This window comes from Streptopelia decaocto, assembly GCF_964273445.1.
Source record: "Streptopelia decaocto genome assembly, chromosome: 15".
Classification (NCBI taxonomy): Eukaryota; Metazoa; Chordata; class Aves; order Columbiformes; family Columbidae; genus Streptopelia; species Streptopelia decaocto.
The window spans coordinates 11,330,963-11,400,901 of record NC_138670.1 but is presented as its reverse complement, the minus strand read 5'-3'; the positions used below and the strand labels follow the sequence as shown (position 1 = coordinate 11,400,901).

At 50.7% G+C, this 69,939-nt stretch overlaps 1 protein-coding gene across 2 annotated transcripts; it reads left to right on the top strand.

Annotated features, from left to right (window-relative positions):
* Positions 1–26,870: 26,870 nt before the first annotated feature.
* On the top strand, positions 26,871–40,718 carry TBX3 (T-box transcription factor 3). Of its 2 annotated transcripts, XM_082066270.1 has the most exons (8): positions 26,871–27,421; positions 27,996–28,440; positions 30,239–30,506; positions 31,743–31,889; positions 33,931–34,007; positions 35,293–35,450; positions 36,976–37,679; positions 38,474–40,718. In XM_082066270.1, exons 2-8 carry the CDS (start codon positions 28,046–28,048, stop codon positions 38,921–38,923), a joined length of 2,199 nt encoding a protein of 732 aa, XP_081922396.1. In that variant the 5' UTR covers positions 26,871–27,421; positions 27,996–28,045; the 3' UTR covers positions 38,924–40,718. The 2 variants fall into 2 exon arrangements, with proteins under 2 accessions (XP_081922396.1, XP_081922395.1); XM_082066269.1 differs by lacking the exon at positions 26,871–27,421 and having other exon boundaries at positions 27,506–28,440.
* Positions 40,719–69,939: the final 29,221 nt, after the last annotated feature.

The following is a 69,939-nucleotide window of genomic DNA, read 5'->3' as shown; positions in this document are numbered from 1 at the left end:
ATCCCCCAATGCAAATTAAATTATTAGCCCAGCAGTATAAATGATAGTGCGGCACCAGTTGGAGATGCTGTTTGGGGTGAGTTCATTAGATAGATGGCATAGAGAAAAATTACAAAAAATACAAATAAAAATGGATGTTTACTTCTGCTGATCACCAATATCTTTCAATATTGTGATAGCAAATATGTTTCTTGTAATGATAGAAGAGAGGGCCTTCTTTTCTTGGAGTACTTCTATATTAGTATTTGAACATCTGGACAGATTGTACAAAACATTCTCTGAAAACAGCATCACTTTGTTGATCTCAGAAGTTATTAAAAATAAAAGAGCTGGCAACAGAAATGAATCATGAAGTACATTTGGATTTCATATGAAATTTCCACGCTGAAATAAAACTGTAGTATTTTACAGAAGATGAGATATCCCAACCGAGTTAGGCTGCGTAAAAGTATTACCAACCCAAAAGTTTTGAGTATTTCTAAATAATCCACTTCTCCAGAAGCTTTGCTGAGGGAGAGAAAAACCTGTTTGTAAAAATAAATCCTTCCTGTGCAGAATCCTGGCTCGAGCAGCACCGCTGGAGCTGTCGTTCCCATGTCAAACCCCTGGGTTTACATCTAAGACCCTTGTGAACTGCATATTGAGAGGGTTCAACCTGCAGGAGATGGATAAGGAATCCTGGCCGGGGGACGGGTTAACCAAGGTTGAAACCCTTCCATAGCAGCGACACCCATATCTCTCAAATGAACAGGGATGGTGTTTGCCATCCCTTCACCTTCCTGCTTTTTAAAGCCCAGCCAGCTTATTTCTCACACTCTCAAACGCAGAAAGCGTCTTATTAGATGCCACCATGCAATTTGCTTTAGGTTTGTGCCTCGAGCTTTGCCTCCATGCAAGTGTCCAGAGAGAGGGAGAGAAGTATAATTATCCGGCTACGGCTGTGCTGACACAGGGGCAGGGCCACGCCGACAAGCCGCAGCCTGTCAGCCGCTCGGCACTAACTGTCCATGGGGCTGCTCTTAACCCCAGCCCGAACAGAGAAGATCCTTCTCTTTCCCTTTGCACGCAGCGTGACTTCTTCTGCCTCTCCCCTCCCTGAAAATATTTGTCACGCTGCAAAAATGCTTTGAAAGCATCACAGTTTGCAGTATGCTGAGAGAGGTGGATGAAAAATAGCTGGAGCGCAGTTTTTCTCCGGAGTAGACAAACCATCCATCTTTGGCAGCTCCAACAATGTAGAAACCTCTGCAATGGGCATTTTAATTGCTTGCTTATTTATTTCTTTTCCCTTCAAGTGCCCTTGCGCTGCCTGTAGAGCAGAGAGCGGCTGCTGCAATCGACACCGTCTCGAGGCACTTCTCACACCTGGGGAATAAAAGCACGGACGGGTAGTTGCTTGCAATTAAACCTCAGGAGTTCCCGCTTATCAGTGGGGCTGCGTGCTCTTGGCACACTCTTGCCCCGGTGATTTCCATCTCTGCCAACCCTCTGATGCTCTATTTTTTTCCACTGGGTGTGGATCTCTGAGTTAGTGGTTTAACCCTGGTGACAAGTGGTTTGTTTTCCAGTTACCTTTGCGAACCTCTTAGAAACCAGCTTTAGACTCTGAGGCTGGAAAACGCCGTCCGAGCCCCTTCCCGACACAAATAAAATGAGTTTGCCCCAACTCTCCGTAGGCAGCACACACGCAGGCAGTTAATGCAGTTCAGCTAACGAGCAGTAACTCATTAAGTTTCAATGACTTAGTCCTTTATGTTCACCTGTCTACAAGGGAGACCACACAGAAGCAGAAAGAGCAGCCAGCTCTTGGTGGCCCTGCTAGCCAGAGTCAAGGGGGAGGTGATAATTATTTGTTTGAGCTCTCCTGTTTTAGGAGAGTTGCCGTTTGTTTATTTTTAAGCCGATCAGGAGTTGAACTGTGTTTTGCCTTTGAAGCCGGAGCAGAAGCGTCGCTGGCGGAGGCTGCGGGCGGCCTTTGGACAGCACGTCATGGCGAGGAGCACGGAGGATGCGCGGGATGCGGGGACGGGGCTGCACTGGAAGTCATTTGGGAATCTCGGCTAATGATAATTGTGTCTCAGAGGTGTCACACACAGGGCTGTCGGCAGGCTCAGGGAGACAGGCACTCCTGACAGCTCTCTGTTTAGTGGAAGGGGGATTAGGGGATGGTTTTATGGCATTTAAGCGCCCTCCTCCCCTAATTTCACAACAGATAGCTAAAGGGTAGAAGTATTCTGTTTCCTCGCGCTGCTGTCACTAGAGCTCTCAGCAAAACAGAGACAAAACCCAAGCTTATCTCCTAAGCATTTCCCACTGCCTTGCTTAGCTCTTTGGCTCCTCTAATTCCAGCTCTAGGCCCCCTAATTCTGCTCTGGTGTTATAGGTGGGGCTGGCGACACGGTTGGGCACTTTGCAAGACCCACACACTGAGAGACACCAGAGCTTGACCCACGTCCCCATCGCCCACTCTGATATAGTGAACATACAGAGTCGCATACAGCAGGTCAGGAAAAAACTGATTATTGAGGCCGTGGGTTCCGGTGTGCGGCTGCTCCTCACCAGCAGGACACTGAAGGTTCTCTGTCCCCAGCCCAGCGTTTCTGCTGCTAACTCGAGCCCAAACTTTCTTATCATCTCCTATGGGAAGGGAATAGCAGCATCACACAGAACTCCTTGGGGCAGGGGAACAAGAACATTGAACTGCGACTGCGACTTTAAAAGCCAGATGCAGATATGCTTTTCCGCTTTTCCTTTGCTGGTTATACAAGTGCTACTTAGGGGGAAAGAAAAAACACAACAACATTGGAGTCAGACTTGAAACAACTGCACTCTGCTGGAAGAGCGTGCGTGTGAGATACGGAGTAGATTACAGCTTGACATGGCACGTAAAAACACTCTTTCCTTTTAACACCTTTATTGCGAGTTTTAAAGGGTAATCAAAATATGTTCTTAGCTGTTTGCTTCTGCGCTATAAAAGGACACTCAGACCTGTGAAATCCTATGACCTACAAATAGTAAAAACGGTGTATTTTTTGCGCCGGTGACCTTTTGAGTGAGGCTACATAAATAAAATGTAAGCGAAGTGTCGAAGATGCGTTGTATAACAGGGGAACGGTGGGGACAGTGCTGATTTCCCGCAAAGTGACTGGAAAAAAGTGTCATGAGCATTTGCTTAAGGAAAATGAATCCGGTCCTGAGGTAACGTGGTTTCTCTGAAGTCGGTGGAACGATGCCAGTGTGTGTTTGGCCTCGGAGAAATGCACAGTCCCGCTTGGAGGAAGGCACCTGTGTGTCTTAGATCCTCCCCTGCCTCTCAAATCTCCATCCCAAGGTTTGCTTTACTGCTTTTTTATCCAGGAGGGCTGGATAGATGGATTCAGATTCAACGTGTTGAGAAATGAGTAAAAGAATGGGTGGAAATTTTAAAAAATATATATTAAGGAGTGAGATTTCCCTCCTTACAAACTCCATTCCCTTTGGCATTATTTTTGTTTCTGATACTTTATGGTTTGTTGGCTTTGTTTTTTTGTTTTTCCCCCTGAGTCAAACTCAATGAAAGTCTGAGAATGAAGTCGAACAAGTGAATTTTGTGGCCTTGCCTACCCAAGGTCACGAGATTTTGCAAGAGACCAGGGGCTGGAATGCCTTGAGCTCTCGACGGCAGCGCCGCGCTTTGATTCCTCGGACACACTGCAGCTGGGAGGGCGGGTTTTAGTAAACAGGTGCCTGGCCCTGCTTTGACGTGGTGTTTGGATAAAGGTGCGGGAGCGGCGGTAGCACTGGTTCAGCCGGCTGGAGTCTGACTCCATCCCTCTGTCTGGAAACGAAGCAAATGCCTCTGCCCCCACTATCAGCTCTGCGCATCATATGATTCATGCTCCAGGAGTCCCAGAATTACAGCTGTAAGGCACATTGTGTTTAGGCTCACTAAAATCATTCTGTCATAAAAGGGCTGGCGTTGTGGGTGCGCTGGGGAGGGAAAAAAGAAATAGACTCACAAAGATGAGCCAGGCAACCAGCCATCTTGTGCAATCAATATTCCTGCAACCGTTCCCTTACTCAGAGTCCGGTTCTTTTAAAATGCCAAGCACCTTCTTGCTCAGAGCAGCTGCCTCGCTCTTCCCCTGGGGTCCGGGGGGGCCGTGGACCCCCTGTGAACATCCATCCTTTCATGCCCATGCAGCAGCCGCATCCAGCCTTCCTGCCCCTCCGCATGCCTAAAATGTATCAATTTTCATTTGTTTCCAAATTATCCTGAGATCGCATGACTTTATTAAAGGCTGGTTGAAATGTGTAGTGCAATCTGGTTCATCTCCACACTGCTCATTTTGATTTTCTTTTTCCGCGGATAACAAGGGGCTGGGCTTGGCGCGAAGGATCTTTCCCAAGGCTGCGTCTGGGAGCGGAGCTGCCGCGGTGGGGGCAGCCAGCGCACGGAAAGCATCCCAGGTAGCTGATGTTTTCTTGTGTTTGGGAAGTGGGAAAAGGGCATTTTGCCGTTGTCTTTCCTACACCTGATTTGGTATAATATGCCACAGCAGTCCTTGTGTTTGTTCATGTGCACCGTCTGGCACCTACAGAAGCATCGCTTGGCAGCGTGCAGGAAAATCGCTTTGGTGCCGAGCTGCTGCTAAGTAAATCCCCATCCTCTGTCCTTGCAAAAGCACCTTTCAGCTCTGGAGGGCTTCTTGCCCAAGTCACAGGCTGGTCCTGGCTTGGGGGGCTCCCCGGGACAGCGGGTCTTGAGAGGCAGCTGGGGGCAGCTTCTCCCTCATCCCTTCACACTTAGGGGACTGACTTAGGAAAGTCCAGTTTAGGCTGATATGGAGCTGCTGCTCAGCTTTATTTGCTGGTATCCCACCCTTCTCTTGGATCCCTCCAGTATTTGCAAGCGTCCTCACTTAGGCTTGGCTTAGCTAACTGGTTTTTCATTGCAAGCAAAGCCCAACGCTCGTTTTTTCCCATGGGTGTTTCTCAGCCGGTGGGTCGCAGCCCATACGAGCTCAGCAAAGGGAGGGGAGCAGTGAGGGGGAGGGAATTGCTGAAAACTTTATTGCAACCAAAAGCCAAAAAAAATCCTGCTCCTCCGCTTTCCCGGTGCCAGGTATTCTTTGTCAGTGCGCTCTCGAAATGTCTGCCCGATGGAAAGGTGTCATTGAAATGTTTCTTTTCTTACTTTTATGGGGAATGAATGGGAATAATAACGCTTTTTTTTTCTTTCCCTGAAGTAATCAAAAAAGTCTCATGGGTTGTTTTAGATCAGACTCTTCTTTGCAGCACATGCAAGCAATGGGTACAGGATCAATGTTGTTAGTATGCTTCTGGTTTATTATTCTACCAGGTATAATTGCTGTTAGTCATAAAGTCATACTACAGTTAACCACTTTCCAAATTCATCCTGAGGACACCTCTCCTAAATTATTTCCATGCTGGTCATTTGCCATTTATTTCCTTCTCCTCTGTTTTCTGTCTCAACAAGTTTTTAATCTATGACAGCACTTTATCTCCCAACCCCATGATTATAAAATTTCCTTCAGAGACTCTACTGAAGGGCTTTATCAAAAGCCCTTTGAACCTCTCCATAAATTAGAATCTCTGTTCTCCTTTTCCTACTTTCCTATTTTGTTAACTCTTTCAGGGGTTCATAGAGAGAAGGAAGGTTTATTTCACCTTTACCAGCACAGGGTTCCTCTCTCTTTTCCTTCACTCACAGCGGTTAATTCCTGTCGCTATTTTGGCCTTATTCTCTCTTTTTATCACTGCTCACTCTCCCTGCCTGACACATCCATATTAGTGGCTCGGGACTACATGTTGGTGCTCTCCTAATTGGGGTATGGCCTTGACGGAGCTCACAGCTCCCCTCTACTCTACCTGGCACGCGTGATTGATAATGTGGAGGAGATCCTGCTGATCCTTCATGAGCAGAGCCCCGGCCGTTGGGGAACCGTCCTGATGTCCTCCAGCCCCCGTGTGACACCATCATTTCATTGCTGGCAACAGACACTTTATCCTCACAAGTATTTGGCATCCTCAGGTGGTTTTCTCTTGGTATTTCTCCTTTTGCTGCTCTTTGGCTGCTGCCGAGCTGCTGGGTTTGATAGGAGGTGGCCCTTGCTCCCTGGCGTTAAGAACAGATCGAAGGGGTAGGTAGGGGCAACCTTGTCTGAAGGACAGAGTGTTGGACTGGGACTCTGGAGCCTTGGGTTCTTTATCCCTGCCTCTATTCTTGACCAGATAAGTAACCCGGGGTGAGTCAGTTCAGTTCTCCTTCACCCTCCCATTTTCCCTCCCACACTCTTTCTGTCTCTGCAGCTTAGATTTTAATATATCTAGTGCAGGAAATTGTCTCTCGCTGTGTGTTTGTACAGTGCCTATTGCAATGAGATCCTGGAGGAAAAATCATAAGTCAACTTGCAAATCTCTTCCTTGAATATCTGAATCTCCTTTCCTCCTTTGATGGATTATTTCCTGTAGCTTCTTCTCTGGCTGCATGTGGATAATACACAATTATTCCTTTTTCTTCAGACAGTTCCTAAGAAAAAGAGGTAGAAGTGGCTTTGCCCTTCCCCTACATCCCCTTTCCCTACTAAATTTGGGATGCAAATGGTGGTTTAAGTCAAAGCTGATGAAAGGGTGGAAGTTTCCTGAAACGTTGGTGAAAATAGAAGGAATAGGATAGAGGAGGAGACCATTAGTGGTTCCAGCTGATGCAGTGGATTTTCTGTTATCACAAGCACTCATTTCTGGGTAGAGGCCTGAGGATCTGCTGCTTGGTGCCCAGAGTAGGTGACAAAGCTACCACTGGTGTCCAGGTGTTAGTGGACACTGGAGAAACCCCTCAACCCCTCAGTCCATCCCTTGTGCAGAACCCTTGGGGACAAACAAGGGACAAGTTCATACCTGAGCTTTTTTTTTTTTTGCAATGAGGCAACTCTTTATTTTTTTTTAAAGAAGGAAATGGTGAAAGAAGCTGTTTGTGAGAGTAACTAAGTGTGAGTTAGTAAGTGGGCAACCACCCACAGGTGCATATCTGCTGGAAACCAGCATACATTAAGCGTCTCCTGGTGCTCGTGGCCCTACGTGCTTCTTGCGACAGAGGTGTCATTGAGCATCTGTGAAGATGTTTGGAATTATCTCCCTTCCTCCCACCCTTTGCCCACACACTGAGCTCTCAGGAAGAAGAGCGGGAAGATGTTACCTGCTTGCTTATTTTCCCTTCTAGATATCTCTTCAATGAAAGTGCAGAAAGGTTGAGATTTGGGGCTCGTTAATAACACACCCTATGATCAGCTGAGTGTAACAAACCACCAGTTTTGGATGCCCTGATTTTTTCTGATTGGGTGGTTTGGAAGATGATGGAGTTGACTTTCCAGACCACTGGAATGTCCTTTCACCAAATATCTGGCTGCTCAGCAGCCCTGAATACTGAAGCCTTTAGGGTATTTTTTGAGTTGGGAGTGTGGAAAACGAGGAACCCTGAATGAACAGACTCGTGAAAATTAGAGGTTCCTCTCTGCTGTGCCTCAGTTTACTCATAAGTAAATTGGGCAAAGTAATCCTTGGGTTCTTGCCTCAGGGGCCCCCCAGTCAAAATTCTTCATGCTTCAAAGTCCTTGAAGGCACTTGAATGAAAGACTCCGGACCTGGTAATTACAGAGCATTTTGCTTGCATGAGGCTATGAGATAGGGAGACCTTTGCCAGGCAAGGTTTGGAGAAGAAAATCAACGTTGCGCTGCCAAACCCTCTGAGGGGAAAATGGAAAATTTACTGTTGCAAGCGTCAAAATCAGCTGTTGTCATTTCAGGCCATGGCAATTGGATTTGTGGGAAGACTTTATTTGCACAAACATGGCTACCAGGAGGAAAGAGCAACCTTGCCAAAGCGAGACTGGTGGTGGTGGCGGTGGGATTTGCATAGGAGCAGGTTAGGAGGCAGCTCCTGCCTGGCCAAAATCAGCTCAGCTCAGCCCTACAAACCCAGCCAAGCTCAGCTCATTTCCCTAAGCTGGATTTTTGGCTTCTTTCCTTGAAAAACATCTTCTCGGAGAGAGAGAAAGGAGGTCAGCTGTGTCAGAGGATGTTTTGCCTTTCTCCCTTAGGACTCAGTTATGGATTTAACACGAGATTTCCTTAAAGCCCTGGGAAAAAAAGACGTCTTCAAATTGTAGGTCAAAGCTGTGATTCACCCCTCTGTTTCTGCTTTGCTTTCGGAGGGAGGGGGGAGTAATTTGGGCCAGTTTTGCCCTGTGCGGGGGCATCTCCGTGTCGTGCTGGCTCCACTGTGGTCATGGGATGCGGGATGGAGGTGGGAGCGGGGTTCTGCCCACGCCGCTGTGTCTCGTCCCTCTTGCTCTTGCTGAAGAGTGAGATGTGGCCCTTAGAGCTTGATTTTCATCCCTTGTGCGATGCCTGGCATTGGAGATAGACCGGAGAGGAGAACATAGGGTGTTTGATAATGTCACTCTTTCCTGTGCAAACGCATGAAACCTGCCTCGGGTCTCCCCTTTGCTTGCTGTAGGAAAAGCTACAAGACCCCTCACAGCTCATGCTGCTGAAACCTCTTTTAGAAGTGCCATTCAGGAGCTTTCTGCATCAAGGAAGATGTCAGCACAAGATGATAAATGATGAGGTGCCTGCATTATTGCTAAGGGCCCATTAAAAATGAGACACCTTTGAATTCACAAGGTAATAACAGGCACGGGATGTGGGTTATTGGTCTCTTTTTCAGCAGAGAAATGATAAATGTTCCTGTGGAAAGAAGTGCCACACCCCCTCGAACAAGGCACCCTTCCCTCTCCCATCAAAATTCCTAGGTCAAAGGAAAGGATTTGATTTCACTGTTAACACTCAGCCAGGAGAAATATGTGCTAGGTGCGAAAGCCACCTGTTCTCAGTGCAAACCTGGCAGGGGAGATGTGCAAAGAGCCGCGGCTGGAAGGCAATTTGGCTGTCACTCATCTCAGGAACTTGGGACTTGGGAAAATTCTCACTTGTGGCAAAAAGGACAAACAACTTTTTCCATGGTTTCCGTTCTTTAAAAGAAAATTAAAAATCAAGAGTTGCCTTCATTGCGAAAAAAAAAAAAGGACTAAAGAATATTGGGTCAATATTTTTTTGCCCGTCTACTTGCAAGGGGCTGAGTGTGACCCTTGGTAATCCCACCACTGATGACTTTTGCTCAATGCTAATCTCCAGGTCTTTTGATCTTTATACATTTAGGGCTTGACCTGGAGTCTGGAGAAATTAATGGGAGCCTCTCGCTCTCTCAGTGGCTATTCGCTTAGGGACTGATTAATTGATTTTTGGGTTTGTTGACTGTGCCTGTATCATGGACTCAAAGTACACCATGAAAGTTTAATGAAATATTAAAATGGGATATTTGTTGACAAGAGTGACCCTGTGTGTCATGCAAGAAAAACTGCACGTTTGGAATTGTCTTCTGAATGTCCTGAACTTGTTTAAATCCGATGTTTCTCAGCCATGTGCTCCATCTTCAGGACTTCTTTGCCTGGACAAACCATCTGATCGTGGCAGGTCCTGAGGAGGCTTAGAAAATGAGGTTTCTGAGCACACCCTTTTCCGTGCCTGGAAATTATGTCTAGGCTGAACGCATCCAGACTTCCCAGACACGGTGATTGAATATATGCAGATAGGCTGCGTCTTGGAGAGATGCAGCAAACCCAGCACTTCGGGGACGCCTTGGATGTGTTGTGTGTGCTCTGCAGAAGGGGAGCAGTGGTAGGAAAGGAATCCAGTGTGTTTGGGACCTGGCAGGACAGAACATCTGGGAAATACTTGGTGGGGGGACAAAAAAAGTGGATCTCCACCAGGAAGTAACCACATCCAGGCTGTGGTAAATGGAGGTGAGAAGTGGGTTGTCTTGCTAAGGGCCTCTCGCTGAGCAGAGGCTGCTGTCAGCACTCTCCCCTCTGCGACCTCCCCCTGGTGTAAACTCCAGAGCTCCCAGTGATGCCAGGACACAGGAGGGGAAGTGCTTTCTCTGAGAGATGGGGTCCAGATCATGTAAAGTGATGAGGAACAAGACCTTGAACTTGACTTTGTGGTTGATCCGAATGCGGGCATAACGCACCCTCTGTCTGAAATTCTGGCTGGCAATGGCTAAGTACCTCCATGTAGAGATGCACTGTGTGATCCTGCACCTGGATGGGTGCCTCTCTTTAAATGCCACCCCATCAACTCCAGAGCAACTGGGAAAGAGACTATTCCAACCAGTATTGTATTCCATCCTCTTCTTCACCCTCCCAGTCCCAAAGAGCATCTCTGCTTCTTGCCTGAAAGGCATTTACTCTGTAGAGTAGTCACATGCAAATTGCTGAGCTGAGCTATTAGTGTTGCAGATGACAAACCAGCCGCATCTCTGCTCCGCTGCTGCTGCTCCACCGGTGCTGTTACCTGGGCATTGACTCTTGCCTTGCTTTTGCTTGCTGCAATGTCTTCATTGGCAGGATCATCCCAGTAAGCCCCTGCCTCCAAAAGGAGATGCAGTGGGGAGAGGCACCCCTGCTCCTTCCAGGCTGTGAAAGGTTTAACTTCTCTCCCCGTCCTCCATACCCCTTCATGATATTCTTGTCCATTTTCTTCGCTGGGGTGAGTTTTACCATGGAAGATATTATCTCATGATTACTACGCAATGGTGATGTGTATCATAGGTGAAATGGTGAGTTCTTAATCTTAATTATCCTAGAGAAGGCGCTCTGAAGGTGCACAGCCTATTTTTCTGACCAGAGAGACCAGAGACTTGAAACTCAGCTATTAAGAGGAAGCAAGCTGTGAAATCTCTCTCCAGGCATCTGAAGAAGCCTTAAGAGATTTTTCAGAAGTGCCGAACCCTTAGATGTTCCCAAAGATTTTAGAGGAATCTCAAGTGCTTGCCGCTGGCTATAACCCCAGCCCAGGGCTTAGGGCTGTCGCCGTGAGCAGAGGGACCTGTTTGCAAATCCCCGCGCTTGCCTCATTTGGGTCAGGTTCTCTACACTTTCCTAGCCCCGGGGAGGCAAGAGTCCTCCTGTGAGGCGTTCCCAGTCTTTTCTGTTGAAACCATTTGACTTCGTGTAATTGGGAAATCATCACTGGAATGAACCTAAGAATAGGCATGGGGAGATGAGAAACCTTCTCCGGGTTTTTTGTAAGAACGCGTGACTTTGGCTCCATTGTCCTGTTGCAGGAGAGGGATCTGAGCTGGAGATCCTGAGCAGAATGTGGCACCTATCAAACTTTAGGTGAAGATGCTTAGAGCAGATTAGGACCTGGTGTTTCCTCTGTGTGTGGCATCCTATGTCCTGTGCATCCCGTGTCTGAGCACTTTTCTGCCCAGGAGCTCTGTCCTGGGAATGTGGTCACCTCACATGGGATCCATCAGGGGACCTCGGTTACGTGCTGCCATGTCATGTGGCTTTTATATTTGGCTCTTTGAATATAACTTAAGGTACCCATGCTGGAAGAGAGAATCCAAAGGTCCTGTTGAGTGGTGTTTGCATGAGGTCGGGTGATGAAATGTTAGGCTGTGTCGCTTGCTCACAAGATGGTTTTGACTAGGGGCTACCAAAACTCATTCCACCCATCTCTCTAGAGGGGACAGGACCCTCAGCAACACCCCCCATGCCCTCAGCCCGGGTGGCTGCAGCCAGCCCCTCGTCCAGGAGTGCTGAATGCAGGGCTTGAGTGGTCCTGGCTCCACCAGACGCCACACTTGAGAGCTGGCTTTGAGAAGGGCTTTCAGCAGGCACTAGGAGGTGGCAACAGGCCCTTGGGGTGGGAGATGGGGAATGCAGCCTTTGTCCTCACCACAGATGAAGATGGCAGCTGGGTCTGGCCAGATTCCAGGGGCATCTGGACAGCCTCTGTCATCAAGGTGGGATGGGAAGGGGAGGACGGGACATCAGGGGGGTTATCTCCCCTCTGCCTTCTTGGCTGGGAGGGGACAGCCGAGAATTGGAGTAGGCCAGCGATGAAACGCAGGAGGCTGTAGTGTGGTGGCTGTGGAGGCTGCACATCCCATGCAGCCAAGGAGGTGCTGAGAAGGGGCTCCACGGGGTCGGCTGTGATATTTGTCTTGCCGGGACACGGGGTGACTGAGGGGGTGCCTATCAGGGTGATTTCTCTGTGTTTCATGTCATGCCATAAGAAAAAGAGGAAAAGGAGTAAGAAGCTGGGGGGGGGGGGGGAGGGGGCGGTGTGTGGAGGTGGAGACCGAAGAGGAAAGGGGAAAAAAAAGGCAGAGTGAACCTGCTGGCTTCCCCAGACTACGCGGCACCACTGGCCATTTCTGTAGGCTATAGGGGTTGTCAGAGTAAGCTGTAAGGACAGGTGTAAATCTGTCCTGTCATTCCACCCTCCCAGCATCTTCTCACCTGAAGGGCTCCCCATTTATTGCAGAGAGCAAGCAAATAAACCCAGCCATCACTTTGACTCGCAAAGGGCATGAAAAGACACTCCATGCCGCCAGTGAACCTCCATCCTCTGCCTTTCCCCTCCCGTGTGGGGCTTTTACAGCCAGCCTGAAAGTACCCCCCCTACCCCCACAGCTGTTTGTTAAAGCAAAGCAAATAAGGGCTATTGCAGCTCAGACCAAAATCCACTTGTTTGCAGGCTGATTTTTAACTGTCATTCCCAGCAGAGAGAGGGCAGGGGGAGGGCTGGAGGTTGGCCCCAGCCCAGGGCAAGAGGGGCCATTTGTCTGCCAGGAGGAGAGGGTCTGGGGCAGGCGGGGGGAGATGCTACGGGCCTTTCTGAATCAGGGGAACATCTGCGAAATGACCCCAAAGTGTGTGCCGGGTGGGGATGTGACCTCTGGATGTGGTTTCTTTGCTCGGCTGGGCAAGGTGGATCCCTTCGCCCAACTCCTTCCTCTCCTTCTCCTCTTCCCTTTGCAAATTGTGCCGTTGATTTTTGTCCTCAAACCCGGAGCATTTCATCCCCAAACCCTCTCCCTCTTTAAGAAGCCATCCGCAGCATCAGTCTCCCCATGGTTTTCATTAAGAAGGGGATGGTGTGTTTCCCATCAAGAACGACTTTAATCTTGACTGAGTTCTGAAAGCTAAAGGTTTGCAGTTTTCTTCGGCCACCTTTGATTATTACTTCTTGTTTTCCAACTCAATATTATAGATCCTCCCTCCCGGCTGAAATCCTTAATGGCCTGATCCATCCCCACTCCCCCAAGTACCCATTCTGTGGATGTAGCAAACTCTAATTAATTATAACTTATCTCATGACTTGTCAGCATCACATGTTTGATCCTGTTTAGAAACCATATTCCCAGGGGACGGAAAGACTCGGGAGTAGGTTGATGCTACTCAACAGTGATTTAATGGACGCATTAATGCCGAGACAGATAACTGTGTAGCCATGTTAAGTAATACATCAAGAATCTTTCCAGAGAGGCAACTTTACAGGTCACTGCAGAACTGCTAACTGATAATAACCCGCTTTGCATTGTGCTGTGCAATATGGGTTCTGGAAGTTCATACACTTTTCTTTTGTTTGTTTGTTGGGTTTTTTTCTGTTTTGTTTTCCAGCAGCTCCTTCCCATTCCCCCCTGGAAGCGATGGAGATATTAGACGCCTAATGACGATATTTCACACGCGGGGGTGGGGTGAAGAGGACAACAGGCTGGTTAGCCGGGTTGATTTTAAGCACACCCAATTACCGGCCCGGAGGAGCGCTGCAGCCCGGCCTCGGGGATGCTCCGGGCTGCGCTGCGTTGTCGCCGGCCCCGCGGTGACCGCGGGTGGCTCCGCGCCGCCCCGCACGGAAGGTGTGGGAGGAGGCGGCAGCTCCCGGGCACGGACGGGGACGTTGCGGTCTTTTTGCGAAGCTTCCCCTCCGGAAAAAAAAAAAAAAAAAAAAAAAAAAACAGCGATATTCGCCTTCCTCCGGCCGGGGAGGGGTTCTTCTCTGCCCATGCTCCGAGAGGGATGCCCCCCGCGGAGCTGCCACCTCTCTTGTGTCAAACTCCGTCTGGGTACGGAGGGACAACGGCGACTTGCTCTGGTGGCCCTGGAGGCCTGTGAGCTGGCGGGGAGAACGGTAGCAGCGCCTGCCCCGTCGCCGGCAGTTAGTTGGCGTCCCCGGGGCCCGTCCTTGCTCAGCCCCGGGGGAGGGGTGCGGTGTGCCCGGAGGACGGGCATAGCCCTGCGGCCACGCCGCTAACTACAGCGGATTTTACCGGTGGAAAAGGTCCGTCTGTCCCTTCCTCGGGCTCTCCCAGCGTCACGCTGCGTGGGGTACCCGGCCCCGTCTCCTCCCGGCCCTGTCCCGCCGGGTTACCGGAGCCTGGGACACGGACCGAGCCCCTGACAGATATCTCTAGGGACACCTCACTTTGTCCCTCCTTCCGGGGGACAGCGGGGTCTCCTCTCCACCTGAGAGCACGCAAAGCGTCTCGGGGTGTGTGGGGGGGGACCCCACACCCAGCTGTGAGTTCCCGTGGGCTGAGGGCTCCCCCTCTCTGCTCCCCTCGCTCCAGCCCTGCCAGGCTCCGCCATGGGCCCGGACAGCACCGGGGAACCCCGGCGTGCGGCTGCCGCCCCGGAGCTCCGTTCTCGGGGCACCAGCGCGGCGGGGAGTAACATTTGCTTTCCATGCCAAAGATTTTTCCCCCTGTAAGGATTCCTCTCCCGCAGCCGGAGGGAAGGTGCTGCCGGATCCCTCGCTCCTTCCCAGCTCTTTTTCCTTCTCCCTCCTTCCTGCCAGCCGGACCCTTCAGGGCAGACGGCGGAGGGAGGGTGCCTGGGAATTCACGTTGCTGAGAGTGAAGGGAAACTCCCTTTCTCCAGCCGAAGTGACACCCTGGCAGGACTCCGCTGGCCTGGGCCCGCGGGACTCCACCGCCTGCCCGCCCTGCCCGTCCTGCCTGCCCTGCCCGCCGGCGGGGCGGCCCGGGGAGCCCCGCTCCTGGCCGCGGGGACCCGGGAGGCAGCGGGTGACAAGCCGTGATTTCCTTGAGGAAAACAGGCCGGGGAGGAGGCGAAACCAGCCGGCGGTGCCAGGCTTTCGGCGGGGAACGGCGGCCGAGGCTGTTCCGCGGGTGCGCAGTGTGGACCGCCCCGTCCAGCTCCGCGGGGAAAACTCCCTGCCCTGTCGGGAAAGGCAAAGCTCGAAGGAGCGGGGAGAACCAACACCAGCCTTCCAAACGCAAACGGGCGAAGCCCCACGTGTCCGGCTGCGGACCCCCCGCATTCCGAGGGGCCGCGGGCAGCCCCGGTTTAGGGGGCACCGGGGGCTCCACCGCCGCCTCCGAGTTCGTAGGATGGTTTCACTAACTTGGGAAAAGGGGGTCTGTTATTTTTTTCCCTCTCTTTCGGACCGGCGTCTTGCGGCGTCGGGCTGTTTGCAGGGCGGAGGGAAGGGAAGGTGATGTGGTTTGCCCAGGTTGCGAGGGGAGGATTGTGTGCCACTGTTGATTAAACGCTCTCCCCGAAAGATGGTATCCGACATGAGATAATGAGGCTCTGTGACTGGCCCCAGGTTCCCTTTAAGTTTTCCCATGGACTCGAGCTGTCGCCAGTTCACAAAACGACAGTGTAAGACAGCACCACGCTACTCAGATCCAATTTACGGCGCACAAAAGCTGATCCCCAAATCCCCACTAACAAACCGGGACCCGCAGACAATTCCGATAATGTTTAGTTTTTATTCATTTCTCGACTAATTAACTGGAATCCCACCTCCTCTCCCCCCCTCTTGACAGTGCCCAATTAATCCGCAATGTATGTCAAAGGTCTGGAACCCACTGTAAACTGCTGAACCTTTGCAAAGATTTGTGTGTCTCTATATTGATCTGATTAGGACCGGGATGCTTTTTCCTCGCTATTACTGCGTGCAAAATAAATATGTCGCGCTTTTATTTTGTCCCAAAAGCTTTACTTTCCCCAGCACTAATAGGATTTCTCCAAGGCGCCTTCAAACCTCCTTGAATGTTCATGGAAAGGATTGGGTTGTGTGGTGGTTGGTTTTTTTTTTTTTTTATTTTATCAGGGTCTCCAAAGGGAATCAAGCAATAAAGTTATTTGCGAGACAGGAGGGGAGCGGCTGTGTGTGATAGAAGGTTAGAGTACATCTGGATTCGCTGTGAAATGCCCCGTCTTGAAAAAGAAACGGCAGCGGGGGAGGCTAGGAGTGCGATAGCTCTTTTTGGGGGGCTAAACCTTTTCTGGGGGGACAGGCTCGGTCGGAGAGAGCGCGGCTGCCCGGCCGAGCGGAGCCGTCGCTGGGGCTGGGGGAGCTCGTTTCTAATCTTCGGAGGGAGCGAATATAAAAGAGGAATTTATTAGCTTTCAGGCCATCAGAGGGATAAACATTGATTTTATTGACCTAATTATGGGCCAAATGACTCCTTCCATCGATCACGTAAAATACTTCATTTGGAGAAAAACAGGCGCGGGCGCCCGGAGGCGGGGAGGGGAGCGGGTGGATATGCTGCAAAAGGGAAAGAAAAGCAAAAGCTAGAAAATGTATGGAGGGGTTTTAATGCAGTTAACGTGCCCGTCGCGCTGGAGCTCAAGCCCTGTCTTCCAGACGTTACCGTGCGGATGTTTTGCAAACTAAAGCTTTTATGTCGAATTCCAATCCGGCCAGTCAATTTGGCTAAAATAGCATTAAACAAATGGACAGCGGTTTATTTATATTCCGCTCCCCCTGTATTTTATAGACAGAGAAGAATTAACTCGAAATGTTACTTTACAAGCACAAGACAACACGTCGTTTCAGCCCGAGAGCAGCGATTTCTCCTAATTAGAGTAGGCTCGACACTAATAAAGAAGCAAACAGGCTCTTTTCTCTGCTTAAACCCAGCTACTGTCCCCAGCGCTTTGCTACGGGGTGGGATTGTCGTTTCACGGTGGGGAGGGCACACCTGAAGGCACCTGCCCCCGGGAGGGGGGCAGAGAGGGGCTCTGCCAGCTCCTTTCCTGCTCTGGCCAGGATGAGCAGGGCTCACAAAACGCAGTTTTGTTTCACTTTCTGGCGGGTGACAGCGAGACCTGGCTTTGGATTTATTTGCTTGAGATTTTGGGGGCGGGGGGTGATCACTGTATTTCGGGGGAGGAGGCGGTGCGGGACGAGGGGAGCTTTAGGCAGGGTCTTTTGCTCCCTTCTTATTTCACCTGAAATATTAGTTCTCGTGCATCTTCACCCGGCCTCAAATGTAAAGGGGGGATGGTGGATATTTTTAGTCTAGCTGGTCTGTAAGACTCGATCTTTCCCTTCCCGGTCCCGAAGCTCGGTTTAGCGCTTCCTTCGCCCCGCCGCGTTATTCATCCATGACGGCGAACTCTGCAGCTCAGGGGCTGCCTCCTGCGCAGCCAAACTCTCATCGCCTGGATTTGAACTTCCCTCATCCCCTTCACCCCCCCCCCGCTTCCCCACCACCCACCCCCGGGACCGCTTATTCTGCGTGACCCGGGGTTCCCCGGCGGAGGAGGCAGAGATACTCTCCACCGGGGCACGTATTGTCTCTCAGCCCATAAACGCCTGGCTGTCACTTCTAATAGTTCTTTTATTGCAATTTGGTGCCACTGCTCCAGCCGCTGCCCCCCTCCTTGCCTCCAAGTCCCCGTCCGCCCCCCAACCCGGGGCTGGGGGTGCGCGGGGCCGGGGGAGCGGGGCCGCTCAGGTGAGCACCGCTGCGGCAGGTGAGAGCGGGCGGCCGCCGCGCCATCCCGTGGCCGGAGCCCACGGAGCGTCCCGCGGGGCTAGCCCGACTCTCCGCGGGTCCCGGCGGCGGGGACCCCCGCACCCCCTCCCCGCCCGCGGTGGGAGCGCGGAGCACTCGGTTCAACCGGCGTTCACTCCCTCTTTCCCTCTCTCTCTCTCCATCCCTCTCTCTCTCTCCATCCCTCTCTCCCTCCCTCCCTCTCTCATTAAGATAGAGCTTTATGCAGAACATCTGTAAGGGAAGGCAAAATAAATGACAACACTTTTACACCACTTCCTACTTAACTCCTCTTTTTATGTGGCTGCTCTGGATTTTCCGACGCTTTGTACTGCTCCAATCTTGTTTGGATGTTTGTACATGTAATACTCTGCCCACTTCAGCTCTTGGGACGGGCTTGTCTTGTATTTTCTTTCTCTTTTTTTTTTTTGGTTTAATTTTTCCTCTCCCACCCTCATCCCAGCATGCAGAGTCTTTCACAATATGCTCTGCTCACTTTGCTGTCGGGGGAAGAGCAGCAGGATTTGTGCTGCATCTACAGCCTGTGCCAGGGCAGGGGCAAACAGCTGCACAAGTGGCGGGCATTAATCATGCCTTGTCTTTGCAGAAGGTGAGCGCCATGCACGGTGCACCCACTTATTCGCTTTTAAAATCCCCCTTTCTCCTTCCAGCCCGTCGCCTTCCTGTCTCCACTGAACAGCATTTTTCCCTGACCTGGGATCCGGACAATTGTCCTAATGGTATTTAAAGAAAACACGGATTACACATTCATTAATGGTTTTCTCCCTTATTTAGACTGTAACCTCAGAAGCTCAGGGTGCCCTGTGCTCAGAGCGTGTGTCAAGCCTCACTCTAACGAGAAAAAAGCTGTTTGGAGGGCTGGGGTGGTGGCTTCCACGGCCCCCGAGGTGATTTGGGCGCCTGAATGCACTTCATGAACCGGGAAACACTTTCCCGACTCAATTTAAGCTCCCAAACCCCCCAAGAACTGGTACCAAAGTGGTAATAAAGTGACTCTGCTCTCCGAGAGCGCGTTCCCCTCTTATCCAGAGGATCAGAAGTGATGCCCCGGCTCCCAGTCTATTTTTTCCTACCCCATCTCCCGTCTAACTGGAATTATTTCCTCTGCCGTCGCTTTTCCGAAGCCGCCTATGAGTGGTTTAGCTTCCCTTTAAGTCCATGCCATTAAAGAAGCGGCTGCAGCAACAGGTGAGCGGGCATTTTTCAGGGGTAGAAGGTGGCGGCCGGTGGCCCCGGGGGGGCTGCAGGCACCGAGCCGCCCAGGCGCGCATCGACCGCGGAGAACAGAACGATGCTCCGCACCGCGGAGGTCGGCGCCGGGTAAAGGGCGAGCCCCACGGCTCCCCAGCAAAGCGTGCTGTGAGCAAACCTCCCAAACCTTTCCCCTCTAATCCCAGTTCCAGGAGGGGGAAAGGATCCGCTTGGTGAAGCGGAGCGAGAGCTGCACAAATATTGTTTACACCTGCGACGCGAAGTTGGCTGTGTTCTGCTCCCCTCGGCTTTAATTGGAAATCTTTTCCGTCTGCCCCAACTCCTGGATCATCTGGGTTTCATAAATTTTCACAACACCCCTGTTGCTCCAGAGAAAACGCTGCGGCAAGAGTCGGTTCTCCCTGTGTTTCTGAATCCCAGCAGAAGAGTAATTACCGGAGGAGCAAAAGTGGCCTGGGACTTGTTTTTGGTCTAGGGGAGGAAAGGGTGGGGGAAAGGGGAGAGAGAAACCTGGCCATGAAGTGGGGGCTGTAAAGCTCGTATATGTATATACACACACATACGTATGTATAGAAGAGCAAGGAGCAAGTGTAAGATCGAAAGCAGAGCCTTTTCTGCAGACACGTGTGCCATTAAAAGCGAATAATTCAAAGTAGTTTTAAACTATAAAAACATGGGATCTTTCCCCTTCTCCTGCTTTTTTTCTCTTTTTTTTTTGGGGGGGGGGGGAATATACAGATCCCGTCTCCCCTTCTCAGGTGACCTCGAAGGACCGGTTTTTTCACTTTCCCATGTGTGCGCGTTTGCGCTTTCCGGAAATCAATCTAAAGTTCGTTCAAAATACTAAACTAAAATAAAACAGCGCTGCAAAACCTCCCACGCCTTAAAGACGGAGAGGGAGCCCCCCCCCCCCTTTTTTTTTTCTGCCTATATATGGGGTTTTTTTATATATATATATGTTTCCATCTTATTGTGCTCCCTACGGAAATTATCTCCGGAGGTTTTGGCTGGATCGTGTGTAGATGTGTGAGCACGTAGAGAAACGAGCTTGCTGGTGAAGCACCGGGGGGTGTCGGCGGGGCTGCCCGGAGCGCCCAGGGCAGGGGGTGGGCGTGAGGGTCTGGGCTGCCGGCCCCCCCTCCATCCCCGGTTGCCCCGGGATGGCTCAGTCCCCGCGGGGAGTTGTCCCCTTGGAGCAGAGAGAGTTGGAAAGCGGTGGGGAAGGAGAAGAGGACTTTCTCCTTCCAACATCTTCAGGAGTGCCGCTGGGACGAAGCCACCCGGCCCCCTCCCCTGCACGTCGGGTCTCAGCTTCAGGCCGGCCGAAACGGCCGAGTTTTTCAGCGAAATTTGCCGCTACCCAAAAGTTTCCCAGGGCTGAGCTGCCACATTTCGGCTGCATTTTGCAGCCCCCTTATGAAGGCAAGGAGGGTAAAGCCCTTCCCTCGCCTTGCGCCGGCAGATGCCAGGGGTCAAACATACAGAGGGGCTGCGGGGGAAGAAAAAACCCATTCCTAGCCGCCTCTAAACCTTCTAACCGGGCACTGGAAAAAATAAAGCGCTTCCCTCCGTCCCCAGATTTTTTTTTTTTTTTTAATTTATTTCTCTGCGCTGAGGATACTTTGGGCTCCGTTTCAACCGAGAGGGAATGAGTGAAATGAAATTACTGGGGACACGGTCACGCCGTGGGTCCCCCACGGCCGCGACCGGGAGCTCCTCTGCTGCCCAAACGCGTCGGGAACATCCACTTTTAGCCGTTTTTTGAGGTCCTGCAGCGATACCGGGCGCGGGGTCCCGCCGGGACACCCCGGGGTCGGGGTGAATTCTCTTGGGCATGTCGAGGGCTCGGGGCTTGTAACAAACGTCGCGTACAGGCAGGAGTTGTCCCCTGCCTCCTCTTCTCTTTCATGTATCTCCTGCCTTGGGGTGTGCGTGTGGGGGTTATAGCTCTTTTTAATTGAAACCTAGTAAGGAAAATAGTAATGGATACCAGGCTCCGATGGAGAATACGTGTCCGCGGCTACATGATGAGTGTTAGTTCAGCAGACTTGAAGAAGCCGATTCTTCTCCTCTGTCATTTCTCTATTGACAGCAGCCCCTATTAGATTTACCATGTCCTTTTGCAACAGCTGGTCAACCCCCCCGCTCCTCCAGGCCGAGGTATCAATCGATGGCCGGGTGACTTGGTGGCATGTGGGAAGAAAACGGGAGCAAAGTGTGTGTCAGCGTCGGTGCCAGAGACTCCCGGATCCCCTCCTTGCTTTGATGTCACCCGGAGTTTACCGTGCCCCCGGTGGTGCTCAGCACTGCTCCGCAGCCCCGGGGGATGCTGCCCACCCACCCCTCGGGCCGGGGCGGGGGGATGGAGATGGGAAAGGCTCCGGTTCTGGGTTGTTAAAGAACACGGCTGATGGTCAAAGCAGATAAAATCGGTTTCTTTGCCGGGTACTCTCGAGTACCTTGTTCTACTGGGTCTGCAGGGAGGAGGAAGGGGGGAGCAAATGCCGCATCTGGAGAGCTGGAGGAACCGTCCCTCCTCGGTGCTGTTGTTGTGTTGTGTGTATGTTTAAATAATTGAATAAACGTATCCACTCCTTCCCTCTTTCCCCTCGCACGCAGACACACACACAAAGACAGCATTGAAAAGATAGATCTCTTTGACCATAGGAAACGACAATTAGCGCTACTTCCTGAGCGGCAAACTGTATGTATATGCCTGGCTATTTAAAGAAAAAAAAAAAAACACAAACTTATCCAAATAGTGAACTCTGTTCACGATTTCTGCTTGGCCAAGGGTGGTGGAAGCAGAAGGATGGGTGCAAAGAGAGTAATGGAGGGCGCAGGGCTTTCATTTTGCTTCTGCCAGCAACACATCCGTGAGAAGAGCAAGACCGGGGCGGGGGTGGAAAGGGCCGCAGGGGCTGCGTGTGCAGCGGGGGATGCTTTGTGGCAAGGGGAAACCGAGTGGTGCAAAGACGGCTGGAAAAGGGTAAAAGAGATGTGAGCTGGGGAAGGAAGGGGACGAGCCCCAAACCTTGCTGTGCTCTGAGGTGTCCCGGGCAGTGAGGCTGGGCCCCACTGGGAGGCGGAGGGGAAAGCTGCCAGAGGTGGCTCTGGGTGCCCCTTAATTTTATTCTGCCATCGGTGGTAAAGTGGATGCGACCGGAGAGTGTCAGAGCTGGCTGGGGACAGGAACAAAGTGAACACAGGTCTTGTGGGGAGGGGAGGAACTGGGTCAGGACTGGTGATCTGAGTGATGTTTGTGAGAGGAGTGAAAAAATCATCATCCTGGAGCCCTGATGTTCGGGCTCCCCCTGGTAGGAGCCAGGCCAGGGCCGGGGGTGCTCAGGAGGAGCCAGGAGCCGGGGGGCTGTTTGTGGCAGAGGCAGGCAGGGAAGGGCAGGCAGCTGCGGTGACCCCAGACCGGGGAGACGGTGCTGCCTGACCCCGCAGCGGCTCTGCCATGGTCGTGCTGCGCTGCTCCCACCAGGCTGGGATGAGCTGTGCCAGGGACATGAGCAGCCTTTCCTGGAGGGACACATGCTAGTGAGGGCTGGAGGGTGAGAAACCTCTCCAGCTGCTGCTTTCCTCCCTTTTTTTTTCCCTCGGTGCTCCAGTGAGGCATGTGTAACGCAGTCTCTGGGTTCTCCCTGGCCCTGCAAAGCCCTGAGCTTGGCTGTGCTGTGAAGGGCAGCTGACCCTGCTGTTCCCCACTCCACTTCTGTTCAGAGAGATGGGAACAGCCCCTTTGATTGGAGTGGGATACGATGGGGCCCTCCCTGCTGAGGGAGAGACACGGAGAATTTTTTCTGCTTGCTATTTCTAATGCTTTACTGTGCTTTTTGGTTCTGAGAAGGTTATTTGGCAAAAATGTCAGGCCAGGCTTTCCATGAAATTCAACTGGCAACTGGAGGCAGGGTTCTGCCAAAGGGGAAAGCAAAGAGCTGCTGTAGTGACCCCCCCTCCCTGTAGCAGTTTATATAGTCTGAGTGTATAGGCTCACTTCCTCAGGGACCTGCTTCATTACACTGTGGCCTGCAGTGCCACTCTGGGATGGAGCTGTGTCAACACGGCCCCCGTTTACTGACACCTTTTCCTGGGCTGGGGAAGGGCCTGCACGGGGAAGGGGAAAGAGTTTACCTCGGAAGAAGCGTGTAATCACTGCTTGCCAGACGCCCCCCGTGCTCCAGCCAGTATTTACTGCAAGTCTGCCAAAGTAAACCAGCCCGCTGCATTTTATTTCGGATAAACACAGTGCGGCCACGGTGGGGTGTTGCTTTCCGAAGGGCTGGAGACAGAGAGGAGGCTGCGGCGCCGGGGGAAAGGGAGGGAGGAGAGGGATGAATCCTGCAGGGTGCGGGGTGGGTGGCAAGCAGGATGGCTCTGGGCCCCTGGGGGTGCTTGGGACCTGTAGCGCGATAAGGAAATGCATAGGTAGGATGCAAAACCCTGCTTAAATTGTGCATGTTGGCCCTGTACCAGGCCTTGTCCTCTCCTGCAGAGCCCCGGCAAGCACCCAGCACATGCATGAGTGCAAGGGATACATCAGGTTTTGCTGTCGGAGCAGGGATTTGTAGTGTCCCCCGGGGATGAATCCCTCCTGGATGCACACACCCACGCAACATCTCCATGTACACAGAGGCCGTGTAGCACGCACACAGCCCTGCCACGCACTCTCACACGCCTCGGAGCTGCTCCTGCAGGCCTGGGAGAAGACGTGTGGGCCCGAAAACTGGGCTGCCTTTATTTTCCTCTTGCCTCCTTCCTCCAGCTGGCTCTTCAGGCCACCGGGAGAGAGCCAGAGCCCACACCTCCCACACCTCCCAACACACACACACACACACACACACACACACGGGACAGGCTCACTGCACACCCCGAGCTCTCGTGCAAACACCAGAAGTTGCTTAGGAGGGTGAAATCTGAGCAAGCAGAGCTCTCCCGGCCGCACAACCACCAAAGACCCAGGGTCTGGCCAGCTCCGCTTTCCCCCCAGCCTGGACTGAACCAGGGGAAACCCAGCGAGGTGCTGGCGGATGGCGGCATCAGGGAGCTGGGGAGGGATGGTGGGAGCCGCCTTTAGCTCTTTGCGCTCTGAGATTAGAGAGCCCCGACCTGGCTGCTCTCCGGGGAGACAGCGGAGACCTTTCATGCCTCTTTGAAGAGCCAAGATAGTGTCGGCCTTGGTGCGAGCCTAGCTTGCAGACGGGCCGGGAGGCGCGGGGGCAGCCGGCTATCGCAGATATCGCCCTTGCCTCCCCCCGCGATCCCACCTCCACCTCGCTCCCGGACTGTCGCTATCAGCCGCCCTCATCTCCTTTTTTTCTTTTTTCTTTTTTTTTTTCCATTTTCCGTACACCCCCTTCTTCCCCTTCGCTTTGTCATTCATTTTTTGCGGATCTCCTTACTTATTTCTGCGCCTCGCTCATTTATTTATTTCTGGCAAAGAGGCGGCTAACAAGTAGCTGGAAGCACTGGCCAATATTTAACTAAGATGGCTGGCCATCAGGTCCCTTTTGTTTGCTTGCAAATTAATCATCCAGCGCGCAGTCGGCGCCAGGGTAGATTTATCACACACAGAAGGGGGAATGAGGCGGCCGAAGGGAGACAAAGACTGTTCGCACCTTCCCGCTTTTGATCTTAGATTAGTGCAGCCTCCCTTCATAATACGAGTCTCCAGGGGGCTTCGTCGGGGAGGTCACTCGGAACTGGCGGAAGTTTGCACGCCATTAGCCAGACGCTGAAATTGGAAATCATAAGCGGCAAACATTTTTATTTTCCTCCGCGGGCCGCTGCGCGGGTGGGTGCCGAGCGCGGCGCAAGGTGCGGGGCGGGCGCGGAGGGCGGCAGCGACTCCCGTCTCTGCTGCGGCGCCGAGGGCGCGCACCAGCGGGGCGAGCGCGGGGGTCGGGGCGCGGCGGGGCTGGGAGTGGCTGAGCTTGTCCCGCGGGAGCCCGTGGGCACCTCCTGGTCCCCGGCGAATAGCGGCGGCCCGGTTGGGGCAAATTGCGTCAAACTTCTTGAAGCCGCCGGGAGTTTGTTGTGGGCTCTGTTAAAGGGAAGGTGTAGGGTTTGGGGGTTCCCACCGCGGCAGCGGCTGGAAGCAGGAGCCCGAGAACCGGTTCCGAGCAGCGGTTGGAAAGACTCGCTTCCTTCGTTGGTAACTATCTGCACAGCTCAGCCGAGCGCTGTGCGGGTAGCCAAGCTCCTGGCTCCGTGAAACACATCAGACTTTACCCCCCTCCATCCTCTTTGAACGCATTACTCCCGCTTCCTTTCCTCCCTCCTCCTCTTTTTTTTCTCCATCCACTCCCACCCCCGACCAAAGCGGAGATATTTTGGTGAATGCAAAGCGATCCTAGACGCTGGTTACTACAGGGACTTCACCAAGCTGGCGCCAAGCGCTCTTAACCATGTGCGTCAAAAATGCAATGTTAGAAGAGCTAATCACTTTAGAGGTTCCGCTCCCATCTGCGCGCAGCCAGCGCCGAGCCCCTGCGCTCCGCCGCTCCGCTCCCGGAGGATTATCTTCCCTCTTTAAAGCAGGATGGGGGGATTGTCGGGAGAGCCCCCAGGGCCCCCCAACGGGGGATTATAATTCGGCACATCCCCAGCGCTGGGATATCCCTCCTGATACACGCGTGGACGCCCCGTGCCCTGCATGCCCACGGCTCCCACCGACACGCGTCCACACGAAGCCCTGTCTTGCTGCCCTGCACTGTCATTCTCCCGGGAACATGCCTCCCCTCCCCAGAAACTTCCCAGGCGCGGATCCTGCCCGGCTCTTCCCTCTCAGTGGAGCCAGCGCAGGCCCACGCGTGATGCCTTCCCCAGGGGGTAGCTGGCTCCATGCGAGCCCGGGCACGGGGGCACCCGGGGAGGGCCCCCCCCCGGCCCGGCGCTGCCCGGGCGCCGGGAAAGCCGCACTTCCCGTCTCCTCCCCGCGCACCTCATGGAAGAGGAGGGGTGTGGGAGCGTAACCCTCTCGGCGCCGGTGCCAGCGGACTGGCCTTAATCCTCAGAGCCAAAGAAAGAAAGAAAAAAATAATAATACATTTTTTAAAATTCCCGTTTCCTAGTCTCCCCCCTTGACCCCCACCCCCGGCGCGATTAGCAGCCGCCGGGCCCGGGGCTGAGCCGAGCGGCGGCCCCAGCCCGCCTCGCCACAGCCTGCAGCCGCCCACGACAACAATAATAACGGCGGCGGCGGCCGCTGGGGCAGCCAGACCCGAGCCCCGCGCCGGGGGAAGACCCGCCGAGCCACCCCCTGGCCGTCTGCCACCCCCCCGGGGCTCGCCCCCAGATTTGCGGGGGGAAGGAAAGCGCCCGGCCCCCCGCCTAGGGGTGCTGTCTTGTTTGAAGAAAGCAAGTTTCCCGTAGCGAGAGAACGGGGGTGGGGGGGTGTAGGGGGTGCTGCGGGAGAAGGGGTGTCACAAACCCCGGCGGCTGCGGGGACCGGCGGCAGCCGCGACGCGGCGGGGATGGGCGTGCGGCCGCCCGGGCCCCGCGGCCGGCCGGGGTGGGTCCGGCGCTCTGGGTGGGGCGGGGGGGGGTCCCCCAGTTGCGGGCTGGGCAGAACTCGCAGTGCCCAGCCCGGCTGGGGTGCGGAGCGGCGGGGGGAACACCCCTATTCGGACCCCAGCACCACGCGTGGAGCCCCACCCGCTCCCGGCGCCCCCCGCCGCCTCTCCAGCGCTGCCAGCAGCCGCTGCTTTGGAAGCTCCTACCGGGGCAGGCGGCTGGAGGAGGGAGCGAGCACTGGAAATGCCCAGCCTGCCATCTCGCCGGGGCCGTGGCCGGGGGGAGAGGCGGCCCCGAACACCCCCCTCTAGAGGCGGGTACTCCCGGCCGCCCTCCCCGGGCGCTGCCTGCTCCCTCCCCTCTGATCATGTTGACATATTCACACGGCCCGGAGTACTAGTGATGCTTTGCTGCAGCGTTACAGTTTCCGACACCTTCTTTTTATAACTCGGCTCTGTCCCCCTTCCACTCGACCTGTCAAAACCACGCCTATGGAGCCACACAATTGGTCCGAAAGCGTCAAAGAGCCAATCAAGGAGGCTCCAGCTCCCTTGTAACCCACAACACATCCATACAATCTGGTGCACGCAGAGCACAGACTCACAGGGAATTCTCAGAGCTGAGAGGCTCCTTCTCCCTCTCTCTCTCTTTTTCCTCTCTTTCTTCCCCCCCTTTTTCTCTTCCTTTCTCTTTCCTTCTCTCTTTCTCCCTCTCTCCTTTTCTGAAGCGCTGCTGGAGAGGAGACGAGTGTAATTCTTCCTTTTTTTTTTTTTTTTTTTTTTTTTTGTTTAAGGCAGAGTGAAAGAGAAAGAGAGGGGAAAAGAATTTTAAAAAGGAAAGGAGGAGGGTGAAAGAAAGAAGAGATCCTGATGGAAATCAGGGCACTCTGACCAACTCCTGCTTGGAGAGGGGGGAAGGCGAGGCGGAAGCGAGATTTCCCTACAAGTTTTTGCTGCTGAAGGTTGCTCAGGAGCCTTCCTCGGTCGGCGAGGGGTGGTGGGTTTGTTTGCTTCTTTCTGCTTTCCCTCCCTTCCCAGCCTCTGCTCTGCAGCCTGACCGTACGGAGGAAAGGTGGAGGGGTGGGGGGGAGGGGGGGGAAAGAGCCAGTCACCCAAAAAGAGAACCCAGCTTCGAGCCGTCACCCTTCGCCACGGAAGAAGAGAAGAGGGATTGAGACTAAGAGAAAAAAGAAGAAGAAAAAAAAAGGATCTCGGCTTGTCCAGCCCTTCTGCGGCAACAGAAACAGGCAGCGAACCCGGTGGATTTTTTTCCCCACTTTTCGGCGTTTCTTTTCCAGCGCAAGGACTTCCACTCAGGAGAAAAAAAATAAATACAACCCTGCAGAGACCGAACACAGAAAAAGCAAGACTAATAATGAACAATCCTGTTAATCCGCTGTCCCGAGGGCTGGGGATGTGCTCCTGCTCGGGAAGTTGTAGGCTGTAGAAGTTCTGCCTCTCCCCCATGTACTGTGCTGTCTAGAGCTTGTTTCCCCCCAACCCTATTTTTTGGTGCTTTATTGCTGTTATTGTTATTATCTTAATTTTTCTTCTTCATGATATGCTGTTAGAAACCACTCCGGGACTACTCCAGCAGTAGGAAGATCGAGGAGTGGAGTGGATGAATATACCGATGAGAGATCCAGTAATCCCTGGGACAAGCATGGCTTATCATCCTTTTTTACCTCACCGGGCACCGGACTTTGCCATGAGCGCTGTGTTGGGACATCAGCCTCCCTTCTTCCCGGCTCTGGCTTTGCCTCCCAATGGGGCAGCCGCTCTCTCCCTTCCCGGGGCTCTGGCTAAACCCATCATGGATCAGTTAGTGGGGGCTGCAGAGACTGGTATCCCCTTTTCTTCCTTGGGTCACCAGGCAGCAGCCCATCTGAGGCCTTTAAAAACTCTGGAGCCAGAAGAAGAGGTGGAAGATGACCCGAAAGTGCATCTGGAAGCCAAAGAGCTTTGGGAGCAATTCCATAAAAGAGGCACAGAGATGGTGATTACCAAATCGGGAAGGTAGGTCTGGGTCGGGGGTTCGTGCCTTTTTTTTTTTTTTTTTGCCCCCCTCTTTTCCCCACCCCTCAATCTCTGCACCCCGCTCCAGAGCAAGGCTCTTTCCCTGAAAAAATCCTCCATAAAGCTCCTTTTGCTTGGGACTATGGAAAGTTTTTAGGCAGCTGAAGATCCGAGCTCATCTCGGGCACCACTTTGCAGGGAAAGTCTCAGGCACGACCCGGCCCTGCTCGGAGTGCGTGTGCAGGGGGCGAGAGGGTCCCTTCATGGTTCAGTGGCTTAATGCTTTCTGGAGGAGACTGGTAGCAGAAAGAAAATAATTTGAGGGTGGAAAAGGAACTTGCCTGATTTCAGGCTCGCTGCACGGAGTTTTTCTTCCTTAAGAGAAGGGGAAAAAATATATTCGAAGCGGCGTATCGCTGCTGGTGAGGCGGGAGCTGCAGGTCGGCTCAGTTTATCAGTTGTTTCGCTTGTGTCTCTGTCTCTGCTGGGATCTAGGCTGTGTTTGTGCTGACTAATTACATCTGGAAATGCACAAAAAGCTGGCAAAACCCCTCAGAGGTCCTGCAGCCGCTGCTTTAGGGGCAGGGAAGGTTTTGCAGCTCTGCGCTGCCTGTCGCTGTATTTATAAAACCTTCACGTGGGAATGAATGAACATACACATCGCGTCCATTTCTGCTTTTAATAGCATTACCCCTCTGAAATCCTTTTCTATATTCGCTACTCATTGACAGTCGTGCTCTTTTACAACTCTACCTATTGCTACGGCGAGTCGTAGGGAGAAAACCCCCTTCACCACCCGGGTGTGTTTTTAAGACACTCTCTTAGAAACCTCCCAAACAATTCGCGTGTAATTTGCCAGAATTAGTTGAGGAAGCCACTCCTGAAAGTCTTCTTAGATGGCCTTCAGCTGAAGCTTCACCTACTTGCAGAGCACCAGTTGCTGAGGCAAAGAAAAAATCTAAGACCAGCAAGGGGAGACGGGGGGGGAAATCCCCTCGCCCATTTTACTGCTTTCCTGAAGTTTTCTCTGCTAATTGTGGTCAAAAGTGTTTTTTTTTTTTTTTCGCGCGAAAGCCTCGGCGGGTATTAAGCGCTCTTACATGTTGCAAAGTCATGTGTTTCCTTTTAAGTTGAGATTGCCGAATGCCAACCGCTCGATATAATAAACAGCAAATTTGTGGTATCCTGTTGCAGTTTCGAGCTGGACTTGGGAGCGGAGGGGAGCGGGGTTTGCTGAGAACCCTCTGCACAAACGGGTTATCACCGGGAGGCTGGAGCGCTGGGAAACCCTCGGCAGCCACCCTGCCCTCACTGGAGGGTTTTTTTTTCTCCTCATTTGCAAAGTGAAAACCTCCCCTCCCCGCGCTTCGTCGGCGGACTGGGCTATAATAATGCGGAATATTTATTTTATCGGGGCGCGATCTGTTCCCATTTCTTTGTTTAGCAGGCGAAAAGGAAAATAATGAGAGATCTGAGAGCCCTAAATGAGGCTTTGCTGTTTAGGAATGGGAGAGGGTAGGCGCCTGCTGATTTCTAGGGAACACACGTACCTCCACCCTCCGCCTCCCATCCCAGAGACCATTTTTTCCTGAAACTTTTAAGTGTTTGAGAAACCTTTTCGCTGGGGGCGGGGGGAAGCCCTTTTGCTGGGGGGGTGAACACACGACTTTTCTGCTTCTGAGAGCTGAAGCGATTGCTTGGTGGACGCGCTACGGAGACTTAGGAGCTCATTTAAACGCTGTAATTAATTTTATTTTCGTCTTGTGTTTTCTTTATCCCCCCCCCTCTCTGTCCATAGGAGAATGTTTCCTCCATTTAAAGTGAGATGCACTGGACTGGATAAAAAGGCCAAGTACATTTTATTGATGGATATTGTGGCGGCTGATGATTGTAGGTACAAATTCCATAATTCCCGGTGGATGGTAGCCGGCAAAGCTGACCCTGAAATGCCAAAGAGAATGTACATCCACCCGGACAGCCCGGCCACCGGCGAACAATGGATGTCCAAAGTCGTCACCTTTCACAAGCTGAAGCTCACTAACAACATCTCTGACAAGCACGGATTTGTGAGTGCCTTTTACACCTTCCTTTGCCTCCCCTTGCCCTCCCTCACTGTCTGGCCGGAGCGGTGGGTCCCGGTGGGGGGATTCGACCCACAGCCCCGAATGGCAGTTCCCACGGGCGGCGAAAATGCGGGGAAAATGGGGGATAAATACTCTCATCCACGCACACGGGAGACGTGTGTCTGTCCGGTTTATAATATCCCGTCGTTTTTTTTTTCCCTATTGCTGAGGTCGGGATTAAACACTCGAGTTTATTCAGTAACCTCTCCGTGCCATTCAGCATTAACTTTAGAGATATATTTCCAGTATAGTGCAACTCTATATTTCTTGGAGCTGTGGTGGCTTTATGTATGTCTCTCTATATTTTTTTAATAAAGTCGATCACACTTTTTAAGTGTAAGAAAATGATATGCATATGTGTATAAAGGTCTTAAAGGCCTAAGTATGCAAACATTTAAATATATATTAATCTGGATAATGTAAAGCAAGCCAGAGTGAAAATAAACAGGGACCAAAATCAGAGGTCAAGTTGCCCATTCATGTCTATCCACTCCTTTACATTTACTGGGTGTGCAGAGATAAAAACTTACCCTAAGAGTGAAATCAAACAAACCTGCTGATAAGTGCTGTGACGATCCTTGGCCATTTCTTTCTATTCCTGGGAAAGCGTCCGCCCTCGGAGCCGGGGGTTGCTGGTGGTGGCCGCGGTCAGGGGATCTCTAATGTGCCGAGGATTGCATTTGCTGGCTGTGATTTGATTAGACGATACATTTTTTGCCTTTCGCAGAAGGCCTTAAGTGGATTGGGGCGAGCAATTAGACCTAGCCAAGGCTCTCGCGGTGGTGTTGCTATTGTAGCTGCTGCTGCTTTATTTTATTTTATTTTCCACGTTGAAATCAAAAGACATCGCAGCCGGAGCCCAAACAGGTTCTCCCCCTCTCCTAAGAGAGCTCTGCTGGGATTTTAACCGCCCCCCCGTCCCTCGGAAAGGTCCAGCAGAGAGCTGGAGCTGTCAGTGCTTTTTGTTGGATGCTGCAAAAGGCGTGTGCGTGTGTTTGGAGTGTGCTCGGCGGGGAGGAGGAGTGAGGGGAGGAAGGAGAGGGAAGGCAAATTAGAGAGGAGAAAGTGCCGATGGCCGGGGGAAGTGCGAGGCGGGGGTATCGCTCCAGCTGACCCTCTTCTTTCCCCCCCCCCCGCCTTCTCTGCTGCCGGCCGCTTCTCCCCCCCCTCCCTCCCCAGACCATTTTAAACTCCATGCACAAGTACCAGCCCAGGTTCCACATCGTCCGAGCCAACGATATTCTCAAGCTTCCCTATAGCACGTTCAGGACCTACGTTTTCCCGGAGACTGAATTCATCGCAGTGACCGCATACCAGAATGATAAGGTAAGGAGATTAAGAAAGGATTTGTTTTACGTGTTTTGGCTTTTAAGAGAGCTTTTGCTCTGCATTGTTCCCTCTAAAAATCACGAAGCCCATCGCGTTCCTCTCTCCCTGTCTCCCACCCTCGTCTTGCCCCCAAAACCTCCTTGATCCACCTTCGGGAAGGCGCCGAGGATGGGGGTCGGGCACTCTCCAAATACCCACCTCGGGGAAGACAATTAAACGGGAAATTGGGGGGGAAGACGGGGTGCTGTTTAAGGTTATTTTCGCTCTTGGTATGGAGAAAAGGGGGGAAATGGACGGGATGGTGTGGGGATTGCTGCTCTTAGTGTGGATTTAATCTAAGATGCATCAGAAGAAAAAAAAATTCGGGCTCCGTGTGTCGAAAGACAGAGTGGGGAGAGCAGCGGGGCTGGAGATTTTGTAATTCTTCTTGGCCTTTGTGCTGTTTTAGCTCCTTTAACAGCAGTTGGCAATAAGGCTGGAGCGCACGTATGGTTCCTATTATTATTATATTATGATTTTTTTTTTTGCATCCTGCAGTGTTTTATTATTTTTTGTGGTGCAGAAATATGCTCTGATCAGAGAGGGTTATCTCGCTTGAATTTAGCTGGAAGGTCTGAAAGAGCCGGTGTGAGAAAGTTTTGCAGCGCTGCAAACGCTGCCTTTCCATTTCTCCTGGTTTATTGTCACTTGCGACGAAGGTGGTATATTTGAGAGAGCGGCAAACGGCGAATTTACGATAATTAAGTCAAGTGGAAGGAAGCGAAGGAGCCAAAAAAAGGGGCTTTGATTTTTTTTTCTGTCTATAAATTATAACTTTGCGTGTGCGTTAAGCGCAGAGGGTCTGGATGTGCAGCGCCCGCTCGCTGCGGCTTCCCCGTTCCTTCGCTATTAAGAATTAAAGGGCGAAATGGGGGGGGGGGTCCTGCACCCTTCTACCCTCAGTTTCCAAAAAGTCGCTTCTCCGGGGTTGGGCTATTTTCCTCTTTTTCCGCGGCCAAGCGCTTGCAAGGAAACGGGAAAAAAAAAAAAACAAACGTGTATAGAGAGTAGACTTTGCTTTGGGACTTATCAGCAGGGCTGTTCGCCCCGGTCTATCAGCTGAGGCCGGCTTGGTTGAAGGGCAGGAATGAGCATATTTGTGTGATTGCCATGAAATGGGCTGGAAAGCGGCGGTGCGGGAGCCGCCTCGGCGGCGGGTCAGGAGCCGCGGCCGGATCACCTGGATCAAAAAAGCCCCGCTGGTTTGTAGCAGTGGGTTTTCCTGCCCCTCACTCAGCCGCAGACAGGGGTTTTCTCTTCGGAGTCGTGCTCTGCTTTTCAAATTGGAGGGTTGGGGGGAGCTGCGGGTAAGCGGCATCCCCGTCCCTACCGCCCGCGTCCCGTTATAGCTACGGGACCCCCCCCGGCCGGGCTTTAAATCCACCTCGGCACATCGTAGAGGCCACGGGGTGCTCCGCACCCCCCCGATCCCTCCGAACGCAGGAAGAAACAGCCATTCCCTGCGATAACCCGAATCGCGATGAAACCCCCAAGCAGTCACAAAAAAACCCAAAACCGTAAACCCCCCTCATCCTCCTCCTAAAAAAAAAATCAACTGGCTCCTGGCACCCCCGGCGCCCCAATACACACGCACACGCGGAGCATAATGCGATTATATGAAGTATTTTATTATAGCGAGGGGGTGGGTATGATTCCTTTGCGGTTTAATTATGGCATTTAAAGAGTTTTAAGCACAGGCATAACTTGCATGGATCGCATTGCACGGCTAAATTAATTCCGATGCGGTGGCAGCAACACGGGGCTCTTTCATTGCCACCACAGCCCGGGGGACTGGGGACAAGCTGCCTCCAAAGCAGCTCGGGAAACCATGGAGATTCACCCCAAAAACAGGGACCTTTGCCCCCTTCCCTGTCCTGCTCCTAATGAAGTTCTGCCGGCGCTGAGGGCACCGGGGAGAGGTTATTCTGTTGGGTTTTAATGTAAAATCTCCTTATTTCTGCCCCAACCCCCTGCGTATTTTTTTTTCTTCATCCTATAGATCACTCAATTAAAAATTGACAACAACCCCTTTGCCAAAGGTTTTCGGGACACCGGGAATGGAAGGAGGGAAAAAAGGTGAGTCTGGATAGATTATATATAGATGCCCGGTTTGGCTTCCGTGTGTAAAGCTCAGAACATGTGCAGAGGTCAAAATCACCAAACCACACTTTTTTTTTTTCCCAAAATTCGCCAAAATTCATAAGGATCTTGTTGCTATTTAAGGCAAAACTGATTGAGTGGGAATTCTTTCCTGCTTTCCACGTTTATTTTTTCCATCGCAGGCTTGGCTGGCCAAAGGGATGGTGATATATTAAGCAAGTATCACTGGAGAAAGAAGTTTCCCTTAAAATTTTGGGAGGATTATAACATTATAGTGTGTATCTGGGATTGGGAAAGAGGGAGAGTTGAGGGCAGAGCTGGTCGCTGGTTGAATCTCCTCTGGCCTTTTCCCGGGGACTGTATCAAAAAGACTGAAGTATAGAGGAGAAACATATAAATAAACTGTTTTGACAGAGGTGTCTCATGAATATGGAACCAATTAGTGGTAGAAGATTCTTTATTTTTTTCTAAAAGCAGCAGGACACAACTTGTGCCCCAGGTAGATGGATGGATCAAACTCATTTTAGTGGGTCTCAAGATTTTTATTTTTAATATTGGAGTAAATAGAGAAAGGGATTTTTTTTCCTTTTATGGGGCCTTCGTTTTGGTTTGTTAGAGCAGACAGGATATTTCAGCCATTTGCACTAGCATTTGGATAATTAATAAATCGGTCTGTTTATCTTTTATTTAACCAAAAAAAAAGCAAGGGGGAAATGTAGTGTAAAACAAGAGGCCTTTCTCCCTGCCCAGCACACACACACACGTCAGCTCCTCTTGTCCATCAGTGTGAAAATAAAGCCAACGCTGGAGCCACAGGACGGAAATGATTTCTAATTTCTCTCTAAATATAAATAGATTTTTTACTCCGGGTTAATTGTTGGTGAAAAGATTACATAAAGTGCCTAACAAAATAACCACTTCCTAGCAATCTTAGCAACCATTAAGATGGCTCATATCTCTGGAACATCCTCGCGTTTTTAAAAGCTAATCTCCAGGGAATGCTTCCCTCTCCCCTCCGCCCCTTCTCTTTAATATCTGCCCTTGCTGAGGAGCTGCTCAACCACTTCCAAGAAATCTCCTCTCATTAGCAGCCAAGTCCTGCCTGCAAGAAAACGCGCTCCCCCCTCGAGGGGACCTTGGCCCTTAATTCCCCTGCCCCAACCATCCCCAAACAGGGTCTCCAGAGGGATGAGGGGTCCTGGGGGAGGGTCCCGCGGGGGGTGCCGGGGTCCGCTCGCCCAGCGGGTGCGTGTGTCTGCAGGAAGCAGCTGACCCTGCAGTCCATGCGGGTGTACGACGAGAGGCAGAAGAAGGAAAATCCCACCTCGGATGAGTCGTCCAACGAGCAGACGGCCTTCAAGTGCTTTGCCCAGTCGTCCTGCCCCGCCGTGCCCACCGTCGGCACCTCCAGCCTCAAAGGTGAGACCTGCGCACCCCAGACCCTCCCTGGCTCCCTGGGTGCCTGCTCTGTGCGGCGACGGATCCGACCTCTGCACCCTCTGGCACTTCTTCCATCCTTCCTTCTTTCCTTCCTTCCTTTATCTTTCCTTCTTTTCTCTGTTTTCTCTGTTTTCTTTCTTCTCTCCTTTCTCTTTCCTCTTGCTTCCTTTCTCTTCTCCTTTCTCTTCTCCTTTCTCTTCTCCTTTCTCTTCTCCTTTCTCTTCTCCTTTCTCTTCTCCTTTCTCTTCTCCTTTCTCTTCTCCTTTCTCTTCTCCTTTCTCTTCTCCTTTCTCTTCTCTTTTTTTTTACCCTCCCTCTCTGTCTTTCCTGCTCTTTTTATCTTTTTCTTTGTCTCACTTTCTTTCTTTCTCTTTCTTTCTTTCTTTCTTTAACCTTTTTCCTTTGCTTTTCTTTCTCCCCCTCTTTTTCTCTCTCTTTCTCACTCTCTGTCCTTCTCACTCACTCTCCCTCTCCCCCCAGCCTCCCTCTCCTCCCACTGCACATTCATTCCTCCCCTTCTTGGTTCAGAAAGGAGCCAGCTCCGAGTCAAGGGAGCAAAGACAGACCACGGGGCAAAAGTTCAAAACTGGAGTCACTCCATTAATATTCCTCTCTGAATCTGTTATTAGAGGAAGGATCTTTTCCCTGGATACAGTCCCGAACTTTGTTATAGAAAAGTCACCCTCGATTTCTCTCCGTGCAGGGTTGGGAGCTGTCTGCAGCTCTCTCACATGTATTAATCCATCCAGGGGCGGGGGGGGGGTGCTGGGGGAGGAGGAAACAACTTCTTTTTTGTTGTTGCCTTACTCGCTCGTTTAAAGTCCTGCCGAGCGGAGGGGAGGGGAGCTGGGAGGGGACCCGAAAAGCAAACCAGAGCTTCGCACCTGGGGCGCTGAAATTAGGAGATGAAGTGCAGAGGAATCCAACGAAGCCGTGCATGCGTTTGGGGAGGAGGAGGAGGAGGCCGGGGCGGGGGGAGGGGGTCCAGGGAGTGATGGAGGCCACTGTGTGGGTTTGGTTCTTCTTTAAAGTTTGCCCATCGAAAGGGTTGAAAACTTTGGAGAAGTTCTTAGGAGATGCAACCCCAAGACCCTCTAAACCTGCCGGGAGGACGCTGCTGTCCCTGCCGGGGCCGGGGGGGGGTTCACCGGGGCCTCCCCGCCGCCCGGGCAGCCGTGGGTGCCGCTTTCCCGGGCAGCTCCGGCAGAACGGAGCCGCTGGCCCCGGGCCTGCCCGGCTGGGGGGTCTCTCCTCCGGGCCGCCGCTTTGTTTCGCAGCCAGTTTTGCTGCGCTGTGTAAAAGTCGGGTTGGCTCGGATGTGGCGGGCGGTGGGAGCCGGGGGAATGTATTTATTTATGTAAGAATAATAATAAAAAAAAGAAGGAAGTATTTACATTTAAATCTCTGGCCGGCCAGGAAGCCTTTCTGCCCTCTCTCCCAACCCGACGGGGTTTGAAGGGACGTGCTGTGCCGGATCCCAGCCCCGCTTCCCTTTGTCTTGCAGATCTCTGCCCCAGCGAGGGAGACAGCGATGCAGACAGCAAAGACGATCCCTTGCTAGAAGCCAACGAGTCGGGCAAAATCAGCACAACCACCGCCACCACCCCAGCACCGGCCAGCTCCGCCGCGGCCGCGGGAGGCGACTCCCGGGACAAGGGGGGCAGCCCCTCCAAAAGCCACTTCTTCCCCGGCGACTCGGCGGGGAGTCGGAGCCGAGAGAGGACGGAAAAAGTCCCTCCGGACTCCCGACACAGCCCAGCTACTATCTCTTCCAGCACCCGAGGGGGAAGCCTGAGCGGCGAGGAACTGAAAAGCCCCCTCAGGGATGGTCCCAAAGTAGATGAGAACCGGCTGTTGGGTAAAGAGCCCTTCGCCCCCCTCACGGTCCAGACCGACAGCACGGCCCACCTGAGCCAGGGACACTTGCAAAACCTCGGCTTCCCCCCTGCCCTGGCCGGCCAGCAGTTCTTCAACCCGCTGGGGAACGGGCACCCGCTGCTGCTGCACCCCGGGCAGTTCGCCATGGGGGGGGCTTTCTCCGGCATGGCCGCGGGGATGGGGCCCCTGCTCGCCACCGTCTCCGGGGCATCTGCCGGTGTCTCGGGACTGGACAACACGGTCATGGCCACGGCGGCGGCCCAGGGACTCTCGGGAGCATCGGCGGCTGCTTTGCCTTTCCATCTGCAGCAGCATGTCCTGGCTTCTCAGGTACCGCGTCCCCCGCGCCGCTGCCCCTCCGGAGCAGGGGGGGCTCCGTCCCGGGGGAAAGGGGGAGGTAGCGGAAAACCCCCTTCAGCCTCCCAGCTGCGGGTTCCCACCCCAGCTCTCTCCGCAGGGGCAGGCGGTGGGTTTGGGGGAAAGTCAGAGGTGGGAAAACCCCAGGGTGGGGGGCGGGGAGAGTGGGGGTGGCCCAGCTTGAACTCCCGGAGCTCTCCCACTAGTCCTCTCACTCCCGTGCTCCCTGGGACACTGTGCCAGGCCTCTGTCCCTCCCCGCCCCCCGCCTCCCCCGTGGTTTGGCGGCTCCCCGGGAAGTGCCAGCGCGCAGCTCCGCGCTGCGGGGCGCGTCCCAGCCTGCGGAGCGGAGCCGCCGTCATGGGGGGAGGAATACCCGAGGCTGCCCTGCGCGGAGGGCAGCTGGACCTGCGGGAGGAGAAATAAAATCTCCTTGTGGAGGAAAAGGAGGAGGGTGGGCAGTGAGACAGCACGGCCCTTATCTAATTTCGTCCCTCTCCCCTCTCTTGGGCCATGACCCCCGCGGCGGGGTGGGGGCTGTGCAGGACAGAGCTGACTCGAGGGGGGTCCGGGTGGTTTTGGCTTCGGCACCGGCAGGACGGGTCTTCATCCCCTCCCGTGGGCAGTAGCAGTTCGGCCACTGTCAGCTCTCCAATGGCGTGTGCCTGGAAGGGGGGGTGTGTTGGCGCGGGGGTGCCGCGGAGCATCCCCCGGGGGAAAATGTGCAGGCCGGTAACCCTTCCCTTTCTCTCTCCTCCCCTCCCGCAGGGCCTGGCCATGTCTCCCTTCGGAAGCCTCTTCCCTTATCCCTACACCTACATGGCGGCGGCGGCTGCCGCTTCCAGCGCCGCCTCCAGCTCGGTGCACCGGCACCCGTTCCTCAACGCCGTGCGGCCGCGGCTCCGCTACAGCCCCTACCCGCTGCCCGTCCCCCTGCCCGACGGCAGCAGCCTCCTCACCACCGCCCTGCCCGGCCTGGCCACCGGCTCCGGAGAAGGCAAAGCAGGGGGGTTACCCACCACCAGCCCCGGTTCCGTGCCCCTGGACTCCGCCTCGGACCTCACCAGCCGCTCATCCACCCTCTCCTCCGGCTCCGTCTCCCTCTCCCCCAAACTGGGAGCAGACAAGGAGGCGGCGACCAGTGAACTGCAAAACATCCAGCGTCTGGTCAGTGGGCTCGACCCCAAGCAGGACAGATCCCGCAGCGGCTCCCCATAACCCCCCCGGCCTCTGGGAGCTCATTTCAAATCAGTTTTGCAGTGCACTTTGTTTGAAAGAAACCACATCCTCCACCCGCGAGTTGTTGTTATATATATATTTTTTTTACCCCCCTCTCTTATTTTGTTTCTTCTTCCCCCTTTTTTTTTTAAATTTTAAAATATAAATTCGCCCGACGTTTTGTGCGTGCTTATCAACAACAAGGTATCTGGCGAAGCAGGGGGGTGAGGGCAGGGAGAAGATCGTGGATGGGGGAGCGGAGCCGAGGTGGGAGCGCTGGGTCGGAGGCTGCTCGCAGAGAGCAGGCTGGCCGGGCCGGGTCACCGGCGGGGTTGTGGCATCCTCCTTTTTTTTTTAATGAACTGTGTAAAAAAAAATCAGAAAAAAAAAAAAGAAAAAAACCTAAAAGCAGAAATAAAACGACAAAAAAAAATCAAACAAACGTATGAATAAAAATTAAGTAAGAGAAGTGATTTTTTCATTCCGAAAGAAAACTATGTAAGTAACTTGCATATCGGTTCTTTAACAGTTGTTTCCTGGGCGGGTTGTTACCGACAACCCCCTTAGTCAATATTAAGGGAAGCTGTGTGTTTAAAACATTATTGTGATGTCTGAGAGCCAGTTGGTGGCTTTTTTGCATGTTCCATAGTAGTCTGCTTTTTTTTTTGGGGGGGGATGTATTTTTTTATTTCGGTTGGGTTTTGTTGTTTAATGCTCGTTTCAAATCCCAGGGAAAAATGAATAATAATAATAAAAGCAAAAATAAGACCCTCGTCCCTCTCCCTTAAACATCCTCCCTGTAGCAACAACAATAAGAAGTGTAGTTGGAAAGAAAAAAAACAAGTGAATTTATTTTATTTGAAAACCTCTGTAGCTTGACTGTAGGTTTATCACAGCTTTCCCTCTTTAATTTTATATGCAATAACAAGGTTTAAACATACTGAGAAGAAGAAAAGAGCGGACACTATTATTAAAGCAAAGTATTTATGTAATTATTTGATAACTCTTGTAAATACGTGGAATATGAATACTCGAAATTAAACTTTAATTTATTGACATTGTACATATCTCTGTAAATACGGTTGCAGCTGTCTTCTTTTTTTTTTCTTCTGTTGTTGTTTTTAGTCGTTTTCATTTCAAGGTCGTAATTCCTTTAAACATACCCCCCCGACCCAGAGGAGAAACACCCCCATTTCTGAGGGCTCACTTTTTAAACCCAGAGTTCACCCCAGAAAAACCGACCTCGTCCTTCTGTAGAGGAGCCGAATGCAGAAGGCAAAGCAGAAACAAACAGAATTAATCAAAGACCTTTAAAAGAAAACAAAAGGGAGCAAAAGAGAAAGCAACGTGCCATGGTAGCTTTTAATCCTCCAGTTTTGCAGTGTTCAAAGCTCTACTTTCCGTATAAAATATCAACAACAACAAATATATATGTTACTACATGACAACAGGCTTCTCCAGTGGCTTGAGAGAGAGGAAAAAAAAAAAAAAAGGAAGATTCTATGATTTCCTTTACTTCGTATTATTTTTCCCCATTTCCTTGGTGTGTCAAGAAACAACCCCACGATGGTGTTTTACTACTGTGCTTATTGTTGTCTTTGTTTGAGTGAGTGCATATTTCTTGGCTTGAAAGTCAGGTGCTCAGAGCTGGTTCAAAGAGAAAAGGAAAAAAAAAATGAAGGTATATTTTGTGTTATATAAATGTTGAGAAGTTCTTGCTATTTTTTTTTCCTGTATTTTTTTTCTTCCCCTTTTAAAAGTCGCTGAAGTTTCAATAAATTTTTATTGAAATGTCTTGGGCGTACTGTGAAATGCCTTCACCCCAACCCTCCCGAAAGTGCCTGGGAGGATGGAGGGGTTGAAAGATATATATCCCTCTTCTGCCTTTCTCCTCCCCCCCATCCCCTTCCCAATATTAAGACGTTTCTCCTGGAAGGAGCCAGTACGAACCAGTCGGGATGGTGCCGTTTGAATTGTTGGTGGGGAAATACGAGTTTTAAGCAAGCTGTTTAATGTACCTTTTTCCGTCTTCACCGCTCTCCTTTATCAAGTCGATCCAGAGGCAAACAAGTCACCTCTTTTAATGGAGCAATATTAAGTGGCGTTTGAAAAGTTAATGAGAAAGGCTCAGCTATGCTTTTATCTGTCATAAATTAATAACGCAAAAGTGAAGAATCAGAGAATAGATCGGTTAAATTTTAATGCGGAGCCCTCCTCCAAAGTTTCCAGGTAAAGTGCTCAGGAGTTGATGGTGCTGCTGGGCTCATTTTCCCTCCCGTCCGGGCAGAGGAATTGGCTTTTCCAGTTAGTTATCCCCTGGAAATATATGTTTGTGCCTTCTTATTTTTTTCCCTTTTTTCCCCCCTCCTCCCTTGGACTCGACCCTTCTTCCCCTTAGGCTGATGATATGTTGAGATTAAGCTAGAAAATGGCTGAAACGGGAACAGGCATCCAGGCTGCAGGCTGGACCAGTGGCCTGGAAGGTCACTGGGAAGAGAACTAAGGAGACCTGGCAGCCCCTGTCTGTACCTTTGCCAGTCTATGAGCACATCCTTTAGCAGAACATATATATTTCTCCTTGTAAAAGAGATTTCCCTCCTCCCCCCCACCTCCCTTGAACAGTTAGTGGCCCGTATATTGGAAAGTGATTCATCCTCCGCCAGTAATAAATATTATAAGGATGTACTTCCAGCCTGTATCCTGTTTTATTCTCTGCCTGCCTCTCGGCCCGTGGCCCCCGGCTCCTGCTCCGCCGAGATAAAAAGACGTTCAGTGGGTGAAAGTGGCGATAAAGAATTTTTCCCCCTGATTTTGTAACAAGTCCCCCCAATGCACATCAAACGCTGCTCAGGTCCCCTTCATGGGGGGACGGGACCCTTCCCATTCCAGCTTGCGAGGGGCAGGGGGAGCGTGTGTATGTATTTTAAACCCACGGCGCTTGCAGCGGGGGGAAAGTTTGGGCTGAGCAGGATATTTCCTCTCCCTCCTCCCCCACCCTCAGGTGGCCCAAGGTGATGGCTGCTGGCAATGTCACAGGTGGGGCTGTTAGGGACAGAGGTGGCGTCGGGTCTGGCGAAAGAAAGGAAAAGAAAAATAAATAAATACAAACAAACACGAAAACCCATCCCGAGAAGCAGCAGCGTCTGCAGGCAGCCAGCTTTCGGGCTGCGGCCCCACAAACCGGTTTCCACCCGGATCCTTCTCGCGGGTGGGAGCTGGGGCTGCTAAGGGGGGGGTACCCGGCCCCGGGTGGAGGGGGTGGTTTCCCGGCCCCTGTGAGGGTTTTCCGGCCCCGGGGGGGAGCAGAGCGGCGGGGTCGGCCGCTGCCAGACCCTCTGGACTGTACAACCATCCTTGGCTACACCGTTCGACTTCTTTCTCCTGTGCTCTGAGCTCCGGCCTTAGCGGCAGCGCAGAAGCGTGTTACAGACCCCCACAGCCCCTCTGCTCTAATTTCTTCGGCTTCAGAAATCAACCTATTTTTTTAATTCATTTTTTTTCCCCTCCCCAGTTTCTGGTCCCCCGAATCTCTCTTACAGAAAGAGAGCTGTTATAATCTGTGCGTGGGATGAAGATTTTCGTAGTTGGCGAGGAAATTCGCTGCTGATGTTTAGAGGAAAGCAAACACCCCCCCCCCCCCCCAAGCCCCCCGCCCCCCTCGCTTTCCTGTCGGCCCCGGAATCCGGTAGCCGCTCCGCAAGCCAGGCGGGCACCGGCAGCCCCGGGGCGCCGCAAAACCAGAGGTCACCATTTATTTTTTATTTATTTTTGTTTAAAGGCTGGGTGTGCAACCTGATTGATTTACCCCCCGCCCCTTCTACGGGTGTAATACTGACCTCCCCCTCCCCATGCCCTTGCAAGAAATCCGTGTACCGCAGGTGTAACTCTGACTTGCAAATGGCTTTATCTCTTGTGTATCTTATTTGTATATAGTAACGTTAATGAGTAACTCTTGTGGCGCTTGTGGAAGGAGGTAAACAGCGAGCAATCTCTCTGGATTATCCTGTCTATTACTCACCTGGCGCCTGTCTTGATATCCTCAATGGTTTTATGGCTGATGCAGGCGACCCGGCGCTGGGTGGGGGGGTGTCCGGCGGCGGGGCGGGGGGGTCTGACGAGGCGCCGGCGCCACCTCTTGGGCAGCCCGAGCAGTGCGGAGCGGCCCCCGAGGGGACCCACGGCCCATGGGAGGGGGGCACGGCACCCACCGAGGGGGTGCGAAGGAGAGAAACGACACAGCATCCTTCCCCCCCCCCGCCTTCCGACCCCCAGCCGGGCAGCGAGGCGGAGCTCGCCCTCCGCTTTGCTGGAAGCGGAGCTGAGTTTTACCCACGGGAGTTCGAGTTTAGCTCAAAGTCTTTGGGACAGCGGGGCTGGGGTCGCGCCCTGGGCCCTGCAGGAGCGTCGGTGCCCGTGTACCCCCGCCCCCCGGCCACTCCAGCGGGGACACGGACATCGACACCCCCGCGGGGCCCGGCGATGCGGCCGCCGCCGTGCTGCCGGCCCGCTCGGCCCACGCTCCGCTATTAGTTAATTATTGATTGATTACAAGTGAAAATTTATTACCCTTCCCCCCCCCCCACCTTCCCAGCCCCCTCGCACGCACACACGCTCCTGCCCTCTGCAAACACTCCGAGGGAGGCGGGTTGTTGTTTTTGGCCTTGACAACTTCCAGGAATATGAAATATTTAAGCCCTTCGGTCGATCTCCCGTACCCTGGCCGCCCTTTTTTTTTTTTCGTCCTCCTTTCATGTCCCGGCTCGGGGGGGTCCCGCGGTGACCGAGCCCCCTCCCCGCACACAGCCGGCGTGCGGGCTCGGAGCACGCCAGGCCTCGCAGATCAAAGGGACCTCTCCGGCCTCCGCACAGGGGAAAAAGAAAGGTTGATTTCTCTAACGATTGTTCGTAAAAGTCTTGGAAGCAGGGACCATCCCGCCTCCTCCCCTGCCCCGGGCTGCAGGATTGCACCGGGAAACGATTTTGGGAAGGGAGACAGAGAGTTAGGGAGAAGGGAAGAGGGGGGGGGGGGGAAAAAGAGAGAAAATAAAAGAGGAAAAAGTAAAAAGAGATGAGTTGCTTGAAATTTAGCTGCCGTGTGTCTGCAGGAGCGCACACACCCGTCCCGGGTGGGAGTTAGAGCCGCGGGTGGGCAGAGGGGCCCGGGCTGCGCTCAGCCGTGCGCCCCCAAAGATGCGCCCGCAAGAGCGGGGCCAAGGCGAACCCCTCAAGCCTTAGTGTGCCCGTGGGTTTTCAGGGGGCAGACAGGGCGCACCCCTCTGTTTCTGCAGCTGGGGTTTTATTCGTACTGCCGGGAATCCCGGTCAGAGGGACCGGTCACCGGAGCGCGTTGCTCCATGCACGAACGCGCGCTGCCCTGGCCAGGACTGGCAGACGGACGGACGGATGGATGGACGGATCGGTTGTTTGTTGTCTCGGGAGGGTAAATGGTCTCATGTGGTGATTGCCTTGAGGGGCTGGTGCTGGACACCGCGGAGGTGAGCGGCCGTGGCATCCTGCAGAGACCTCCCTGCTCCTCTCCACTTCCCCGGTCCCTTGTCACCCGGCCCCGGGGAGCAACGCTGGGGCCTGGCCGGGGGGGCAGCGGGGGCAGCCGGCCTGGCGGATTCCGTCCTGGCGGCGCCGGGACGGCGGGGTTGGGGTGAGCTTGGAGGGGAAACGGGGCGAGAAAATCTTCCCTCCTTCTGCACCTAGAGCTGCGCTTTGCCAAGAACCCCCGTCCCCAGGGGCACGGTGACACCCCCGAGTCCTCATCCCATTAAGCACTGTACAGGCACACACCAGGAGAGCAAACAGCCCCGCACAGGGACATTCCAGCTCGTGTAGCTGGAGGCTCGCATCGGGTTATCGCCCTGACCCGCCGACCTCTCCCCGCAGCCAGCCCCTCCGTGCATCCATCCCCCGGGTGCTGCGAGGGCGGCCCTTTACACCTGAAGCCTTTGGACTGCGGACAGAGAGAAAAAGCCAGCGGCTCCCAGGGAGCCAGCTCTGCAGGATGATGCATGGGGTTGGTTTGGGGTTTTTGATTTTTTTTTCAGCCAGCCCCAAACTTCCCACGTGCTTCTCCCAAAACCCCGCATTATTAGTGAACAATTAAGGCGTGTAAAAACACGGCGAGGCGAAGCTCTTAGCTTGAAGTGGCCGTTGAAGGTTCTATTGTAGCTCCTGGCTCCAGCTCCTCGCCCCGACACGGGGGACTGGAGCGGGCAGGGTCAGCCCCGAGGCCGGGCCGGGTGAGGGGCTCTGCGGGGCTCAGGACCTGCTCCCTTCTTGTCTGCTACCGCTCCTCCTTGGGAGCTCAGCCCCGCAGACACCACCTTCGGGTTTTCCCTTTTCTAATCTACTTTTTTTTTTTTTTTTAATTTTTTAATTTTTTTTTAGTATTTAATTATCCCGGAGAAAACTCTTTATTTTATTTTAAACGCTCTCAGTCGAAACAGAGTTCGATCTCCAGCGCAGGTAACCGCGGCCATAATTCCTGCTAAATGTCACGTTGGTATAATTAAACTAAGCTTCACCTCTTTCCCCCAAATAAAGCCCTTCCTAAAGAAGGCATTGAAAAAAAACCTCAGGAACATGATGGCAAACGGGCTGGGCTTTGCCGAGCCCGACTCGACCCCACGGACACCCCGACCACCTTCCCCTCCCAGGACAGCCCCCCTCTACCTGCGGCTTCTCTCCTTTCCGAAGTTCTTTCAAGGTTTATTTCCTTGCAAGCCGCCTAAGCGCCACTGACAATGAAGTTAACAAGGAAATAAGCTCGACAGAAAAAGCCAATGGTGCTTTCTCCCCCCCGGACCTGCTCGTTCCAGTGAAGGTACGAGCATAGCGGCTCCGGGGAAACGGAGGACGGGCAGAGGATGGAGGGGGGTTCGGGTTGGGGCATCCCACCGACTGGACTAATGGAGCTGTGAAATAAGGAGCCTTTCTTTGGGCAGGAGGAGGCGGCTGGGAGGGTTTGCTCCAAACTTTAGTGCATGACTTGGAGTCACACTGTTAGTCCCTCTGCAGGGAAATGGGTCCCCGCCGCCGCAGCCCCCCGCCATCGCATTGTCCGATGGCGTTTCTTGGCAAATTTGGTATCGCGATCATCTGGCAGGATTATTTCCCTTCTGCCGTGCAAGTTTTCCTCGGCGCTGTCGCATTTATTTTTGATAGGTTTATTGAAAATTATTTTTTCCAGCTCTCCCATGCTGTCCATTCGGGGCCTTCCCCGAGGATTTTTGAGGGGCGCTTTTGAACTCCGCCGCTGTCCTGAGTCCTATTTCAGCCGGTTTCCATTTCTCCCGGTCCGAGTTAAAAAACAAAGAGGGGATAAAACTCAATTCAGACCTTAAATACAAATATAAGACAGGTCAGGAGCGGGTGGTGGGGGTAGGGGCTACCCCTAGGAAAAGTGAAAAGCTTGTTTTAATGGGCGGTCATTGCTAAATCTCACCTTAGGGCCAAAACGACTCGCGACCCATTGCCCTCCTTACGATGTATTTATTTGTCTCAGTGGCACCAGCCGTCAGTCATTAGTGGGGGGGTTAACCCGAGAGCGGCACCACCGTGGTGCTGGTGGTTTTGTGGCTCATTGCTTTGTTTTAAATATGATTTCTCAACAGGAACCTGTCCAGAAGCGGAGGAATAATCTGTCCCGGGAGAGCACCCTGATGAAACACGGGAGGGAACACGCGTGGGAGCGCAGCGAGGGATGACCCCTACGAAAACGCGGCTGTTTAGGTCCGAGGAAGCGAGGCTTTGGTTTGCACCCCGAAGGATTTTCTCCCGGGAAAAGCGGCGGCTTGGACCGGTATATATTTTATTTAATGAACCTGGAGATGTTTTCCAATATTCTTAAAAATTATAGAGGGGGGAAAAATTAAGCCCAACTGCAACAGCCGCTGTCCGAGTCCGTGGGCAGCAGGACCGTCCCGGAGCCGGGACCGGTGAGCGCACCCGGGCAGCCCCGGCCGGTAAAGATCCCGACACCCGCACCCGTGTTTACATACATGCATTTCTGCTGTTAAAGCCATACCATGTGCACAGCTCCAGAGCCTCTCCGTAGCTGTATATTACCTCATTTAGATATAGCTCCTTCCGTACGTAATACGGATAAAGAGCTAAACAGCTGTATATTTTTCAAACATTTATATAATTCAAATACATATAAATATATGTGTCGGTGTATAAAAACAATGCAAAGGGATGAGGCTCTGCGCGCATTCCTTTCACTTTGCACAAGACGTGTGTGGTGTGGGACACCGGGCACGGTGTGCCCCGTCCCCCGCAACCCGAACACAACCCCCTCCGGCCTCGGCTTTTCCAGGCTCTGTCCCGCCTGGCCGAGCACAGACACTCTCAGGCTGGGGCCGGGAGGCTCTGACTGGTGTGTTTGATCTGCGTTTCAGACAGCTTTGCATTATCTTCACTATCGTGTGTCCCGGGTAAATTAAACTCTGCAAAGAATCGCTCGCCAGCCCCGGGGCAGCTTTGGGGTGTCCCTGCCCGTTGCCCCTCGAGGAGCGGGAAACATGCAGGAGCCTCTTCGCTCGGCTGTCGGCCCGGAGCTCCTGTGCTTGTGTTCACACCCCTTTTACAGCCGGCTCTCTGGTTTCTTCCCTCTGCCAAATATTTAACCGGGGGCGGGGTGGGGAAAAAAGATAAAACATAAATTTAATTCTCCTTTTTTTTCTCTCAGCTCGGCATCCCGCTGCTCCATATTTCTTGCTATGAGGAGGATGGACCGACGGTGCGAGAGAGCTTCCCGTGCACCCGGCTTGTCTCCGAGTGCGGCCCCGGATCACCCCGGGCATGGGGCAGGGCGATGCAGGGAGAGAGCTCCATCCTCACCCCATGTCTCATGCCCTCCTGAAACTGCGAAATAATGAAATTAGGGAATCACCGCGCCATGGCAGCAGACGGGACTTGGATATCTCATGCCAGCAGCCCGCATGGTTAGGAGGAGAGGAGGGGGCCTTGCTGCTGGGGGCGCCCCCGTGGCCGGGAGCGCTGGGGCCGGAGTCGCTTCGGGGCCGTTCCGAGGCCGTTTCGGGGCCGTTCCCGGGCCCGGCCGCCCGCTCAGCCGCTCCTGCAGTGCCACCTGGCGGGAACAGCCCGGTAGATCGGGCAGGACTCGGGTCCAGGGGTCCCCCGCAGCCTCTCGGGAAGCATTTCCCCAAGGCTGACAGGGGGAGCGGGGCAGTGTGGGGGGGTGTGCAGGGGATCCCCGACTGCCTGGGCATGGGAAACGCTGAGGATGCGAGTAACATCATTAAAAAGATATGTATTGAAAATGTTTCTCCTTCAGAGTCTGGGAAAGAAGAGATTCTTCTTGAAATCCCAGGTGCCCCTCTTCCTTCTGATTGCTTATAATCATAATTGCATGTGTGCAAAAATGCCATCAACACCAACATGACGGCTCCCGGTGATGTCAGTGAACTCCAAATGAGAACTCCAGGGCTGGGTACTCATCGGGAAGTGGTGCTAGGCCTGGTAGTTTTGTAGAAAGCCTCCCAGGTGTGTGTGTAGCTGTGCTGTGAGAACAGGCGAGGTTTTAAAATGAACTGTCACTCTCTGCCAGCTGCAAACATGAGCTGGTTTGTGTGGCACAAAGCCTCTCTTGCTCTGACTCCTTGGTTTCTTTTGCCACCACTCGTGTATCCACATGCACACATGTGCAGAGCTATTTTGTTTCCATATTTTCATCTTTTCTCATATACTGGCCTCATCACTTGCTCACTCATACACACACAAAACTAATCTTTTAATGTTTTGTTTCATAGTCATATTCTTCCAACTTGTCTTAATCTTTTTGCTCCCTCTTACACACATGCAGCTATTCTTCATAAGCAGTTTGTCTTATTATATTCTTATTTCTGTTTTCTGCCTTTTCCCTCATTACAAAACTATTCTGCACCACAAACTGTCATTTTGCATGAAACACTTTGCTCTGGGCTAGAGGTCAACTTGTTTTGGTGGAACTGGGGGGCACTAAAATGTGAGAACAAGGATGTAAAAGCAGGAAGACATGCATCAAACTTCAGGGTAAACAATGGGAATGATATCGATTGCCTTTTAATGTGCAGTGGTCACACAATGGGGAAGAAAGGCTTCCCAGGAAAAAAAAGACACTTGCCCCACTTAAAAAACTGGTAGCAGATATGTTTCAGTGAAACTTCTGGACCAACTCAAAGGGGATCTTATCCCACAGCTCCCATAGGGAAGTGGCTTTCCAGGTCTAGCAGAGCTTCCAAATGAAGTGCTGTCCTACTTTCCCACTGTCTCCGATGAGTGATGAGAAATGCCCATTGTCTCTGCCCAGGCTGGTGCGTGCTCTCATTAAGGCCCCTGAATTGTGTGTGTGCACGCTGGCGTCAGAGCTGTTTGGCAGGGAGGGCCGGGCCGGGTTTCTGCGGAAGGTAATTCCCGTGTTCCAGCGGCCTGCGAGGTTTCGAAAGGAGTTAAAGGCTTGGAGTTCCAATGCTTCCAGGAGCGGTGGGTAGGGGAGGCAGGATGATGGTCGTGTGACTGCATCGCAGATGTTTAGTGAAGCTATGTAAACAGAGCTCTGGGGGAATCCACAACTGCAAGGGCAGTGATTTCGCTGGAGCGGAAGGTTTAATGTGAGATGTATCGAAGTCACCCCACTTTGCTCCTTGGGTGTTGGGTTCTGATCTGAATTGACAGAGGTTAGGTAACCTGGAAAACGACCATCCCTGCCTTCCTTTAATGAGTTATTTCAAGTCCAAATCACTTTGTTTTCTGTGAAGATGGTGTAACACACAAGAAAAAGTGTCAGGAAACATGAAGGCACAGCTGCTCTTTCCACTTGGGTAGCTGCAATCGGTTTGAATAATGGATATTCTGTTCAGCTCCTTTGAGGGGAACTTCAGGTCTCCAGCTTCTCGCTAAGAGGAGACACGCTGATTTATCATTTATTTATTGGATTATAACCCTATTTTACGGGTAATCAATTGCTGCTTTTTCAGCTTCCTGTTAAATCACATCACCCCGGTGCAATCAGGGGGTGAGACCACTCCAAGTGCACAGAGATTTCCCTTCAAAAACTATTTCTGTCAGAGTTTTAGGTGTTAATGTGGGCAGCCAATGGAAGAAATGACAGCCAGGCTCTGATGTGGTTGTGTAATCTGGGGCTGGGTGACCACCCTCATGCCCCTGCCCTGAAGACATGGTGATAGAGGGTGATGTTTTCTAACCCGCTTTCATGGCTTGGGCACCTTGGTGCTTTGCCTGGTCTCCTCTGAGCACTGTGCGCATTGGGCCCATCCCACTCGTTTGTGTTAAAATGAGCTGTGACAGGAATGACACCCAACATTGGGGCTAAAAAATAGATTAAAAATGGGGGAAGGAGGGGCAATCTGTAAGCTCAGACAGAAGGGGCTTGGAAGGCTGCCCTTTATTTCTAGCATGTCACTTGAATTCCCCTCCAGTATCTCCCCACCCTTGAGTGGGACCTACACGTGTCATGGGGCCACTCAGAGCTTTGCCACAGGGCCCCTGGTGCCACTGGGCTCAGGCTTTGCAGAGGTGTGAGCCGTTACCCAGCAGGACCAAAGGGAACCAGCTCCTATTGATAAGCAGATAAGTAAGGTGTGAACTTCCTGAAGGATGGAAGAGGGGCCTGAGTCTTTATAAGTTGGGCTCAGGTCAAGGACAGGTCTTCTCCAGAAGGCTGTAGTGTTGGGGGATATCTGAGGTGGGAGAGGATTTTGAGAGGACCTGCAGTGGCTACAATGGGAAGCCCTGGATCTGCTCTGTAGGCAGGAGGCTGTGTTGGAAGTGATGAGATTGTGGTGCAGGCACTGTGATGGATAATGGTTGCTGTGTGGTTTCTTTGGTACCCTTAAGAACTGTGGAGTGAATGTTTTGCTGTGTTAGATGTGTCTTCCTGGTGGCTCAGAGGTCTTCAGGGACTTGGTGCTTCTGGTTTCTAATTCTGTGGGGAATGAACAGAGATGCAAGCAGCGTGATTTGTGTGGAACTGAAGTGTGGAAGAGGAAGCTGCTCAGTGTAAATCTGTGAGAAAACCCGAAGGGATGTGTGTGTGGGGCTGGTAGAGACTCCTTATGGTGCTGTTTCTCTTTGTTGGACTGCTGGATTGACTGGGTCTTTCAGCTGGTGCTGGGTCTACCAGCCTCCACCTCATGGCTGTGAGTGCCATTCAGGCAGACTGTTAAAGAACATAAGAGGGTCCAGATTTTCAGGTGGTGACTGTCTATACATCTAGTTGGTTTCCTGCCTTGCTGAAGCTCTTCAGACTTAGCCTTGCTTGTCTGTGGGACTCAAACTAGAGCTAAGCTACCTCATCCTGGTTTTTGGTCCCCAAGTGCCAATGTGTCCTTGCAGAGAGCTTGGAGCCAATCTGTTCTGCACCTGAAAGCGAATGTGAAATGATTTCATTTATACATAGGGTCCTATGATATCAGTCTCTTGCACTCTTTGATTTTTTGGAGTTTCTTGGCTGGAGAACAAAGGAGGTGGCCTGGATTTGGGGAGGATGTTGAAACTCAGGGATGAGCGTGGCAAAGATTCTGCTCCAGAGTCAAGAGTGTAGCTGGAAGGGAAGGAACTCGATAAACAAGTGATACGTTGCCTCTAGCTGGCCTGGCAGCCTTTTATCATCCTGCATTCATCTGCCAGCCTGGCTGGTCCGTTCAACACCTGCTTTCTTATGTGAGAAGTCCCCAAACTCCTTACGGCGTTTCTTATTTTTAAGGACCTCAGTCAGGTAAAGCATCAGTGTGTAATTTTCCATTCTTGGTGAGGCACACCCCAGTAAATCTGGGCTAGTCATCTGCTGATAACGATTGCCACTCAGGGCTGTGGGTTCTCTGGGGCAAGTACTGTCAGTAACCAGCACACAGGAATATGATAGTAGTTGTGATAGGCGCTTCTGGATGTTATTCAACACTATGATCTTCTTCAGTCTGAAATGGAGTAGAAATAAATATTTTTTTAAGCAACTATTCCCAGGGAACTGTGATCTTTTGGCTTTGAAGTAACGTGTTACCCCCTCTAGAGATTTAATGTAACAAAATGAATAAAGCCTGGAAGGGTGCAGAGGGAAATACTGGTTGGAACCTTCTTCTGGTGACTGTTCTTGTTGATCCTAGCTGTTCTCCCATTATTCCTTGCAGTTTTGGTTGAATGTCCTTATGTGCCTCTTTATGAGCGGGTTTCCCTGTGCCCAACTCAGCCAGCCAGCTGCTCTTTCTGTCATGGGAGGTTTAACTGCAAAATAGGCTGGGAACAGAGTCAGTGACTTGTGCTGTGCCTCTTCCAGAGGTCCAGCCTAACTTGACCGTAGGAGACACAGGCCCTCACTTCTCTGACTAGTTCTAGTGGTTAATAATCCCTCTGAAGGGTCTTATTTGCCTTTAAAATCTTGAAAGCTGTAGATACCGCTTCTTGTGCCTTTTGTCACTGGGCTGCAGGATGTGCTGGTCTTTGCCACAACGCAATACCAGATACCTGATCACTGAGGATTTTTTTTTTTTTCCCCAGGAAAACTAATAAACTGGATTCATTTTTCTTTTGCTAGAAAATGAGATGTATGTAGGAGTGAACAACAGAACCTTCTAGGCTGTGTTATGTTCCCAATAGTCTATATCTGGACAAATGTCAGTGAAGACTAGAAGCATAATAATATCTGTTATCTTCATGTTAGGGGCCAATTTTCCTTCCAGAAGGACATGAGGAAGGAATGGCACAACTGTTACCAATCCATTGTATGAATGCTGTCTGTCTGTTGACTTACTGATGACCAATCAGTCCCAGCTGGGGAGGAGGAATTCATTACGGACATGTCCTGCAACTGAGGGCTGAAGAACCACTTTTGGGATTTAAAATGGGTAAATAGACTCAAAACCTCAGCTTTAGCATGGAGGGAACAGAGCAATGGGAGGGGGATCCAGACCTCAACCCTGGCTGTTCCTGGGCTCAGAAATCCAGTTTTCTTCTCCTCTGTGAGAAGCTGTGCCCAGAGAAATGCTGTTGCTTCTCTGGTGAGCCCAGCAGCACTCTGCAAAGAACGTTTTTCTAGTGTTTACTGACATCTTCTCCTGCATATGAAGGAAAGAGCTGGTCTAAGTCCTCTGTCACATAGCTGTAACCTGTGTGCAGGGATAGAGCTGCCCTCATCCTCCTGGTTCATGCCATGTTGGTGACTCAAATCTGGCTTCTCTTGGGGCCAGGCTTTGAAACCACTTTAGGCAGAAGGAGGTTACTTTGGACCCAGGGCTTAGTGCACAGAAATGGCTATATATGCATTATGTAAAATGTAATTTGTAGAATGTCTGCTTTAACAGAAGAGTGGATGTAGAGGTACAGGTGTTTAAATCCTTAACTTTGAAGGAGAAAAAACCCTTGGACTTAGCAGCCCTGATCCTTCTGACCCGGTTGTGAGGTGCCAGGCTTGGTGACCCAGATGACTTTCTCACAATAATCAGCCTGCTGCCTTGGTGAGAACATCTTTTTGGATTGAGAAACCTCATCTGCTCTGTAAATGATGATAGTAAATAAAGGAGTAAAGGGAACAGATGCTGCTCCCGGTCTGTCAGAGAAAGGGCTTGGTGCTGGTGAGGTGGCAGGGGAGCTGCTGTTGGAGGTGGTGGTTGTGCTGGAGATCCTGGTTTGTGTTCAGATGCAGCAGGATGCACTCAGAGCCACGTTTGCATAAACCCCAGGTGAACGTGCTTGTGATTTAAGGAACTATATTAAAATATGCCACTAGATGGCCCCAGGAAGAAGCCGGTTTGGGCTGTGGGGCCCCAGGGCACCCTCTGGCAGGCACCTGGCTGGCCCGGCCACAGGGCTCCTCATCCCCCTGCTCTGGGAAAGGGCTGGGGTTTGCACAGTCCAGCTGCTGAAACACCGCTGGTGGGAAAGAACAAGGGCAGCACTCAGGGCTCCCACACAGCCTTATCTTTCACAGCACCTTCTGTTGAGTTTTGTACCATGGGAGAGTGCTCCGGGGTGCAGGGGAGTGTGCAGGTGTGGTGCCTCCTTGGAGGAATGGTGTGAGCTGTATGTTCTAGTGTGGTGCCCTGTAGGAATGGTGTGAGCTGCCTGTTCTAGGGTTGTGATCCATAGGAATGGCGTGAGCTCCCTGTTCTAGGGTTGTGTCCTATCTCAGCACCCATTGGTGAAATGGGTGGCAGCCTGGCAAACCTGACACATGCGGGTGGCTCTATAGCCTGTGTGGAGGTCATGTATCTGAGTGCCACAGTCCTAATCAGGCTGGAGAATTAGCTGGATTTCTTGGAGGCTTGTGTCACCCACAAACAGCTCCCTCTGAAACCAAACCAGCAACTATGCCTGAAGTCACATGTTGGGGTCAGTGACACATACAGCCGTGTGATGAGTAAATCCCTGGTGTCTGCTGGCCTGAATGATGGGACTTGGGTTGAGGGCTGGTGTTCAAGAGCCTGTCTTCTAGCTGGGGTGCTGAAGAAAGGTGCCTTTCTACCACTGTGTAAGACTGACTTGCCTAAACACTAAGTTTTTAGTTCTGTTTATAGTTATAGTTGCTACTTCAATGAGAAGTAGGATACCAGCTAGATATTTTAAGTCCTGGTATAACTTCAGGTCACCTGGAAGGACCTGAGCCACTGGGAGCCGGGAGGGCTGTGAAGTTTTGGATGGTAACAGCTGAGCAGTGCTTCTCTCAGGTGCTGATGAGCTCCTGTGGAGGCTTTAATGAATGGAGCTTCACTGATGGATGAGATAAGAAAAATCTGTAACCTGGGGAAGTGTAAAATGGAGACTGGGCCATGTCATAGAGTGAGCCTGGTCTGGTGGTCCTTCAGGAGGAGATGGCTGCTGTATAAGCCAGGTAGGAGGGCATACATAGGGAAGGAAGGAGCTGTCTGGAGCTGCCACCAAGTCATCTTTCTGGGACGTGCTGGCACAAAAGTCTGCACTAAAATGAGATCTTGGAGGCTTTGCAGTGCCGTGGGCAGGTGTGAAGCCTGTGGGGCAGAGGCTCCTCAGGGCTGCCGGGGCTGCTTCCCTGCCTCGCGGCTTGCCGCTGGCCGGGGAAGTACCTGCTCTCTGTCAGACAGGGAAGCTGTGTCCCTCTTCCCTCTAATATGGACTTCTTGTGGGGCCTGAGGTGAGTGGCACTGCTCTTCCAAGCCAAGCTTTGGTCCTGAGGCAAACTGGAAAGGGTCCAAGGGTTTGTCTGGTTTCCTTTCTGTGTTTCCTCCCCTGTTTAGTGGGATTAATAACACCTAAGGGTGTCAGAGGTAATTACTCATCAGCTTTCAAGTGCTCTGAAAAACCCTGTGCAGTCTATTGTTTGAATTTACAAGATGCTGCTGCCTCCTGTCTCCCAGAAGAGTAACCAATGTTGAAGGACTGAGGTCCTTTGAAGGACTTTGATTTTGAAGGACACAAGCTGAGGCCTTCAAAAGATCCTACGAGCCATCTGTCATGCCTGCTGATGCTATCAGGAATTGATGGTGCACAGGAGGGAATCCCTGTGCTCTCAGGAGTAGTTTAATATAGGAGTTGGTCGAAGAGAAAGAATGAGGGCTCTTCCACAAGACCCCCTGCTCAAAAGAAGAAACCAACCTTCAGATGGAAACCTCAGAACAAGCTGTGGTTTAGTATGTGGCATTGGCTGTCAGTGGTAACACTCCAGAGCAGAGTTCAAGTCTTTCTGATGAGAAACACAACTTCGATCCCATGAAATCCATCCCTGTGCTTGAACTGGCAAAACCAAACTTAATTTGGGACATTTTATCCAGGTTTTAGCTAAATATCCCTTTTTTGGTCTTGATACAACCAGTGTGAGCTGAAATAACATCTGCTAAGAAAAGAGGCCCTGGATAAATCCAGTTATGCATGGCTCAGAAAGGGATCAACAAACCTGAGACACTGTCTTTGTAGCCAGGAGCTTTTTGCCTGAAAAACTTAATCTTACACCCCTGCCCATCTCCAGTTCAGAGCTTTTATTTTACTCCCAGTACCATTTATAGAGAGCATCCTGAAAAACAGCTGTTCACTGAGCAAATTCCCTCTGTGATAGATAAACTGAAACTTGCTATTGAACCCTTTTGGGCTGGGGATTCAGCAAAGCTGCAATGCATTGGATTTTGTTTCTTTTGTCAGGGAGGTTTAGTTCCAGCTGAACCGTAGCAAGTACCTGCTGAGTCAATCTGTCTCGCTGCTGCTGTGTTTGATGGGAAGTGAAATGCACTGCCTGACACCTGCTGAAGATCTCAGCCAGGATTTTTTTACCTGTGGGAGGAGGAATTTCTGGAAGGTGAAATGCAGAATAGAGCAGGAATGAGCGTTTGGAGTCGAGCTCAGCCTGTTCTGTGGGGTGCAGGTCTTGCTGCAGCACTTAAATGTTTGCTTAGATCACTGGCTTTGTGGGATTAGGCATGTGAACCTGCCAACACACCACTGCGAGGATTTTGCTCCCAGACTTTGTTAGTCTGGTTGCTGCTGCCTTTATTAGGTGGCAGTGGAGGTAGGTTTGGATCCCTCGTGATCTGGGGGATGGTGCCATGAATTCACCCAGCTAATTGCATGATGCACCTTGAGGCTTTTGGTTTCTTGAATTTTAGGCCTTTTAGCGATGTGGGGAATTGAGTGTTTTGTGGTGTGCAGGATGGATGCAGGAGGGGGAAGTGGGTATTCAGTGGCCCCTTTGGGATGGAGAATAGTGTGGATGGCTGTGCCTGGAGGAAATTGGGGTTTTGTTGCCTTAAATGGCTCCTTTTGGCCTTACATTCTGTGTAGTTCCCACCCTATAGTGCCAGCATGATGGCAACTGTGGCTCGTGTCCGAGTCTTGACCTCCATATTCACGGGAGTCCTTGGAAATTCACTGCAGGGTGGGGAGGAAACTCTTGGAAGGATAGGAAAAAATGAAATTACCTCTAAATACTGACAGAGCTTCACTGAAGGACCCAGCTGGCTGTTTGTGCAGGGTGCTGGGGTTTGGAAGCAAGCTGGTCACCTCCCATCCCCTGCTTGGCTGGGAGTATTGCATGGAGGGGGATCCCAACCGATGTGTGCAACCCATCTCTTAGCAAATGCTTGGGGTGGGATGCAATGTCCATGTATCCCTGTGCTCCTAAACTGCAGCCTGTGGTCAGGATAGGGGTGGAGTGGGTCTTGCTTGCCCCTGCTTCCCTGAAATGGATGTAGAAGGCTGGTCCACGAGCTGGTTGTAAATCAGTATGCATGAGGAAGGCAATTTTCTGCAAGTGAAACCTGCCCTAACCAAGCCCTGGGGGACAGAGGAGAACTGCAAGTGTCAAGGTGAGACGGAAGAGCAACAGAACGAGATTTAATTTCCTTCCCAATAATTTTCTCAAGCTGTATAAACTTTCCTTATTTAAAGTAAATACTCCCTGAAAACACATTCTGTGTCAGTGGCCCTGTGAAAACACCCCCAGTCACAACCTGTGCCTGTCCTTTGCTTGCAGCCCCAGCCAAAAGCCAGCAGTTTTACATTTTGCTCTATTAACTTGAGCTGTAAATTTCCTTGTGCAAAGTCTCCCAGGCTGTGGAATGAATTTAAGTAAACAGGGCATACAATAATAGACTTGTGTTAGGGCAGGTTTTGCAAGTGGCCTGTAACTCCTAGAGTAAGTTCTTCTAAATCTCTCCCTGTTATGGTGGAGAGTGTGTGAGCTTGTCCAGAAAGTGAAGAAAGTAATGGAAAAGACCTAGCTGGTAACCTCTGGGATCCTATCTGTGGTCCAGAGAAGAGCATCCAGTGTTTGATAAGCAAAGAATTCAGCTCAGACAATCTCTTGCCTGGCATTTAATTGTTTTTTGGTTCAAGACCGCCATAGTTTTTTTTCTCAGTGACAGCATCTGTGTGAGATGCTTATAAGGACTTTGTTTTTCCCCCTTGTTCTACAACATGCTGAATGCATTAAAATCAGTTTTGAGAAAAGGTTTTAAGCTTTAACCTCTGAAGAAGGCATCCAAAATTGTTTGTTGCCTTGGAGACTATAGGATTAGTTCCTTCTCATAATAATTTTCTGGGGGGAAAAAAAAGGCAGGAGGAGTTTCTGCTATAAGACTGGTGGAAAAAGATATTCTGCTTCAGGTTTGTGGGCATCATTGCTCTGAGACTCCTGCAGTTCTGCCTGCTCTTTGTACAGAGGTGCTGTATATGTTTCTGCCACATATTGCCAAGGAATCTGAAGGGCTTCTGGGATGTTATGAGGTGTTCATGTTTCCCGCTGGACCAGGGAAGCATCTCTACTGGGATCACAACCTACTTATCTCAGATCATTGTTCAGTCTTCAGTTAAAAGCAGGTTCAAGACGAACACGATCTAGAAGGTTTAGAGTGAAGACAGACTGATCCCACTTTGCCAGCTAGGCAGTTTTCCTACCTGATGCTTCTGAAGTAGATGATGGTTATTTTTCCATGAACTTGCAGTTAAAAATGCACATCTGTTCGGTGTTTGAGTTGTCTTGTAAAGGGTACTTGATGATTAGATAGAGGAAAGGAACTTCTGGCTTATAGACAGCCCTTTCCTGAAAAAAAGAAGGTTGTAAGCAATAACTTGGCATAAAAGCCCACAAATAGGGGTTTCTTTAGACTCCCCTGGGTTTGGCTATGTTGTCTGGTTATCTAACCTTTCACCAGCTGCTTCTTGTAAAACTGTAGGCAAAGTGATTCTGACTTCTGCTAAATTGTGGGGGGAAAAAAAAGGCAAGAAAATGTCTTTAAGACCCTTATCCAGAACTCAGTAAAGCCAATGGAAAACCTCTGTGAGTCTGGGGGATATTGGATCACTTCCAAAGTGTGGAGAGCATTGGAGAAAGGTTGAGCCCAGCTTGTGTTAGATCTAGAAGCCAAGGGAAATTCTCTGCTCCTAGGAGCAGAGAAAAGTCTTGGCAAAGCCTGGGTCTTAGTGTTGGAGCAAGTGATTGACTCAAAATGGTAGAAACTGTGATTTAGAGGATAGAAAGATGATAAAGCCTTGTGTGCTGGGGTACTTGAGCAGCTCATGGACTGGACATTTCCTCTTGATCTTTTGATATATCCTTTACTAGACAAAAGGAGTGACTTACGCTTCATGATGACTGCTCTGGCTTGGCCTCTGCTACCATAAATCTACTGTTTCTCTTTGGAGAAAAGTGTTTGGACCCACAACTCTCACTTTCCTCCCAGTAGGAGAGTGATACTGCAACAAGGCTTAACTGGGGTGTTTTTGTAGCAGCTAGCACCAAAGGATTTGAGATATGTTCTTGTGGGACTGAGTGGTTCTGGACCTGCAGTGTAACCGGCAGCATAAAAAAATGTGCCCAGCTGAATGCAAAGGCTTTTAGACAAAACAAAGTGTTTGCTTTGGCATGCAGAAGCATGGAGATGCCACAAATGTGGAACTGCCAGCTGGCTGTTCACCAACCACTGATTCATAATGTAAAAGTGTAGCATGAGCCCTTTTTTTTTCTCTTCTTGATAAACTTTACAACTGGCTTTTTTTTTTTTTTTTTTTTTGGGGGGGGGGAGGAGGAGGAGGGAATTCTCATGGTTTTAAGCAAATCACAACTGGCTCAGCCTAAGCCCAAGGGTAGAATGGCGAAGGCTTGATGGATTAAGTGTCCTGGAACAACTGGCTACACAGCTCTTTCTTGTTTTCTGGCTGTGAGGATCATCCTTTTGATCAGATCCTTTTCCCTACAGCTTTCTGGGTTGTAAATCCAGATTAGTCATGGCAGGGTGGCAAAAAATTAATGGAGTAGGAGGTTAAGCCCTGGGAGTGTGAGTGGTGGCCCCTGGGGAGTGAATACACTCTGGTGGCCAGGTGGAGAAGCAAGGACATCCCACTTGAGGCCACCTGCCGTGAATTTGCTGTTTGGAAGGGCTGAGAGCCTAAGACTCCTACAACAATCCATATTTCTGTAATCTGTTCGAAGATGTGTCTCTAGCTGTCCTCATTAGTTATGACCTGCTCGACTATGTCTGGCTTCCAAGGTTCTGAGTCTTGCTGTAAGACTCAGACTTGTGTCATGTAGCCAGGGGAGGATGCTGTGGTTTGGCCTTTTATTGTCTCTCCTGGATATCTGATCTTTATTGCTTCCTAACTGCACTGCCTAGGTCATCATTACCCTCAGGATCCACTGGTTAACTGGTCTTTGAGGGCATTAGTCAACTGCTGCTCAGCTCCTCTTGGATACACATGATCCCCACTGTAAGTTGACTTTCTTGCTTCTCTGGTCATACAAAGGACCAGGAAACTGGAGTGTTTTTAAAGGCCTCCAAAATGGGGAAAAAAACAGTACTGAGTGACTCATCAGGTCTTCAGTGACCATGAGGAAGTGGGTTGCCAACCCAAATGTGAAAAGGCAAAAGATTAACATGCAAGGGACAAAGTATCCCAATTCCCTGGCAGCTGTGCTGAGGGATGAGCAGTGGTGTGCACAGGAATGCCACAGCCCTTTGCTTGTGTTTGGTTGGAAGCCCTTACCAGCTGCTGTACTTGTGTGTCACTGTTGACAGGCTCATTTTGAAGGCCAGTTAGGGCTATACTTCCCCAAACAGTTTCTGCTGTGGCTTTGAATGCAACAGCTACTATATGTTATTTTAAGGCAGTACTTTAAAGCAGTAAATTTGCAACATAATCTGTCTGGGTGGGGTTCTGAACCTGGGTAGCTTGCTAGCAAGTGGTGCTGTCTGAATCTGCAGGTTTATTTGCAATGAACTGATTTGCCTGATTAAGGTGGCTTATGAACACAGCTGCTGCTTGGTGCATGGCTTTTGACATCAGTAGTGTTATACCAGGGGTGAAATTGGCCTTCCCTGTATTGCTGCCAGTTGCAAGAATTTATCATCCACCTGTGCTCTGATTTACGTGTGTGTAAATCCCGAGTAACTCCATTAACATCAATAAAGCTGCTTGAATAGATCTCTATCTGAATTTTGTGCTGAAGACTTCTCATGTTGCTGCTAGCTATGCAGGTGCAGGGATGTGGTTGGGTTCAGCTGGGAAACATGATGCCATCCAAGTGTGTGTCTGGCATGCAAACAAGAAGAAAATGCTGAGCTGAAACCACAATGCTCATTTAGAGGGGTGCTATCAAGCTTTCAAGAGAAGACTTCTCTTTGCCATCTTAAAATATTTGAGCAGCAGGAATTTCTGAAGGGCGTTTCCCTGGTCACTTGGAGGGGGAGAAAATGGTTCTGTTCCTTTGTGGCGGAAGAGATAGTGGACAGAGGAAGATGGGTTGGTCAAAGATCAGGTTTTGGGGGGTGACAAAGTTGGGGAGGAGATTGGTTTCTATTCCTCATTTACCTCCTTCACTGTGCTTACACCTTAAGCAACTCTATGCAAGGACAAAAATGGTAACTTGCCTTTTGTCATAGGGAGACAAGATAGCTGAGCCCTTGGATAAGCTCTCCTTTGAGCTGGCGGCTATCAACCCAAAGCATTTGGCCTGATAGCTCTTCTGAACCACTTGTGATGTTACTAGAGACCCTCATAGATAAGTTATCTATGCAAATTCTGAACCTCACTAATCTTTGTGACATCTGTTTGTAGGAAGATTTGGGGATTTTTGGGTCTCTTGGCAACTTCACAGATTTAAGGTGCAAACCAGTATTGACTGTGTGGAATGCAAACCTGTTGGCTCTGGTGGAATTTCTCCTGGTACTAGCAGAAACAGAAGGTTTGGAAATACAGTGCTCAAGGTCACTGTGTGCACAGGTTCACTTTTGGAAGCAGATGTTCATATTTTGAGGACTCCATCACTTACCTGAAATTTGATATGTGCAGGGGAAAAGGAAAGCTTATTACAGGTTGTGTTTTTTAGGAGGTTTCAGATAGTTGGCTCCTTGGAGTGAAAGGTGGTATCTCATTTAAGGAAAAGGCTTGTAGCATCGTAGAGCTTTCCATAGCAGGCCAGCTGGAGGGATGATTGCAGTGTGCTCTCAGCTGGCGACAGTCTAGGGAGGAGGAGGGAGATGATGGTCTCAGACTCTAGGCAGACTGAGCATCTGTGTTGCTGTGAGGTTGTAAATACTTACTATGCTCTATGCATAGCTGCTGTGTCCTACAGGTTTTCACTCTGGCCAACTTCTCATTATAGATTGACATCTGAAAATGGCCAATAGTGGGGTGGAAAACCCGGCTTCATTTTTGTGATGTGTTGTCTTGATGGTAACATGTCCCTCTGAGCTGGAAACAAAACTAAAGATAAAGCCCAGCACCTCAACCCCCAAACCAAGCCACATCCCTCCCCATACCCTTCATCCCATAGAAAAATATAAAACCACCTTTGGTATGAGTAAAATGTGTGCTTCTAAGTTGTAACATTTGGAGCTGGTGGCTCTTTAATGTGAAGAAGCGTCAGAAAATGTCAATTTGGGTCTGATACTCATCTACCTTCTAGGTCCCCTGAAGCAACTAGTGCAAGAGTTGCAGTTCAGGTGTCTCCTGTGCTTATTTTTCATGAATTGGTTTCCCACCTGGTCTGTGTCTCCCATGGCAGACCATAGCTGTAGGTCTCCCTTGGGTATTCTGGTTTTCCCACAGGCTGATGCAAACTACCACAGGAGATGGGAAGTGGGCAGGAGTCTGTACAGAGGGAAACAGGGGCCTTGACTAGGAGCTTGTCTGCATCTACATTTGCAACGTCTTTTTGGTAATAGTGCCTTTTGTCATGATATTTTTCTTCATTTGGGGAGGTTGTGTTGCAGACAGCTGTCCTGGGGGATAGAGAATGGAGTGGCTTTTGTAGAAATGCCACCTGCAAGGTGATGTGAAGGGGACCATTAAATCTCAGAATTCCTTTCCAGCCTCAGTATTCTTGTAGGTGTACACAGGTTTTCTAAAAATATCCTCCTTATGCTGACTGAAAATGGGATGCCCCAGGCATTTGACTCTGCGCAGCTCTCCTCCTTCTTTCCCTGCTTTTGAAGTTGAATGCTTATGGATGTTTTTTAGCTTATCGTAAACCCATCACAACTGGCAGTGCTCCACGGTTCCAGGATTGAGGGTTTTCTTTCTCAGCCTCCACCCATGCATGTACCTCAAAGATCACGTGAAATCCTCTGCCGGCCTTAAAGAGAAGGTTGTCACTTCTCCATGCCTTAAAGATCATGCTTAGCATTTATTTCACTGAGAAAATTTCCCACCTTCTTAAGGACCTCAGACACTGGCTCTGCCCTTGATCTCAGCAGCTCCTTCCCTGTGACAGACTAGTTCTTGTGGCCTTTAGTCTCTCCACTGAACCCTTAAGCTTGTCCTAAGGGGTTGGATCAGCTTGTAAAGAGGATGGTATTTTTAGGAGTCCTTCTGTTTCTCTCCCAGAGATCACAAGGAGAAGAAAACTTGCTGTTGATACTTGCTGAGATTTAAGGAGCTGTTGCACTATCAGCAGCTATAGCAGCTGAATGTGTCCCATGCTGATCTGTCTGCAGGGCTGTGCTCTGTAGAGTGTTAAGGGACAGAACTGTACAGGGAATAACCCAATAGGAGGCAAGGACATTTAGAAAATGCGATTTGGTCCACAACATGGCCCTGTGAGTGTGAGGCTGGTATCAAGGTTGCAAGACTCTACAAGGTGGATGGTGATCCAGGTGGTGTTACCACCAATAAAAGGTAGATAGAATAACAGGGTGACTTCAACAGATCGGTGCTAAATGTCTGGGTGGGATGTGCACATAAGCACTGGAAGACCCTAACCATGGACAGCTGGAGGCTGGGAAAACGGTGGGAAAGATGTGTGGGTCCCGTTACACCCCCAGATGTGGGCTATGGTCCTAGCTAGAGTTAGGATGCTTTTCAGACCATGAGGCTGACTGCTACATCTGGGTTTCAGTGAGCTGTTTTATAAGCTATATTTCAAGGACTTGAGGGAATGGTTTTCTGCATGTGTGTGCTTCCATGTTGGTTATATCTGAAGCCTGAAGTGTGGAGCCACCCAGCTGATGCTGTGCATGCATCTGGAATGGAAGTTGTGTGCAGAAGAGATGTGTGGACTGACCACAACTGGAATAATCTATTGAATATGGTTATGTTCTCCCTACTCTCTATCCATGAATCACCAAGTCTTGGTCAGCACGTCTGAGTCAATCCTCATTTGTGTGATGAGCAGACAGAGAAAATCACCCCAGGTAGGCAGCATGATCATGGCTTTGCTGCCTTCTGAAGCAAATTTTGCTGAACAGGCCATGTGGGTGATGAACTGCTTCTCCACCAAGGCCCTTGCACCCCAGCAGAGATTAACCCTGTCATAGCTGCTGGATAGATAGTCCCTTCCCTAGAGAGTAGAATGGAATTTCCCCATAGCTGACACCCTGATCCAAGTGTATGGGCTTGAGGCTGTTGGTCTCTGTACTCAAAGGGAATATGAGGGATCTCCTATGAATCCCCATCACACTTGCTAGCATGTTTCTATTATGGGAGTCTTTAAGGAGGAGGAGACATATATATGGTTGTTTGTGTGCTTGTTTGTTGGTGAAAGGTGTGTTGTCTCCTCCTTGAATCCAGCTGAATGCGCTTGGATTTGAGAGCTGGGCTGGTTCAAATGGAGTTTGGTTTTGATTTCCACTGGGTGAAAAAAGAAAAGCGGTGGAGCAAGAAAGCTATTTATTTTAGGAAGAAATCTGTGAGATTTCCTCAAAAATCTTCCAGAGAAAGGAATAGAGTAGAACATGTAGGGAAAGAGTTAAGGCAGAGAGCTAGTGTACACAGTATGACCTTTTTGTAGGGCCGGTGTTTCATTTGGGTGTCACACAGGGAAAGGGACATCCCTGCAGTGTCACAACAAAGCAGCCCTGCTCCATCCTACAGATACATGTGAGAAAAGCTCAGCAAGAGCGTACGTGCAGGTGGAGATGGACCTAAATCTAGCCAGATTTCAGTGCTTTGTGACTATGTTGCTTCAGGTGTGTGTCCATGTGTTGCAACTGGCTTGGATAGCTGTGCCAGATCCCATCCCTGTGTCCATGTGCCTTCTGCTGTAGAGATCAGTGATGCCCATGGTCTAAGACTCCTTTCTTGTCAGGTAGTGGTGATGACTGGCTTTCCAGGTGTGTTATCAATGTTAGTTCTTAACAAGACAGTAGAATTCACAAATCTGCTTTGGAACAGTTTGTCTTTCTAAGAGCATTGCTCCCTAGGTCAGGCTCACAGATAACATCAGTGTCCATAGTCAAGGGAAGAATGTATTTGGTGGATGTTGTGTTGCAAACAAGACAGATAAATAATAGCAATCTATGTAGACAGAGGTAATTAAAGTGACAGCCACACTGACAAATAGCTAAGTAAATAGATGGGGCGATTTACTAATGAAATGAGTATAAACGGATAGATGGACATGCAAGATGGGGAAAATGACAGAAATATGAATTTGGCGTACTCCCAAAAGGTGCTCTCAGGGCTGCTGTGTGTGCTGTGCAGTGATTGTTAGTCAAAAGAGGCTTCATGTCCTAAATCATGATGTTGTTGCAGACTGCAAAGACTTTTTTTTTTTTCCTGTGTCTAGTTGCAGGATTGATCCATAATTGGGGTAAGACTGCAAATTCCTGCCTCTCCAAGCAGAAAGGTGCAGAACCGGCCGGCTAATCCCAGTGCTGTGCCAGTGACTATGGGCCAAACAGCAAAGTATCTTCAAGGCAAGGAGATATGTAAGTAATTTGAGGAAAAGTCTAGGAAATGCATCTCCTGTATTTAGTCATGGCCCAAGGTGCAGGGAGAGTTTGGGACTGTTAGGAGTGGGCTGAAGTCAAAGTGAGAGGAGGCAGAGCTAAGATGTTCTAGTAATGGTTTGGGTGTCCTAATGGCCAAGTCGTGTTGCCTGCAAATCCCTAAATGAGGGGGAAGAATAGTCCTAAAGGTGACATAACCACTAATTTAAGGCTGAGAATCTGATGTGTATTAGCCTCTCCAGACCCCAAGTAAGGGAAGCTTAAGCTGCTTTGCATCTGGGATGAGTGCAAGAATGATTTAAGCTCACTCAAACAAATGTGAGTTTATTTCAGATCTTTGGTTATATACAACTTGACTGATAACTAGCTTGTCTGTCTTGCTGTGATTTTTTTTTTTTCCTCCCCTATTCTATATGCTGAGGAACATCTGAGTGTTCTTTTTTTGGCACTATCATTCTCTGTTGGAGTAGAATCTGAAAGCCCAGCTCATGATCCTGTTAGTCACCAGCCAAATGCTTGCCAAAGATAAATATCAGTTCTTTAGTCACTTTGTTTATTTTGTTCAAGCTATCTGATGCAACATGAAAAGTTATCCCTACCTTTGCAGCCTCACATGGCTCTACAGATACAGCCAGCTGATTGTACCAAGAGCAGTCTTGCATGTGCAGTTGTTTTGGGGAGAAATAAAACAAGGAAAAAATCAGGATTGTGCTGCTTTGTAAGTGGAGCTTGGGGTGATTACTATGACTTAATGGAACAGGCACACAGTGCTGTCTGCTAAGCTGTACTTCATGTGCTCAGGGTGGGGAAAAATGATCCTTTAATATTAAAATTAGGTGGTGCTTTTTTCCAGAAATAGTGTATGGTGCATGTTTGGAGGGTACACATTAATCTTCATTAAATTGGTGTCCTGGAAATTGGGGTGAACAGAGGTACAGAGGGGAGGCACTTGGATCCTTTAATATTAAAATTAGGTGGTGCTTCTTTTCCAGAAATAGTGTATGGTGCATGTTTGGAGGGTACACATTAATCTTCATTAGATTGGTGTCCTGGAAATTGGGGTGAACAGAGGTGCAGAGGGGAGGTACTGGGAGGAGATGGGACAGCACGTAACTCCAGCTTGGTAGCACGTGTACCCTGCTCCTTTGTGCAGCTCAGAGAACATTAAAAGTGGTGCCTGTTGGGACTTGAACTTGAGTTTTATGGAGGGATAAGATGGAGTAGGCAGGTGAAGTAGGCAAAGTAACTTTCCCTGGAGGCAGCATTTCTGCTTAGAGGCCTCTTTGTTTTGCTGTGCTCTTCCCTCCTTGAAATTAATTAGTTTGCAATGATGCGGAAGCTTTTGAAGGCCGTGTAATGCCACAAGCCACACATGTCACTTTGTGTCCTGCAGGAAAAGCAGATAAAACAAATAGCAGGTCCAAATTGCTCCAAAGATAGAGACGTGCCTCCCAGCCTGTGTGGTTGTTTCCAGAGAGGGAAATAGCAGGTGTGCAGCATCCTTCCCTTGATGCAGAGCTTGCAAACAACTGCTGCTGCTCTGCTGAGTTGACCCCTGGTTGTAGTGATGTCTTGGCTACCCCATGCTCTTGCCTGGCATGTGAGCAGTGAGTAGTAAATACTACCATTTGCAAAGAGTGAAGAATGAAGCAAGTGTCTTGCACCTTCCTGTAAGAAGTTTGCAATTTACTTCTTGCACTGAAAAGAAATTGGGTACGGTGATTTCCCCAGGTGTCTCTGCTCAGGTTGCATCCCTCAGCTGAGGCTTTGTACAAAATGTTGAATAGAATCATTTTAGTTGGAAAAAGACCTTTAAGATCATTGAGTCCAACTGTTAACCCAACACTGCCAAGTCTATCTCTAAACCATGTCCCTTACCTACACATCACTTAAACACCTCCAGGGATGCCTAGAAACATTGCTCATGTTTCATGATTTCTTAAGGATTTTCCAATGTAGTCTTCAGATCAAAGAGTTGACAAAGCCCACTTCTGCATGCCTTAAACTGACTCCTAGCACATATCTGTTTCTTATTTTCCTCACTTAATATAGTGTAAATCTTTTCCTGTTTCATGGTTCAAACATGGAAATAAGTGGATGTTATTGTTTGTTAATCTGTAGAATGTGTGACATTGTCTCTCTTGAAGTGGCACGCAGAAACTAAAGCTGCAATAGGATTTTTTCAGCCCCCAGCTTGTATTGCTGACACTAAGATTGGCTAGAACAGTCAAAAACTTACTCTTCCGACAGTGGCTGGATCTCCTCTGGGCCACACCACATTATTGTACAATAGCACAATAGGTTTTGTTTGCTTCATCTTGGTGCCTTTTACAAATTCTGTTAATGCTGGCGCATAGAATAAAATACATGATTGAAGGTATGTACCTGTGTCACAAATAATGCAAGGCTTGCTGACTGTCTAAGCATGGAATTCAGGTGGCTAATCCTCATGCAGGGTGCAATGCAATAAACCACTCCAATTAGAAAACAGACTGATGTGCACATGCTGACTTTAGCCAAGGTCTGCCCACTGAGTTGGCACAGGTTGCTTTTATAATACAATTAGAATTGTACATATGTATACATGTATGTTAGTCTTATTGTAGCTTGCTGCTGCTGTTGAAGAGTGGAGCTTTGGGTGCCAGGCATGGTAAGAGCATGACCTATGCCTCAAATCCTGGTGCTTTCATGTCACAGAACAGTAAGAGTTTGTGGAGTTTTGATGCCCAAGTAAAGTAATGCTGTGTATTAAACTCCTGTCAGCTGTGTTTTGCTGTGAGAATTAAGTTACTTATCATGCTTTCCCCTTACACAAGTTTATTTAAGTGTAACATTTCCCTCTAAAGAGAAGGATTTTCTCCCAGTATAAGACCTCTCTGTAGAGATCAAATGATGATGTATGTAGCATTATACCTCTGTATTGCAGATGTAACACTCTGATGCTTTAGAATATTTTAAAAAGTCATTCTGTTAACTGAACTAGTTTTATTTCATGGCAGAATATTTAACCTTTGTATTTTTGGGCAAGTTCTTTTTTTCTAGAGAGCTCAGAATCCTAGTTAATGGTGCAGGACTTGCCTGTTGTGGCAGACTCTTGTCCCTAAGAGGCATTGCAGGGCCATAAATGATAATCCTTGCTTTCTTCAGGGTTTTTTTTTCCATCGTGTGAAAAAAGGAGGAAGGGTTGAGATACAGAGCTGGTGGGAAAGGTGGCTGGGGGTGGTGCAGGGGCCACAGGCTGATGCCTGTAGCTGAGCTGCTAAGGTTAACTGTGAAGTGGGGAGGGAAAAATGGGTTGCCATGAGGATTCCTACCAAAATATCTTCAGCAGTGCTGCTGTAACACCAAGATTGGGGAGAAAAGGGATCAGGAGTGCAAATGACTGAGACAGCAGCAAATTTAGTATCTCGTTTCATTTTCCTTGGACTAGAGCTGAAGCAATTAGTATGGATGTGGAGCCTGGGATGAGCTTAAGTTGCCTTTAGGGTTGTTAAGGTGTATTGAAGGCTTTTTGCAAAGCCAGGGTTCAGGTGACATCCCAGCCTTTCTCTAGGCTGGTGTAAAGTCCTCCATGCTTGGACTGTTTCAGCTTGCAGGGAGCACTTTCTCAGAGTGCTGGGTTGAAATATCATGGGGGTGTTGGCACTGGAGCTCACCTGTGAGGTGTGGGTGTGTTCCCCATCACTGACAGCTTGATACTATCTTATTGTCTGAAACAGGGATGGGTGACTGTTGTGGAATTAAAAAGGCTTAGCAAAAATCAACAGTTATATTCTTCTTTTAGCAGAGCCACCCATGAACTTCTCTTTAAGGCTGGTTTCATTTCACAACACAGAAAACACACCACCACTTAGCATGCTCCATTGGCTTTGAAATGCCTTCTCTGCTGGGCAGGATGCTCTGATGTGAGACGATGTGGCTTTGCAGTGCTCCCTGCTGCTTCTGTGTGCTCCAGGGGAAGGAAAGGAGCTCAGCTGGTCATGTTCCCCCCATCTCCAGCCATTGAAATATCCTTTTCTAGGTGATTAGGAAACATTAAGACTTGAGGCCTCACACTTTGCCATGTGTGTCATGTCTGTTTGTCTTCCATAAAATGCTTTTGAGTTTAATCTGTTAGCTCATAACATCCATCATTCCTTGCAAAACAAAGTGTAGTTATGAATTTGGTAGTAGATGATGGAAAACAGAGGCGTGCTCTGCACCCAAGTGACTTCTACATGCGTGTACCTTTGGTGCTGGGCCTTATTGCTCCTGTTTTGCAAATAAGCCATAATAAAATAAAATCTTTGCACATAGATAGTACTCACCTGGCAATTCTTCTGGACTCCAATCTCATTTATGTGGTGCTCTTGGTTCTTTTGA

What these genes read in the sequence shown, in the direction of transcription:
- TBX3 (XM_082066270.1), top strand. Translation starts at nt 28,046, where the DNA reads ATGAATATACCGATGAGAGATCCAGTAATCCCTGGGACAAGCATGGCT. An exon ending in TCTCTGACAAGCACGGATTT is followed by an intron (nt 30,507 to 31,742) that starts GTGAGTGCCTTT and finishes CTCCCTCCCCAG; the next exon opens with ACCATTTTAAACTCCATGCA. An exon ending in CGGCACCTCCAGCCTCAAAG is followed by an intron (nt 35,451 to 36,975) that starts GTGAGACCTGCG and finishes TTTGTCTTGCAG; the next exon opens with ATCTCTGCCCCAGCGAGGGA.